The 51,979-nt window shown below is 44.9% G+C and overlaps 1 protein-coding gene across 1 annotated transcript; it reads right to left on the minus strand.

Moving 5' to 3' along the window:
• Nucleotides 1-11,774: 11,774 nt before the first annotated feature.
• Nucleotides 11,775-46,776, minus strand: LOC106561642 (calcium-independent phospholipase A2-gamma). Its single transcript, XM_014125791.2, has 10 exons — nt 46,474-46,776; nt 44,575-46,042; nt 42,566-42,715; nt 39,387-39,538; nt 39,019-39,113; nt 35,675-35,846; nt 35,396-35,453; nt 34,498-34,692; nt 16,494-16,689; nt 11,775-14,422 (listed from the first exon to the last, which is right to left on the minus strand). The coding sequence occupies exons 2-10, from the start codon at nt 45,991-45,993 to the stop codon at nt 14,145-14,147; spliced, it is 2,715 nt and encodes a 904-aa protein (XP_013981266.2). The 5' UTR covers nt 45,994-46,042; nt 46,474-46,776; the 3' UTR covers nt 11,775-14,144.
• Nucleotides 46,777-51,979: the final 5,203 nt, after the last annotated feature.

Consider the following 51,979-nt stretch of genomic DNA (forward strand, 5'->3'; position numbering starts at 1 on the left):
TGGAATCAACCACCAGGCACTCTAGTGATTCTACTGGAGATGCTCTCCACTGTCTGCTTGCAAGTTACTGTGGTTTAATGTTACTCTGTCATTACTGAAGGAGGGATTAAATAAGCCTGGTTTGGCAAAATAGCAACACAATCCCTTAATTTAGCTTCAACTACCACACAGTGCGGACACATGCAACCTGTCTTGCTGCGAGGCAGCCACATTTTGATCTGTGGTTGTGTTGAGAACTGGAGCATGTCCTAATAAAATAAGGATGACGTTGGATAACAGAAAGAGACATCTCTTTCCTCCGCTCATCTCCAAGTTATAGGTTGTGTTCTGACTCTTCATGATGTAGTGTGAGGTTACAGATATCATCTTGTGGAAAAGACACAAAATAACCAAAGCGGTCCAGAATGAGAGAATACAGCCAGTCGGAATACATGGGAAATGGTCTCTCTGCTCCACTAGTTTTCCAAACATCCTACTGCTGTTCTGATTCAGAAAAGCTCTATTGTCCCAACATTGGGAAATTTCATTTGCTATTATTGTATAAAAAAATATACTGAAACACACACTCTTAGAAAAAAAGGTTCCAAAAGGGCTCTTTGGCTATCCCCATAGGAGAACCCTTTGAAGAACCCCGTTTGGTTCCAGGTAGAACCCTCTGAGGAAAGGGTTCTACATGGAACCGAAAAATGTTCTACCTGGAACCAAAAGGGTTCTACCTCGAACCAAACAGGGTTCTTCAAAGGGTTATCCTATGGGGATAGCCAAAGAACCCATTTAGGGTCTAGATATCACCTTTTTAGGTCTAGATAGCACCTTTCTTTCTAAGAGTGCAGGCATACAATTAATACACAATAACCGTATCACACAAGAATAGATAAAAACATGACAATACCAGGATCTTATAATATATACAACCATAGCTATACTATACATAAAGTGTAACAGTCTGTGTCTTCAGTCCTCCTCTCCTGTACACCGTAGCCCTACGCATGATCTATTGTTAAGGGACCAGGGAAATGACTAGCCTATAATTAAGGCCTACTGTTAGCACAGCATTATTAGTCATTCAATTTCTTTAATGGGAATGTCCGTTCTAGAACTCCTATTTGTATGTCTTTGATCCTCTCCTCCTGCACTCTCCTATTCATTATCAGTTGTAAGGGGCCTGGGGAGTCGTGCCTGCCACCCGGCCCACATCCTCCCAGAGCCACATTAAGAAGTACTGTTACTGTCCTCCCCTCATCTCAGACTGCCTGCAGACATGTCTGTGGATCATCTCAATCCAATTAAAATATTCACTTCATTTCCTTCTGCATGCAAATGATCTGGAACATACTCTGAGGATTATTACTCTATGAGTTAATGTGTAGAGTATTGGTAGCCATAGGGATGTATGGCCCTCTAGCATGTTCCTACGTAAACTCATTGTTGAGACAGAGAATAGGTCCTGTTTACGTCTCGCCCTGGAGTTGAACCAGGGACCCTGAAGAACAACACTTCATACTCAAGCACCATCAAAAACAGAGAGTCAGAAAAGCAAAGAAACATATACATGTACCTTATTCATCTGTTTGATGACGCTGAAGGAGGCATTATGAATCTGGCGCATGCAAACAGAGAAAGCAGGCGTCATCACCCGGCAGGAACCAGGTCCCTTTTCTTGAATGAGTCAGTGTTTCCCTGTCTTACTAAAACAACAAGCTAGAGAGATGCACACAGAGAAGGGAGATGCACACAGAGAAGGGAGATGCACACAGAGAAGAGAGATGCACACAGAGAAGAGAGATGCACACAGAGAAGGGAGATGCCCACAGAGAAGGGAGATGCACACAGAGAAGGGAGATGCACACACACACAAGAACCACCGCCGTCAAGTAAGACGTCAAGCCGACCATGAAACAACCAGGCTGGCATTCTGATGAATGTGATCCTATAACTAGATCAGAACCAAAGACCACCGAGCTGAGGCACACACACACACACACACACACACACACACACACACACACACACACACACACACACACACACACACACACACAGTCTAATATAAGTACTTAATGTCACTGCACAGTATTTGTATACTCATGGGAGATTTCTTTTAAATTCCTCTACAAATAAGTTCCCAATCAATACTTGAAATTGCCCGAGCGGCACCAGAACATCAATATGTATTTAGAATTTTAATCCAGCAATACAGTGCATTAAAACTAAAGCAGATTTACCTAGCTCGGTGGACACCCTAGGAAACTCAAGAGTTAACCAATCCTGTGAAAGGATTAGGAACCTCAGGTGTCTATACTTCAACAGCGAGTTAATGAAGTAAGGCCTTGTAAACAAAAAGGGATTCATGTAGAGATCTACTGGTCTTTAGTCCAGCCAACCTTTTGATACAGGATACAGGATGCAGGATGCAGTGATTTGATTTGAAACTGTAACAAAATGAAGGGCACTATGGTAGATGGCATCTAAAGGTTTAACAGTAGTTGCAGCTGCACTTTGATAAATAACAAGACCATAATCAACAACAGATAAAAGGTTGACTGAATAATCTGCTTCCTTCTGCTTAGAGAAAGACATGATCTGTTTCTGGAGAAAAAGCCAACTTTAAATCTTATCTTCCTAACCAGCTCATCTATGTTTTGAAACGTCAAATCCATATCAATCCGAATGCCTAAGTATTTATATGCGGGAACACGTTTGATTGGAGAACAATCTAATGAGTCAACATGAGGTTCATCTGAAACATTCTTACAAGAGTTTGAAAACAACATGTATTTCGTTTTAAATCAGCAAGGGATTCCTCCATAGCTCTAACATCTGACTGTAGTTTAGACACAGATCATCATTCAGGGCAGTAGCAGACATAATACTATCATCCACATATAGATTAAGTTGACAATTTTGCACAGATTGACCAATGGTATTTATATAAACTCAGCAAAAAAAGAAACGTCCCTTTTTCAGGACCCAGTCTTTCAAAGATATTTTGTAAAAATCCAAATAACTTCACAGATCTTCATTGTAAAGGGTTGAAACACTGTTTCCCATGCTTGTTCAATGAACCATAAACAATTAATGAACATGCACCTGTGGAACGGTCGTTAAGACACTAACAGCTTACAGACGGTAGGCAATTAAGGTCACAGTTATGAAAACTTAGGACACTAAAGAGGCCTTACACCTGACTCTGAAAAACACCAAAAGAAAGATGCCCAGGGTCCCTGCTCATCTGCGTGAACGTGCCTTAGGCATGCTGCAAGGAGGCATGAGGACTGCAGATGTGGCCAGGGCAATAAATTGCAATGCCCGTACTGTGAGACGCCTAAGACAGCGTCTCAGGGAGACAGGACGGACAGCTGATCGTTCTCGCAGTGGCAGACATTGTGTAACAACACACCTGTGGGACAGGTACAGGATGGCAACAACAACTGCCCGAGTTACACCAGGAACGCACAATCCCTCCATCAGTGCTCAGACTGTCCGCAATAGGCTGAGAGAGGCTGGACTGAGGGCTTGTAGGCCTGTTTTAAGGCAGGTCCTCACCAGACATCCCCAGCAACAACATCTTCCTCCCTCATGTGGTATCCTTCCTTCAGGCTCATCCTGACATGACCCTCTAGCATGACAATGCCACCAGTCATACTGCTTGTTCTGTGCGTGATTTCCTGCAAGACAGGAATGTCAGTGTTCTGCCATGGCCAGTGAAGAGCCCGGATCTCAATCCCATTGAGCTCGTCTGGGACCTGTTGGATCGGAGGGTGAGGGCTAGGGCCATTCCCCCCAGAAATGTCCGGGAACTTGCAGGTGTCTTGGTGGAAGAGTGGGGTAACATCTCACAGCAAGAATATTTACACATGTTAAGTTTGCTGAAAATAAGCGCAGTTGACAGTGAGAGGATGTTTCTTTTTTTGCTGAGTTTAAATAGTGAAGAGAACAGGTCCCAAAATCGACACCTGTGGTTCACCTTTATGTACTTCAATAAATTCAGACTTAACCCCATCAATCACGAGTTCTGTCACTATAAGATAATCATAAAACCATAAACAGGCGTCAGAGCTCAGGCCTTTTGAGGACAACTTATTCAATAAAACGGCATGATCAACAGTATCAAAAGCTTTTGACAGGTCCACAAACAAAGCAGAACATGTCATTTGAGTGTCTAAAGCATTGACAAGATCATTAACTACTAAAGTTGTAGCTGTAATAGTGCTGTGCCCAGGACTAAACCCTGATTGGTTTACATTCTAAATACAAAAAAGAGCAAAGTTGTACATTTACCAAGGATTCAAGAATCTTAGCTAGACAAGGAAGCCTTGAAATGGGGCGATAATGATTAAGATGACCCCTATCCCCTCTCTTATGGAGCGGCAGCACAATAACTGATTTTCATCATTTAGGAACATTTCCTGATAACAATGTTAAATAAAAAATGTGGAGATTTTTGACATTATTAACCTCAATGACACACCACCCTACTGCTTAAAGCCAGAACTGCAGTCACACACAACTGTCTGACAGATAACTCTTCTTTATGCTTATGACACGTCGTAGAAAAGATATGCCTCGTCCAATCTATTTACTGTCGTCGACTGTTCCATCATTGTCAAGCCGTACAATATACAGTGTACAAATTCCTATGCGACCAATGATGGTGTATATAAACGCGTACGTCTAGGTCTGTGTATGGGACTAGGTTATAGAGAGGCAAGGCTGATATAGCCTAATGTTTAAGTGCCATCATCTAAACCTGGGTTTCCCAAACTCGGTCCTGGGGCCCCCCCTGGGGGCATGTCTTGGTTTTTGACCTATCACCACACAGCTGTTTCAAATAACCAACTCATCATCAACCTTTGATTATTTGAATCAGCTGTGTAGCGCTGGGAAAAAAACAACTCGTCCCCCCTATTCACCATCATCTATCTAAACAACTCATCCCCCCATTCACCATCATCTATCTAAACAACTCATCCCCCCTATTCACCATCATCTATCTAAACAACTCATCCCCCCTATTCACCATCATCTATCTAAACAACTCATCCCCCCTATTCACCATCATCTATCTAAACAACTCATCCCCCCCTATTCACCATCATCTATCTAAACAACTCATCCCCCCCCCCTATTCACCATCATCTATCTAAACAACTCATCCCCCCCTATTCACCATCATCTATCTAAACAACTCATCCCCCCTATTCACCATCATCTATCTAAACAACTCATCCCCCCTATTCACCATCATCTATCTAAACAACTAATCCCCCTATTCACCATTATCTATCTAAACAACTCATCTCCCCTATTCACCATTATCTATCTAAACAACTCATCCAACTTTCCTCATAATCCTGGACTATCGGACCACCATTTTATTACGTTTGCAATTGCAACAAATAATCTGCTCAGACCCCAACCAAGGAGCATTAAAAGTCGTGCTATAAATTCTCAGACAACCCAAAGATTCCTTGATGCCCTTCCAGACTGCCTCTGCCTACCCAAGGACGTCAGAGGACAAAAATCAGTTAACCACCTAACCGAGGAACTCAATTTAACCTTGCGCAATACCCTAGATGCAGTTGCACCCCTAAAAACTAAAAACATCTGTCATAAGAAACTAGCTCCCTGGTATACAGAAAATACACGAGCTCTGAAGCAAGCTTCCAGAAAATTGGAACGGAAATGGCGCCACACCAAACTGGAAGTCTTCCGACTAGCTTGGAAAGACAGTACCGTGCAGTATCGAAGAGCCCTTACTGCTGCTCGATCATCCTATTTTTCCAACTTAATTGAGGAAAATAAGAACAATCCGAAATTTCTTTTTGATACTGTCGCAAAGCTAACTAAAAAGCAGCCTTCGCAAATGGAGGATGGCTTTCACTTCAGCAGTAATACATTTATGAACTTCTTTGAGGAAAAGATCATGATCATTAGAAAGCAAATTACAGACTCCTCTTTAAATCTGGGTATTCCTCCAAAGCTCCATTGTCCTGAGTCTGCACAACTCTGCCAGGACCTAGGATCAAGGGAGATACTAAAGTGTTTTAGTACTATATCTCTTGGACGCAATGATGAAAATAATCATGGCCTCCAAACCCTCAAGCTGCATACTGGACCCTATTCCAACTAAACTACTGAAAGAGCTGCTTCCTGTGCTTGGCCCTCCTATGTTGAACATAATAAACGGCTCTCTATCCACCGGATGTGTACCAAGCTCACTAAAAGTGGCAGTAATAAAGCCTCTCTTGAAAAAGCCGAATCTTGATCCAGAAATTATAAAAACTATCGGCCTATATCGAATCTTCCATTCCTCTCCAAAATTTTAGAAAAAGCTGTTGCACAGCAACTGACTGCCTTCCTGAAGACAAACAATGTATACGAAACGCTTCAGTCTGGTTTTAGACCCCATCATAGCACTGAGACTGCACTTGTGAAGGTGGTAAATGACCTTTTAATGACGTCAGACCGAGGCTCTGCATCTGTCCTCGTGCTCCTAGATCTTAGTGCCGCTTTTGATACCATCGATCACCACATTCTTTTGGAGAGATTGGAAACCCAAATTGGTCTACATGGACAAGTTCTGGCCTGGTTTAGATCTTATCTGTCGGAAAGATATCAGTTTGTCTCTGTGAATGGTTTGTCCTCTGACAAATCAATTGTAAATTTCGGTGTTCCTCAAGGTTCCGTTTTAGGACCACTATTGTTTTCACTATATATTTTACCTCTTGGGGATGTCATTCGAAAACATAATGTTAAATTTCACTGCTATGCAGACGACACACAGCTGTACATTTCAATGAAACATGGTGAAGCCCCAAAATTGCCCTCGCTAGAAGCCTGTGTTTCAGACATAAAGAAGTGGATGGCTGCAAACTTTCTACTTTTAAACTCGGACAAAACAGAGATGCTTGTTCTAGGTCCCAAGAAACAAAGAGATCTTCTGTTGAATCTGACAATTAATCTGGATGGTTGTACAGTCGTCTCAAATAAAACTGTGAAGGACCTCGGCGTTACTCTGGACCCTGATCTCTCTTTTGAAGAACATATCAAGACTGTTTCAAGGACAGCTTTTTTCCATCTACGTAACATTGCAAAAATCAGAAATTTTCTGTCCAAAAATGACGCGAAAAATTAATCCATGCTTTTGTTACTTCTAGGCTGGACTACTGCAATGCTCTACTTTCCGGCTACCCGGATAAAGCACTAAATAAACTTCAGTTAGTGCTAAATACGGCTGCTAGAATCCTGACTAGAACCAAAAAATTTGATCATATTACTCCAGTGTTAGCCTCCCTACACTGGCTTCCTGTTAAGGCAAGGGCTGATTTCAAGGTTTTACTGCTAACCTACAAAGCATTACATGGGCTTGCTCCTACCTATCTTTCCGATTTGGTCCTGCCGTACATACCTACACGTACGCTACGGTCACAAGACGCAGGCCTCCTAATTGTCCCTAGAATTTCTAAGCAAACGGCTGGAGGTAGGGCTTTCTCCTATAGAGCTCCATTTTTATGGAATGGTCTGCCTACCAATGTGAGAGACGCAGACTCAGTCTCAACCTTTAAGTCTTTACTGAAGACTTATCTCTTCAGTAGGTCCTATGATTAAGTATAGTCTGGCCCAGGAGTGTGAAGGTGAACGGAAAGGCTGGAGCAACGAACCGCCCTTGCTGTCTCTGCCTTGCCGGTTCCCCTCTTTCCACTGGGATTCTCTGCCTCTAACCCTTTTACAGAGGCTGAGTCACTGGCCTACTGGTGTTCTTCCATGCCGTCCATGGGAGGGGTGCGTCACTTGAGTGGGTTGAGTCACTGACGTGGTCTTCCTGTCTGGGTTGGCGCCCCCCCTTGGGTTGTGCCATGGCGGAGATCGTTGTGGGCTATACTCGGCCTTGTCTTAGGACGGTAAGTTGGTGGTTGGAGACATCCCTCTAGTGGTGTGGGGGCTGTGCTTTGGCAAAGTGGGTGGGGTTATATCCTGCCTGTTTGGCCCTGTCCGGGGTATCATCGGATGGGGCCACAGTGTCTTCTGATCCCTCCTGTCTCAGCCTCCAGTATTTATGCTGCAGTAGTTTATGTGTCGGGGGCTAGGGTCAGTCTGTTACATCTGGAGTATTTCTCTTGTCTTATCCGGTGTCCTGTGTGTATTTAAATATGCTCTCTCTAATTCTCTCTTTCTCTCTTTCTGTCTTTCTCTCGGAGGACCTGAGCCCTAGGACCATGCCTCAGGACTACCTGGTATGATGACTCCTTGCTGTCCCCAGTCCACCTGGCCGTGCTGCTGCTCCAGTTTCAACTGTTCTGCCTGCGGCTATGGAACCCTGACCTGTTCACCGGACGTGCTTGTTGCACCCTCGACAACTACTATGATTATTATTATTTGACCATGCTGGTCATTTATGAACATTTTAACATTTTAACATTTTGACCATGTTCTGTTTTAATATCCACCCTGCACAGCCAGAAGAGGACTGGCCACCCCTCATAGCCTGGTTCCTCTCTAGGTTTCTTCCTAGGTTTTTGGCCTTTCTAGGGAGTTTTTCCTAGGGAGTTTTTCCTAGCCACCGTGCTTCTTTCACATGCTTTGCTTGCTGTTTGGGGTTTTAGGCTGGGTTTCTGTACAGCACTTTGAGAATATCAGCTGATGTACGAAGGGCTATATAAAAATAAATTTGATTTGATTTGATTTGATCCCCCCTATTCACCATCATCCATCTAAACAACTCGTCCCCCCTATTCACCATCATCTATCTAAACAACTCATCCCCCCATTCACCATCATCTATCTAAACAACTCGTCCCCCCTATTCACCATCATCTATCTAAACAACTCATCCCCCCATTCACCATCATCTATCTAAACAACTCATCCCCCCATTCACCATCATCTATCTAAACAACTCATCCCCCCTATTCACCATCATCTATCTAAACAACTCATCCCCCCCCTATTCACCATCATCTATCTAAACAACTCATCCCCCCTATTCACCATCATCTATCTAAACAACTCATCCCCCCCTATTCACCATCATCTATCTAAACAACTCGTCCCCCCCATTCACCATCATCTATCTAAACAACTCATCCCCCCTATTCACCATCATCTATCTAAACAACTCATCCCCCCCTATTCACCATCATCTATCTAAACAACTCATCCCCCCTATTCACCATCATCTATCTAAACAACTAATCCCCCCTATTCACCATTATCTATCTAAACAACTCATCTCCCCTATTCACCATTATCTATCTAAACAACTCATCCCCCCTATTCACCATCATCCATCTAAACAACTCGTCCCCCCTATTCACCATCATCTATCTAAACAACTCATCCCCCCCATTCACCATCATCTATCTAAACAACTCGTCCCCCTATTCACCATCATCTATCTAAACAACTCATCTCCCCTATTCACCATTATCCATCTAAACAACTCATCCCCCCTATTCACCATCATCCATCTAAAAAACTCGTCCCCCCTATTCACCATCAACTATCTAAACAACTCATCCCCCCATTCACCATCATCTATCTAAACAACTCGTCCCCCCCATTCACCATCATCTATCTAAACAACTCGTCCCCCCCATTCACCATCATCTATCTAAACAACTCGTCCCCCCTATTCACCATCATCTATCTAAACAACTCATCCCCCCTATTCACCATCATCTATCTAAACAACTCATCCCCCCCTATTCACCATAATCTATCTAAACAACTCATCCCCCCATCCAATATTGACTTCAAAACAAATTAAGAGCTAACGAGTGAGGATATTCACTTGGGCTGAATCCCAGGCATGATTGAGTAGCAATGACACCCCAAGCGTAAACATCAACAGTACATAAGTGTTGAGATGGGAGGGAACAACACAACACATCTAAACCCACCGCAAGATGTGTTCTCAAAATCAATCTAAAAAGGGCGAGGCGCTGCACAGTCAGTTTATTTGAGAGGCGCCATTGAAATGCAATCACAGGTAGCTAGCCCTAGAGGTTTGATACTATGCCCAAACGGTGCAAAGAAATCAAATCACTAATGCGATTATTGCGTTGAAACAAGTCCACCAGTCGATTCAGTTTACATCTCAGAGGAGGATGCATTCCCTCAGATCAGTAATTTCATTACTACCTCTACACTGAGCGCAAACAGCCTCTACAGTCGGCCTAACTATGTTTACACACAGGGGGGCAAAGACCTTTACACACACACACACACACACACACACACACACACACAAACAAACCCTTTAGTACCTTCATATACTTGTCATTACGATCTGTGCCAGGCATCTAGGCTGCACCCATAGCAACATAATTACTAGATTGGGCATGGACAGTAATTTTATTTATATGACGGAACCACCTGGCATTAACGTCTGGCATGTCTGTAAATATTATCTTAATGAGTGTGATTACATCTAAACCCAATTACTGAGGGCTGTAACTGTAGCACAGTAACTTGTGTATGTGAAGCAATCTAGCTGTAGCCTATGGGCCAGGTATGTAGCTGTTTCTCACTATATGGAACGATTACTGTATATAAGACAGTATGGTGTCATTTCCTGTAGCCGTTTCTCACTATATGGAACGATTACTGTATATAAGACATTATGGTGTCATTTCCTGTAGCCGTTTCTCACTATATGGGACGATTACTGTATATAAGACATTATGGTGTCATTTCCTGTAGCCGTTTCTCACTATATGGAACGATTACTGTATATAAGACATTATGGCGGTGGGGTGGTTGTGGGGCCTTCCCTGTGCCTCCATGCATGTAAGCAGCAAGAATCGAGGACAGAGCGGTCTGTGGCCGCCCGGTGTTTATGCTCTAGGGATGGGGGGGGAGGGAATGTGATCCATCACCGGGTAGCAGCTGTCTCGGTTACCCAGGTGTCTAAGCACAGCCTTGCACAGTCATCTCACCTTCTCCTTTGGGTCGCATACGTGGCGCAGCTGGGTAGGGAAAACGGCTTCGAATTACCTTCAAACTTGCACTCACCAGCTGGTGTTTCCTCAGGTGTGTCTGTAGTTAGTAGTATGAATATATACACTCAGTCTGAATCCTCCATAAGATCACTGGAAGCCCAGTAAATTGAACCACCAGGGTAAGTGTAGGCAATCATCATGTATTTACATAGCAGTGAAATACAGAGTATAGAAAACATTAGGAACACCTGTACTTTCCGTGACAGCTTTTACCTGGTCAGTCTATGATCCCTTATTGATGTCACCTGTTAAATTCAGTTCAATCAGTTTAGATGAAGGGGAGGAGACGGGTTAAAGAAGGATTTTTAAGCCTGGAGACAATTGAGTTTAAGTGTCAAGAACTGCAATGCTGCTGGATTTTTCACACTCAACAGTTTCCTGTGTGTATCAAGAATGGTCCACCACCCAAAGGACATCCAACCAACTTCACACAACTGAGGGAAGCATTGGAGTCAACATGGGCCAGCATCCCTGTGGAATACTTGACACCTTGTAGAGTCCATGCCCGGAGGAATTGAGTCTGTTCTGAGGGCAAAAAAAGGGTGTAACTCAATATTAGGAAGGTGTTCCTAGTGTTTTGTACACTCAGTGTCTAAGTGGTGCCGTGCGCATGTGCTATATCACCCATGTATAAACATGATTTAAAAAACATCAAGGACGTACACTTCATTCTTTAATGAACAAGTTGTCTGTTAATGGGGGGAAAAAAACAGCAGTACTCAGATAATGATATAATACCCATAATAAACGAGGCAAGAAGTGTCAAAAGTGTTTCAGTGATGCATTTTAATTACACAATATACATGTTAACACACTGCTTACATCGGATCAATAGGAGAATGGTATTTTTTTATATATTTTTTTAAATCAAGTCAATATCTGTGTCCATCTTGCCTTCGGTCGCTCAGGACTGATGAAGACATCATCATCATCCTGACTACAGTCACCAACCTGGGACCCTATTTAAAACATCTCAGACTAGTATTACTGCCCTACCAAGCAAAAAGGCAGTAACTGCTCATAGCGTGAAACTGAGAAAAATTGCTTTTATTTACCTTAGTTTCACAGTAACTTTATGACCCCCATTTTCTCCAAAACAAAGGCAGGATACTTGTCCACATGATTAAGCACGTATTTAATGTAGCAAAAATGACTAACTAATTTGCGACCAAATGAGCAGTTACTGCCTTTTTGCTTGGTAGGGTACTATAGACGACTGATCAGCATTTGCCTTTTTGACCGTAATGAATTAGATTATGTGGAGAGAGGACCTGATCCTAGACCAGCACTCCTAATCTGAGATGCTTGATGAATACAGGACTCAGGTTTGACAGTTGAAATGAGTCTAAGTTGTGTCATTATCATTCACTTGCCACAGCACTACTGTAACAGTGCCTGAGCAACAGTAGCAGTAAGCAGCATATAACAGAACACAGTCCCTCTGCTACACCGGCATGATCCAAACTAACATTAATAATGCTACAACATGGCAGACGATAGCATAGCACAGGGGAAACAGCACTTCAGGGTAGCTAGGATGGAGATAAAACAGACCTGGGTTCAAATACTATTGGAAATCTTTCAAATACTTTGAGCATTTGCTTTAGCCTTCCTGGAGTGCGGGGTTTGCCATTTTGGGACTATCCTATTGCGCCATGCAAGCTCAATCAAGCACAGCTTAAAAAAAAAGCGTTATAAAAAGGTTGTGTGTAACTTCAGCCAGTAGTTTTGAAAGTAGCGCTCGCTTGTACAACAACGGCACCCATTTCGTAGAATATGTAACGAAAGCCAATTCGTAAAATATGTCCTGAATTTGTATGCACTGAAGATCCCGTTCAATTTCTTTAAGTGTTTTAAATAGTACTTGAACCCATGTCTGGAAAACGGCAAAATTGGAGATAAGTGTTGATAACCTGTTATTAGTGGATGCATAACATCAGCATCGCTCACGCAAATAAATTATAGAAGGATTAAAAATTACTCTAAGCAAAAAATAAAATAACAAAACCGGCATGGATTTAAATCTAAATAATACAGCGTCAAATGACTTCATTCAGGAGCATTTTAAATCTTAATGCATTTAAAACTATATCTACAATTTCACAATAGTAATACAACAGTCAAGTCATTGTTCTGTAACGCTTTCTTAAAACCAAACAAGAGAGGAGAGAACATTTTGCAGCTTATAGGCTACATAACTATAGATCCTGATTAGGACTCTTCTCTGTGATTTAAAGCAGCCATATGTGCGAACTAGCCAGGTCAGTGGCTAACATCTTCCTCTAAATACCATGGTACATTTTTAGAAACCATTTATACAGTATATGTCAAAAAAGTTGCACCCTGATGTATGTACCAATATCACCGTCAACATGAAAACAATCAAATAAAGGACCACTAGCTGCGTCGGTGTTAAAAAGTACAATAAACAGAAATGTCAAGTGACCAGCCATTATTCTTTCTGAGGCATACATTCAAGTAAAACCTTGATATCCAACCGTTGGACATGACAAGACAGTTATTTCCCCCCCCAGAAATGGTATATGTTTGTTTATGGTCCTAACCTTTAAAATTAAGTTATTGGTGGCAGGTTCGGTTCAAGTCAAAGTTAAAACAAACTAAGAACTATTTAAATCCAAAATATATCCCAGATTATTTTGCATAGATAGATAGATAGATATATCTATCTATCTATCTCTTATACAGTGCCAGGATATAAATGTGATCTTTTTAAAGGTGAAAAAGTGCTTCATTGGAGAACAGTCAGTCCACAGAAGAGGAAACCGTTTGTGTTCCAAATAGCACCCCATCTCCTATATAACGCACTACTTCTAACCAGAGCCCTATATAGATCTATTAGTGGGGTATTGGGAAGTTATCTACTCTGGCTTACAGAGTATGATGATAAGAAACATGATGTTGATGTTGCCAGACTTTTCCCCCTCCAAGTGCTGCCAGAGCATGCAAACAGTCACCGTCAAATGGGTGCAGTAAAAACACAACAGTAAACGTATTCTACCAATCTAAAATACACCGTCTACAACCACAGAGACTAACATATGTATGGATTCAGTGTTAGGAGAGAGTCCAGTTTTAGGTGAAGTTAGTGTTGTGTGGTGGTGAAGCCTGGGACCTACTCCCCTACAGCTTGGAGTTGAAGATGGGAATACCATCGTACATGTCATGTTTGAGCTTGGCCCACTCCGTCAGCCTCTGGACGGTGGTCTTGTCCCTGGTGAGTATCCGGGCAGCTTTCTGCAGCTTCTCCTGGTTCCGGTCCAGATAGCGCAGGCCCTCGGCCTGTAGCAGGTTCAGCTTCTCACCACGGCTCTCATCCAGGGCGATGTCCTCGTTCATATAAGGGTTGAAGCGGAAGTACGAGTCAGGTGGAAGGAGGGCATCGAGCATGATGTGGACTTCTGATTGGGAGAATAGGGAGGGGGTGTGAAGGTTACACTAAAACACGAACAGGTTCAAATGGAAAATTCATCACCGTTGAATAACTATTTCTTAAAAATGCCAAATATCTTCCTCCAAGGGACATTTATATAGATTAAGTCCCAAAAACGTAAAGATAATTTGAGGGCCACAATGGAATATCCCAAGACACACAGTATACACACAGAAATAAACATGTGTAAACAGTCTAGATGTACCTGAAGGGGCTTGTCCAATAGGAAACAGCAGGTCAGAGACAAGGGAGTGAGGTTGAGGATAGTTCAGGAGCTAAAACACTGGTTCTATTAACACTACTGTCAAACTACACACCTGGAGACTAATTCTCACTATATCTAACGATCACATCAATTCTCACTACTTGTCTCAATAACAACCCATTAACCCTGCAGCAGCTGTTAACCCTGCAGCAGCTGTTAACCCTGCAGCAGCTGTTAACCCATTAAGTCAGTGGTTATGGTTAACAGCTGCTGCAGGGTTAACAGCTGCTGCAGGGTTAACAGCTGCTGCAGGGTTAACTATAACCACTGACTTAATGGGTTAACCATGCAGCAGCTGTTCCCATCAACGTTTCATTCCCACAGAGAAGTGAGTGAGGTGAGTCTCAGTTTAGGAGACATGTGCCATTATAGTACATAATGGATTGAGTTTGACTCTGTTCAACACACTTTTCAGATGACATATCTGGAGGCTGTGTGGTGGATTCTGGGTCCCAACCAATGCTCTTTATAACATCATTATCACCACAAATACGCTGTGATGGTGGAGGGATTGTTTTTAGTGTTTCATTTTTCACTGATCTCATTACAAAAACACTCCACCCTAGAGATATAGATCAACTAAAACTGCCCTCTCTGTGTGGTATCAGTGGTGTAGTAGTGGTGAAACAGATGAGTGCTGTGTCTCTCTGTGTGGTATCAGTGGTGTAGTAGTGGTGAAACAGATGAGTGCTGTGTCTCTCTGTGTAGTATCAGTGGTGTAGTAGTAGTGAAACAGATGAGTGCTGTGTCTCTGTGTAGTATTAGTGGTGTAGTAGTGGTGAAACAGATGAGTGCTGTGTCTGTGTAGTATCAGTGGTGTAGTAGTAGTGAAACAGATGAGTGCTGTGTCTGTGTAGTATCAGTGGTGTAGTAGTAGTGAAACAGATGAGTGCTGTGTCTGTGTAGTATCAGTGGTGTAGTAGTAGTGAAACAGATGAGTGCTGTGTCTGTGTAGTATCAGTGGTGTAGTAGTGAAACAGATGAGTGCTGTGTTCTGTGTAGTATCAGTGGTGTAGTAGTGAAACAGATGAGTGCTGTGTCTTCTGTGTAGTATCAGTGGTGTAGTAGTGAAACAGATGAGTGCTGTGTCTCTCTGTGTGGTGCTCCTGTAGTTTGGGATGAATCTTTCCCTCTACAGCCATCTCCCCTTTCAGAGGGGTTATTTATAACCAGCAGATTAAAACCCAGTTTTTCTCTTCATAAACACTCTCCCCTAGACCACCTCACCCCTCTCAGTGTGTAAGACTGTGTAGCTTTCAGGCTGTTGATGTGAAGTGTTTTACTGGGCTCCCGAGTGGCGCAGTGGTCTAAGGCACTGCATCTCAGTTCAAGAGGTGTCACTACAGTCCCTGGTTCAAATCCAGGCTGTATCACATCCGGCCGTGATTGGGAGTCCCACGGCCCAGCGTCGTCCGGGTTTGACCGTCATTGTAAATAAGAATTTGTTCTTAACTGACTTGCCTGGTTAAATAAATGTACTCTAACCACAGACTGCATTCATCTCATCCTTACTGGGAAAATGTGGTGAGAATCAAAGTGGCCATTAGAACATAGTTACACTGCTACTGTTATTTTATAGCTGCTTACTTGTTACTTTTATTTCTTATTCGTATTTTACATTTTTAAACTGCATTGTTGGTTAGGGGTTCGTAAGTAAGCATTTCACTGTAAGATCTACACCGGTTGTATTCGGTGCATGTGACTAATAGAATTTGTATTGCTGAAGTGATGCAGAGATGTATATAAGAGGGTACATGGACCCCCCCAGACGTACCCTCTGTGTCGGTGGCAGAACTGATGACGTTGGTGAGCTTGGTCTTGAGGCTGGTGTACGTGGTGTTGTTTTTGCCAGCCGTCTCCACGCGGCCCGTACCCAGTGACACCACACACTGGACAGGCGTATTGGGCCACAGACATTTACACTCATGGATGGCCAACGCTGTGGGGTTGTTGATGAGTAGACCTCCATCCTGGAGACAGAGAGAGAACAAACTATTATGATCCTGCTATTGCTATGCCCATCTGGGGCTCCCGAGTGGCGCAGCGGTCTAAGGCCCTGCATCTCAGTGCTTGAGGCATCACTACAGACACCCTGGTTCGAATCCTGGCTGTATCACAACCGGCCGTGATTGGGAGTTCCATAGGACGGCAGACAATTGGCCCAGCGTCGTCTGGGTTTGGCCGGTGTAGGCCGTCATTGTAAATAAGAATTTGTTCTTAACTGACTTGCCGAGTTAAAAAGTTACAAAAATGAAACATTTAAATAAACACAGTATAGAATTTAAAAAGTCACGGCTACAGTTATGTACCAGCATCATTTAATAGTTATTGACACACTAAGTTAATTTAAAAGATTCATGCTGTTGCAGTTTGGAAAGTAGGAAAAGCCAAAACGTCAGTTGTTAAATAATTTATGAACATCTGCGGAAAGGAAGGTAACAGAACAGATCAATGGTGTAGTTTCACGCGTACAGGACCCGCGCGTACAGGACCAGCGCGTACAGGACCCGGAAACACAGCTGTAGCTTTTCTCTTCCTTTCTGACTGGCTTTGATATCAAACAGCCACCCAGGAGCAAGGTGGTGTCCACCCAGGAGCAATGGGAGTGTATGGTCTGAGGGGGGTGTTGAATATGCATGAGGCTGGGGGTGAAGGGGGGCTGGGGGCCTCGGGTTGGCTACAGGATCAAACACCAAGGGGCCAGCCCTCATTAGGAAGGCCAGGCTGGGGGGGGGGGAGCTCTGGGGCCCGGAGTGTCTAGCTAGAAACTCTCTGGGGGAAGATTTTAGGTGTGTGTGTGTGTGTGTGTGTGTGTGTGTGTGCACGCATGAATACTTTTTGAAGGCAGAGCAAGTCTCAACTAGAAGATTAATAAGGTTATTCCTACAAAGAAGATTACTTCAACAATAAGGCAACCCTTCCTGGACTATAGTACCAGTCTAAAGTTTGGACACACCTACTCATTCAAGGGTTTTTACTATTTTCTACATTGTAGAATAATAGTGAAGACATCAAAACTATTAACACATATGGAATCATGTAGTATGCAAAAGTGTTAAACAAATATATTTTAGGTTCTTCAAAGTAGCCACCCTTTGCCTTGATGACAGCTTTGAACACTCTTGGCACTCTTTCAACCAGCTTCACCTGGAATGCTTTTCCAACAGTCTTGGAGGAGCTCCCACATATGCTGAGCACTTGTTGGCTGCTTTTCCTTCACTCTGCGGTCGAAGTCATCCCAAACCATCTCAATTGGGTTGAGGTCAGGTGATTGTGGAGGCCAGGTCATCTGATGCAGCACTCCATCACTCTCTTCTTGTTTAGGTATCCCTTACACAGCCTGGAGGTGTGTTGGGTCATTGTCCTGTTGAAAAACAAATGATAGTGGGACTGTGCAAACCAGATGGGATGGCTTATCGCTGCAGAATGCTGTGGTAGCCATGCTGGTTAAGTGTGCCTTGAATTCTAAATAAATAACCGACAGTGTCACCAGCAAAACACACCATCACACCTCCTCCATGCTTCACGGTGGGAACCACACGAGCAGAGATCATTTGTTCACCCACACTGCGTCTCACAAAGACAAGTGGTTGGAACCAAAAATCTTACATTTTGACTCATCAGATCAAAAGGACAGATTTCCACCAGTCTAATGTCCATTGCTTGTGTTTCTTGGCCCAAGCAAGTTTCTTCTTATTATTGGTGTCCTTTAGTAGTGGTTTCTTTGCAGCAATTCAACCATGAAGGCCTGATTCACACAGTCTCCTCTGAACAGTTGATATTGAGATGTGTCTGTTACTTGAACTCTGAAGCATTTATTTGGGCTGCAATTTCTGAGGCTGGTAACTCTAATGAACTTATGCTTTGCAGCAGAGGTAACTCTGGGTCTTCCTTTCCTGTGGCGGTCCTCATGAAAACCAGCGATTGATGGTTTTTGCGACTGCACTTGAAGAAACTGTCAAAGTTCTTGAAATGTTCTGCATTGACTGGCCTTCATATCTTAAAGTAATGGACTGTCGTTTCTCTTTGATTATTTGAGCTGTTCTTGCCATAATACAGACTAGGTATTTTACCAAATAGGGCCATCTTCTGTATTCCACTGCTACCTTGTTACAACAAAACTGAATGGCTCAAATGCATTTAGGAAAGAAATTCCAAAAATGAACTTAACATGTCACACCTGTCAATTGAAATGCATTCCAGATGACTACCTAATGAAGCTGGTTGAGAGAATGCCAAGAGTGTGCCGAACTCAAAGCAAAAGGGCAGCTACTTTGAAGGATCTCAAATATAAAATATTCTTATTAATTAAAAATGTTTTTACACATGATTCCATATGTTTTATTTCATAGTTTTGATGTCTTCACTATTATTCTACAACGTAGAAAACAGTAAAAATGAAAAACCCTTGAATGAGTAGGTGTGTCCAAACTTTTAACTGGTACTGTATACGGAAACACTTCCATTGGGGTTGGTGGATGTGGGCTTGTAGATCGGTGCGTGTGCAGGAAATCATGCAGCAGCCAGAAGCACTAGACAAAGTCGATTGACCGCCCGGACAAAACAACTCAGTGCTTTTATCATCACTCGACCCACTGAGTGACTCCATTTTCATGAATTATGGCGGTGGCTAAGATGTGCCGTGGCAGCTTCTTTTCCTTGATAGCTGGAGTGGCCAGATTTCAAATAGCACCGAGCACAATGCCTTCCACTCATAACCAGTGTGACACAGTCTCCCAGTGAGCCGAGAGTAGAATCATTCTGAATGCTAAAACTCGTCTCAATGACTCGGCACCTGTTAGGGGCATTTATAGACAAGAGTTGGCTCATTGAAGCCAGTCTACCTGCTGCCCACGTGTGGCTCAGTTGGTAGAGCATGGTGTCTGCAACGCCAGGGTTGTGGGTTCGATTCCCACGGGAGACCAGTACGGGGAAGAAAAAAAAAAAATTTATGAAATGTATGCATTCACTACTGTAAGTCGCTCTGGATAAGAGCGTCTGCTAAATGACTAAAATGTAAACGTAAACAGAACCAGGCAGACTGGCAGGTAGGAGCGTTGGGCCAGTAGCCAAAAGGTTGCTGGATCGAATCCTAGAGCTAACAAGGTAAAAATCTGTCGTTCTGACCCTGAGCAAGGCCGTTAACCCACTGTTCCCTGAAGACATGGATGTCAATTATGGTGTCAGACTTCTGATGCCATTGTATGCGTGGGGTCTTTTCAGCTGTACACTCACAGTTTCTCTTTCCCAACTGATGCCAGTGCCACACCGAAGCGCTGCTTGAGGTCTTTTGGGGGGGAACTTTTCATCTGAGAACCATACTGGTATGGCTTATACACTTGGACCATTGCCATGTTCTCACAGAAAGGGTCTCTTCAGACCGGGGATATAATTTGGACGGGAGGGTTAAAGTTAGAAACAATTATTTACTTAGGGGCCAAACTGTGGCAAATGAGCTGGGCACACAGAAAGAGGCAACAGAAGCTGCCTGTCAAACTCAGCATGACGCAAGTCAGGGGTCACTTCCCTTCAGAGGGATTTAGAGCTGTAATGCAAGTCTCATTTTAATACCTCTATCCCGTAGCCAATGGCTGTATAGAAAGCAGCTCTTCCCACAGGTCAAAATGTCCTCCTTTGGGTGAAGGGTACAGCCCCTCTCTATTGAGGTGATTTGACAGAGTGTAACCCCGGTGCCAAAGGCTAAACTGCAATTGAAATATTGAAAAGGTTCAGGACGGCAGCTTAGCACCCCTTCAAAGTAGAACCCCCAGATTCAAAGGCAGAACAAGACAGAAAGGTGGAGCACGATGCAGAACTGCAAGCCAAAACATACTTACACTACATGCCCAAAAGTATGTGGACACCTGCTCGAACATCTCATTCCAAAATCATGGGCATTAATATGCAGTTGGTCCCCTTTGCTGCTATAACAGCCTCCACTCTTCTGGGAAGGATTTCCACTAGATGTTGGAACATTGCTGCAGGGACTTGCTTCCATTCAGCCACTGATGTTGGGCGATTAGGCCTGGCTCACAGTCGGCGTTGAAATTCATCCCAAAGGTGTTTGATGGGGTTGAGGTCGGGTTTTTTGCAGGCCAGTCAAGTTCTTCCACACTGATCGAGAGAAACCATTTCTGTATGGACCTCGCTTTGTGCACGGGGGCATTGTCATGCTGAAACAGGAAAAGGCCTTCCTCAAACTGTTGCCACACATTTGGAAGCACAGAGTCATCTAGAATGTATGCGGTAGCATTTAGATTTCGCTTCACTGGAACTAAGGAGCCTAGCCCAAACCAAACTGTACAGTTGGCACTATGCATTGGGGAAGGTAGCATTCTCCTGGCATCCGCCAAACCCAGACTAGTCAGTCGAACTGCCAGATGGTGAAGCGTGATTCATCACTTCAGAGAACGCGTTTCCACTGCTCCAGAGTCCAATGGCGGCGAGCTTTACACCACTCCAGGAGATGCTTGGCATTGCACATGTTGATCTTAGGCTTGTGTGCGGCTGCTTGACCATGGAAACCCATTTCATTAAGCTCCCAACAAACTGTTAATGTGCTGATGTTGCTTCCAGAGGCAGCTTGGAACTCGGTAGTGAGTGTTTCACCGAGGACAGACACACTACAGCACTCGGCGGTGCCGTTCTGTGATCTTGTGTGGCCTACCACTTCGTGGCTGAGCCATTGTTGCTCCTAGATGTTTCCACTTCACATGACGGTGCTAATGTTTGTCTATGCAGATTGCATGGCTGTGTGCGCGATTTTATACACCTGTCAGCAACGGGTGTGGCTGAAATAGCCGAATCCAATCATTTGAATTCAATAATAAACATTATTTTGTATATATAGTGTAATATGTATGCTGGTCTGGTGTTAAAAGATGGATCTTGTTGTTCCCTCTCCTTCAGGCACTAATGGTTGATACACAAATCAGACTTGTTTTAGTCAGGCCACAAGATTCTTACTAGCTAATAAGGCTCTGCCTGCACCTGTGGGAGCATGTTTGACTGCTAAGATATTGGCGAATTAAACGGAATTATTGTGTAAAAGAAGTAGCAGAACACGTTCCATTAAGAGCATATATACGAGAAGGGATGAAAGGATAAAAATAAAAAATAAAAATAGCTACAATTTAAGGGACGGTTAGTTCCTACTTCAAATTAATTCTGCTGCCATTACTGCCAAGACTTGTTGGCTTATCTGCATTGTTCCACTAAGCCGTTTTTAGGGGGTGTGATTTAGATAGAACCCCATTCCCATCTAGCGTTGTGATCAGTAAAAAAGTAATTTAACGCATCAGCGTTTGTCAGCTCCTATTAGCAACTTCCTCCTCAGAATATATATCTCCCTCTCCCTCCCTCTCTCCGATGCGCCAATGGGTGAGGGCCAAGATGAGTGGTCACAACACATGGGACACTCCGGTCCAAAGAGCTAGGTCCAGTACATGTGTTCATGCTGCATTCACTCTCTTTTCACCTCCAGTCAGCTGTTCTGGTCATTAGGAGCTGCTCTCAGAACGTCTGGCTGCGTCCCATAGGGCACTCTATTCCCTATATAGTGCCCCACTTTTGACAAGGCTTGGCCAAGGGGCCGAAGGGGCTTTAGGCCGAGCTGGAGCCCAGTGCTGCTGCCTTGATTTACCCATAAGGCCTATGGCACTGGAGCTTAAACACGGTTTAATTGGGGAGAGGTTACATAAATCATTACGGACCATCTGATGGATGCTACCCAGTGTGTTACAACAGCAGCCCTGTTTTCAGGAGCCGATCCTTCAGCCTCCACGGTCATATTCAGCTAGGCCCTCAGATATACTGAATAAGATCTTCCTGTTCAACTCAGGATGTTAAGCTCAAACAGGTACAAAATCATGTTTACTACGCAATCAAGTGAATTAATCTGTCTGTTCTATTGATTAATTGTCCAGATAAAACCAACTCTTAACTATGTAATCACGTGTATATTGAACAAGGTTCGCTAAATCAAGGGTGTTTGTTAAAGCAGATACACAACCTTAAATAATATCTATCTATCTGATCAAGTGAATAAAATCGGGCTGTTCAATGAATCAATTGTCCAGATAACAACTATTCCACAGTCCCTTTCACCAACGAGGATGAGACAAACATACAATGGCGTTAGTGTGATGTCACCACCATCATCTAGGAATGAGTGGCCAAGTCAAACCAAAAGGTCTCCATGCCTCATTATGTAATTACACAGCCTGGTTCTCCTATTTGACCTTTGACCTGAGAGGACAGAAGGGTCAGAATGAGGTCCAAGCCGTCATCCTACGAAGAAAATGGAGAGGGATGAAGTATTCATCTGTGAAAGACGGAGACACGGAGCGACAAATACGCCCTCAGGTTAGGAAAAGCAATTTAGTCGCTCTCTCTCTCTCTCCCACCCACCCACCCGAGAGCACGGAATTATCCGCTCTTCCTGCTGTGACCCCTGACATGTGACAGCACCCTCTTAGGCAATAGGTCATATTTGGCTACCTCATATTCATATGGCACATTTTCACAGTCCATCATAATAAATAAAGCAAACTGATTTCCCAAGTCCATTAATCAGAAATGTCCCAGGGATAGATCAGTGGAAGTATGTGACTGAACTCACATATAAATGGTTTAATACGTGATTGACGGACAGCCCGCTTTACAACAGTGGGCTTTGACGCAAAGATTTCTATGACAACATCTAATTTGAGCCACTCCAGAGAGATGGCTGGTGCAGAGGCAGTACTGTGAGGGATAAGGGGGTTAGAGAGAGAGATGGTGCAGAGACAGTACTGTGAGGGATAAGGGAGTTATGGGATAGAGAGAGATGGTGCAGAGGCAGTACTGTGAGGGATAAGGGGGTTAGAGAGAGAGATGGTGCAGAGACAGTACTGTGAGGGATAAGGGGGTTAGAGAGAGAAATGGTGCAGAGGCAGTAGTGTGAGGGATAAGGGGGTTAGGGATAGAGATGCAGGGAGGCAGTACTGTGAGGGATAAGGGGGTTAGGGAGAGAGATGGTGCAGAGGCAGTAGTGTGAGGGATAAGGGGGTTAGAGAGAGAGATGGTGCAGAGGCAGTACTGTGAGGGATAAGGGGGTTAGAGAGAGAGATGGTGCAGAGGCAGTACTGTGAGGGATAAGGGAGTTATGGGATAGAGAGAGATGGTGCAGAGGCAGTACTGTGAGGGATAAGGGGGTTAGAGAGAGAGATGGTGCAGAGACAGTACTGTGAGGGATAAGGGAGTTATGGGATAGAGAGAGATGGTGCAGAGACAGTACTGTGAGGGATAAGGGGGTTAGGGATAGAGAGAGATGGTGCAGAGGCAGTACTGTGAGGGATAAGGGGGTAAGGGATAGAGAGAGATGGTGCAGAGGCAGTACTGTGAGGGATAAGGGGGTTAGAGAGAGAGATGGTGCAGAGGCAGTACTGTGAGGGATAAGGGGGTTAGAGAGAGCGATGGTGCAGAGACAGTACTGTGAGGGATAAGGGGGTTAGAGAGAGAGATGGTGCAGAGGCAGTACTGTGAGGGATAAGGGGGTTAGAGAGAGAGATGGTGCAGAGACAGTACTGTGAGGGATAAGGGAGTTATGGGATAGAGAGAGATGGTGCAGAGGCAGTACTGTGAGGGATAAGGGGGTTAGAGAGAGAGATGGTGCAGAGACAGTACTGTGAGGGATAAGGGAGTTATGGGATAGAGAGAGATGGTGCAGAGACAGTACTGTGAGGGATAAGGGGGTTAGGGATAGAGAGATGGTGCAGAGGCAGTACTGTGAGGGATAAGGGAGTTATGGGATAGAGAGAGATGGTGCAGAGCCAGTACTGTGAGGGATAAGGGGGTTAGGGATAGAGATGCAGGGAGGCAGTACTGTGAGGGATAAGGGGGTTAGGGATAGAGATGCAGGGAGGCAGTACTGTGAGGGATAAGGGGGTTAGGGAGAGAGATGGTGCAGAGGCAGTACTGTGAGGGATAAGGGGGTTAGGGATAGAGAGAGATGGTGCAGAGGCAGTACTGTGAGGGATAAGGGGGTTAGGGATAGAGAGATGGTGCAGAGGCAGTACTGTGAGGGATAAGGGGGTTAGGGAGAGAGATGGTGCAGAGGCAGTACTGTGAGGGATAAGGGGGTTAGGGATAGAGAGAGAGATGGTGCAGAGGCAGTACTGTGAGGGATAAGGGGGTTAGGGATAGAGAGATGGTGCAGAGGCAGTACTGTGAGGGATAAGGGGGTTAGGGATAGAGAGAGAGATGGTGCAGAGACAGTACTGTGAGGGATAGGGGTTTAGGGAGAGAGAGAGATGGTGCAGAGGCAGTACTGTGAGGGATAAGGGGGTTAGGGATAGAGAGTGATGGAGGGAGGCAGTACTGTGAGGGATAAGGGGGTTAGGGATAGAGAGATGGTGCAGAGGCAGTACTGTGAGGGATAAGGGGGTTAGGGATAGAGAGATGGTGCAGAGACAGTAATGTGAGGGATAAGGGGGTTAGAGAGAGAGATGGTGCAGAGACAGTACTGTGAGGGATAAGGGGGTTAGGGATAGAGAGAGATGGTGCAGAGACAGTACTGTGAGGGATAAGGGGGTTAGGAGAGAGAGAGATGGTGCAGAGACAGTACTGTGAGGGATAAGGGGTTAGAGAGAGAGATGGTGCAGAGACAGTACTGTGAGGGATAAGGGGGTTAGGAGAGAGAGAGATGGTGCAGAGGCAGTACTGTGAGGGATAAGGGGGTTAGAGAGAGAGATGGTGCAGAGACAGTACTGTGAGGGATAAGGGGGTTTGGGAGAGAGAGATGGTGCAGAGACAGTACTGTGAGGGATAAGGGGGTTAGAGATAGAGAGTGATGGAGGGAGGCAGGTTCTCACACAGCAGTCAGTCAATGTATATCAGTGGACTGGCCGAATGCCTAAAGAAGTGTGCTAGCACAACCAAGAGGGTGACGTAGTGTGTGTGTGTGTGTGTGTGTGTGTGTATCAGTGGAGGCTGCTGAGAGGAGGATGGCTCGTAATAATGGCTGGAAGGGAGCGAATGAAACGGCAGCAAAAGCCTGGAAACCATGAGTTTGATACCATTCCACTGACTCCGCTCCAGCCGTTACCACGAGCCCGTCCTCCCCACCTGTCTATAAGGCGTGCGTGTGTATATACCAGGGAGACAGCGTCTATAAGGCGTGCGTGTGTATATACCAGGGAGACAGCGTCTATAAGGCGTGCGTGTGTATATACCAGGGAGACAGCGTCTATAAGGCGTGCGTGTGTATATACCAGGGAGACAGCGTCTATAAGGCGTGCGTGTGTATATACCAGGGAGACAGCGTCTATAAGGCGTGCGTGTGTATATACCAGGGAGACAGCGTCTGTAAGGCGTGTGTATATACCAGGGAGACAGCGTCTATAAGGCGTGCGTGTGTATATACCAGGGAGACAGCGTCTATAAGGCGTGCGTGTGTATATACCAGGGAGACAGCGTCTATAAGGCGTGCGTGTATATATACCAGGGAGACAGCGTCTGTAAGGCGTGCGTGCGTATATACCAGGGAGACAGCGTCTATAAGGCGTGCGTGTGTATATACCAGGGAGACAGCGTCTATAAGGCGTGCGTGTGTATATACCAGGGAGACAGCGTCTGTAAGGCGTGCGTGTGTATATACCAGGGAGACAGCGTCTGTAAGGCGTGCGTGTGTATATACCAGGGAGACAGCGTCTATAAGGCGTGCGTATATACCAGGGAGACAGCGTCTATAAGGCGTGTGTATATACCAGGGAGACAGCGTCTATAAGGCGTGCGTGCGTATATACCAGGGAGACAGCGTCTATAAGGCGTGCGTGCGTATATACCAGGGAGACAGCGTCTATAAGGCGTGCGTGTGTATATACCAGGGAGACAGCGTCTATAAGGCGTGCGTGCGTATATACCAGGGAGACAGCGTCTATAAGGCGTGCGTGCGTATATACCAGGGAGACAGCGTCTATAAGGCGTGCGTGCGTATATACCAGGGAGACAGCGTCTGTAAGGCGTGCGTGTGTATATACCAGGGAGACAGCGTCTGTAAGGCGTGCGTGTGTATATACCAGGGAGACAGCGTCTGTAAGGTGTGCGTGTATATATACCAGGGAGACAGCGTCTATAAGGCGTGCGTGTGTATATACCAGGGAGACAGCGTCTATAAGGTGTGCGTGTGTATATACCAGGGAGACAGCGTCTATAAGGCGTGCGTGTGTATATACCAGGGAGACAGCGTCTATAAGGCGTGTGTATATACCAGGGAGACTGCGTCTATAAGGCGTGCGTATATACCAGGGAGACAGCGTCTATAAGGCGTGCGTGTGTATATACCAGGGAGACAGCGTCTATAAGGCGTGCGTGTGTATATACCAGGGAGACAGCGTCTATAAGGCGTGCGTATATACCAGGGAGACTGCGTCTATAAGGCGTGCGTATATACCAGGGAGACAGCGTCTATAAGGCGTGCGTGTGTATATACCAGGGAGACAGCGTCTATAAGGCGTGCGTGTGTATATACCAGGGAGACAGCGTCTATAAGGCGTGCGTGTGTATATACCAGGGAGACAGCGTCTATAAGGCGTGCGTGTGTATATACCAGGGAGACAGCGTCTATAAGGCGTGCGTGTGTATATACCAGGGAGACAGCGTCTATAAGGCGTGCGTGTGTATATACCAGGGAGACAGCGTCTATAAGGCGTGCGTGTGTATATACCAGGGAGACAGCGTCTATAAGGTGTGCGTATATACCAGGGAGACAGCGTCTATAAGGCGTGCGTGTGTATATACCAGGGAGACAGCGTCTATAAGGCGTGCGTGTGTATATACCAGGGAGACAGCGTCTATAAGGCGTGCGTGTGTATATACCAGGGAGACAGCGTCTATAAGGCGTGCGTGTGTATATACCAGGGAGACAGCGTCTATAAGGCGTGCGTGTGTATATACCAGGGAGACAGCGTCTATAAGGCGTGCGTGTGTATATACCAGGGAGACAGCGTCTATAAGGCGTGCGTGTGTATATACCAGGGAGACAGCGTCTATAAGGCGTGCGTGTGTATATACCAGGGAGACAGCGTCTATAAGGTGTGCGTATATACCAGGGAGACAGCGTCTATAAGGCGTGCGTATATACCAGGGAGACAGCGTCTATAAGGCGTGCGTGCGTATATACCAGGGAGACAGCGTCTGTAAGGCGTGCGTGTGTATATACCAGGGAGACAGCGTCTGTAAGGCGTGCGTGTGTATATACCAGGGAGACAGCGTCTGTAAGGCGTGCGTGTGTATATACCAGGGAGACAGCGTCTATAAGGCGTGCGTGTGTATATACCAGGGAGACAGCGTCTATAAGGCGTGCGTGTATATATACCAGGGAGACAGCGTCTATAAGGCGTGCGTGTGTATATACCAGGGAGACAGCGTCTATAAGGCGTGCGTGTGTATATACCAGGGAGACAGCGTCTATAAGGCGTGCGTGTGTATATACCAGGAGACAGCGTCTATAAGGCGTGCGTGTGTATATACCAGGGAGACAGCGTCTGTAAGGCGTGCGTGTGTATATACCAGGGAGACAGCGTCTATAAGGCGTGCGTGTGTATATACCAGGGAGACAGCGTCTGTAAGGCGTGCGTATATACCAGGGAGACAGCGTCTATAAGGCGTGCGTGCGTATATACCAGGGAGACAGCGTCTATAAGGCGTGCGTGTGTATATACCAGGGAGACAGCGTCTATAAGGCGTGCGTGTGTATATACCAGGGAGACAGCGTCTATAAGGCGTGCGTGTGTATATACCAGGGAGACAGCGTCTATAAGGCGTGTGTATATACCAGGGAGACTGCGTCTATAAGGCGTGCGTATATACCAGGGAGACAGCGTCTATAAGGCGTGCGTGTGTATATACCAGGGAGACAGCGTCTATAAGGCGTGCGTGTGTATATACCAGGGAGACAGCGTCTGTAAGGCGTGCGTATATACCAGGGAGACAGCGTCTATAAGGCGTGCGTGCGTATATACCAGGGAGACAGCGTCTATAAGGCTTGCGTGTGTATATACCAGGGAGACAGCGTCTATAAGGCGTGCGTGTGTATATACCAGGGAGACAGCGTCTATAAGGCGTGCGTGTGTATATACCAGGGAGACAGCGTCTATAAGGCGTGCGTGTGTATATACCAGGGAGACAGCGTCTATAAGGCGTGCGTGTGTATATACCAGGGAGACAGCGTCTGTAAGGCGTGCGTGTATATATACCAGGGAGACAGCGTCTATAAGGCGTGCGTGTGTATATACCAGGGAGACAGCGTCTATAAGGCGTGCGTGTGTATATACCAGGGAGACAGCGTCTATAAGGCGTGCGTGTATATATACCAGGGAGACAGCGTCTATAAGGCGTGCGTATATACCAGGGAGACAGCGTCTATAAGGCGTGTGTATATACCAGGGAGACAGCGTCTGTAAGGCGTGCGTGTGTATATACCAGGGAGACAGCGTCTATAAGGCGTGCGTGTGTATATACCAGGGAGACAGCGTCTATAAGGCGTGCGTGTGTATATACCAGGGAGACAGCGTCTATAAGGCGTGCGTGTATATATACCAGGGAGACAGCGTCTATAAGGCGTGCGTGTGTATATACCAGGGAGACAGCGTCTATAAGGCGTGCGTGTATATATACCAGGGAGACAGCGTCTATAAAGCGTGCGTGTGTATATACCAGGGAGACAGCGTCTGTAAGGCGTGCGTGTGTATATACCAGGAGACAGCGTCTATAAGGCGTGCGTGTGTATATACCAGGGAGACAGCGTCTATAAGGCGTGCGTGTGTATATACCAGGGAGACAGCGTCTGTAAGGCGTGCGTGTGTATATACCAGGGAGACAGCGTCTATAAGGCGTGCGTATATACCAGGGAGACAGCGTCTATAAGGCGTGCGTGTGTATATACCAGGGAGACAGCGTCTGTAAGGCGTGCGTGTGTATATACCAGGGAGACAGCGTCTGTAAGGCGTGCGTGTGTATATACCAGGGAGACAGCGTCTATAAGGTGTGCGTATATACCAGGGAGACAGCGTCTATAAGGCGTGCGTGTGTATATACCAGGGAGACAGCGTCTATAAGGCGTGCGTGTGTATATACCAGGGAGACAGCGTCTATAAGGCGTGCGTGTGTATATACCAGGGAGACAGCGTCTATAAGGCGTGCGTATATACCAGGGAGACAGCGTCTATAAGGTGTGCGTATATACCAGGGAGACAGCGTCTATAAGGTGTGCGTATATACCAGGGAGACAGCGTCTATAAGGTGTGCGTATATACCAGGGAGACAGCGTCTATAAGGGAATAGAGGGATACAGCAGTTGTATAGCAGCCTGGTGGAAAAGCTCCATGTTCCTCCAGGGTTTAACACAGGAGGAACACTGGCCCTGAGGAGGAGGAGCAGACAGAGCCCAAAGCTCTTATTTATCCCCGGTCCCTCCCCCACTTCTCCTCCCTGTCCCTCCCCCACTTCTCCTCCCTGTCCCTCCCCCACTTCTCCTCCCTGTCCCTCCCCCACTTCTCCTCCCTGTCCCTCCCCCACTTCTCCTCCCTGTCCCTCCCCCACTTCTCCTCCCTGTCCCCCCCCCACTTCTCCTCCCTGTCCCCCCCCCACTTCTCCTCCCTGTCCCCCCACTTCTCCTCCCTGTCCCCCCACTTCTCCTCCCTGTCCGCCTCATCTATGGAGGCAGCACTGCAGTGCAAGGCTGATAATAGCATCCCTTCTGGCCAACGACAACACAGAAAGAAAAGAACTCTACCAGGTCTACTAGCAATACTAGATAATAGCCTACATCTTCAATATTTCAGTAGTACACTGGTACTTAAATATGTGAAACCACATACTCAAAATGTCTTTATCTTAAAAAGGTTTTTAACCGAACGTTTTCTGAAGCTCTCTTCAACGCTTCATCATTAGTTCTCATCCTCTCCACGTGAGTGACAGTGAATGTATAGACGAGAAGTGTTCCTTCTGCCAGGCTGGTGAGGAGTCTTTCTGTTTGGGACAGCGCCATGTGGGAGAGGAGATTGCCACACAAACGTGCCCCATTCCTGCCCACCGCCAAGGGAGATGTCTGACCGTTCTTCAGTTCTCCATGCATGGCATTCCCTGGCTGGCATCCTGGTATCCTTTGTCAACTTCTGAAGTCCTCTAGTTCTGTGGTCTTTAGAGGGATAATGGCAGCTTTAATGTGGTATGGCTCCTCCATCTGAGAGGCATTGGCTCTATGGTTGTAGTGTCTAGTGTTGTGATGTAATGGCGCTGTAGATCCTCTGCTTCAAAAGGTCTTCTTTCTCCACTGTTGTTTACCACAGTTCTAGAATCAGAATCCTGTCAGTTAGAGCTCAAAATGTCCACCATTCCAGGGCTGCTGAATCTGGGAAGAAATTAAAGCGCAATCAAAACAATCTTGAAACGGTTGCTTGAGAATTCCAGAATTTCCCGGCGTTCATTCAGCACATGGACATGGCTGTTTTATGGCACATCCGACACAAGGCGGCGATTGTGTCGGGGTTGAGAGGTAACGGAAGGGCGACCTATGACTCCCTCACTGGGGAATTCTGACATCACACAGACGCCATGTTATGCAGACTCCTCGCTTCAGAAAAACATCCACTGGTGGTGGGCTTCTAAATATTGCTTATTGGACTGGAGAAATTATGAAAGATTATGGAATTGAGAAAATGTTATGATTTAATCTTACTCCAACGCAACCCCAATGTAAATGCACAACCTAATAACTTTACAACCACATGTATAATGGCAATGTTGGCTAATGTAATTAATCAAATTCACAGCTTCAATTAAAAAATGTAAGACTTCAGTTTTTCTTCACAGTAGAAGTAGTGGAATGGATAACAAGACCTTGTTGAAACCCAGGTGTGGTTTTTACATGAAGTACCTAAGGTGTCCCACTTTCCCAGTGAGAGGTAAGAGCTTTCCCCAGTTAGAAAGCGCCTAGCAAAGATTTGACAAACATCCATAATGGAGTTTGTCTGCTTGCTTCTCCATTTTAACGAGGCTGATGTAGATGTAGCAGTCAGACAGTGGGGGATGAGGAGTGCGTGTGTCTCTCTGGGAGAGATGAGACCAGGAAGTAGCAAGGTCATCAACCATTCTATTTCATATCCCAGCCAGAGTTCCCCACTCACCTAGAGAACTTACACCAATTAAGAGTGTGGGAGCACAGGATTCCACCTTTGATGTAATGTGTGTGTGTTTCCTAAGCCAATTGGGAGGATATTGCCAGGATTACATTATGAGATGTCAAGCCCAGGCAGACATTAAACCCCACACGTCATTCACCTGGGGTTGAAGAGAGACATGATCTGATGTCTCTAGTAGCCAGCCAGATGGGCTTACTGATGAATAAGCCCCACCCAGCACTGTGTGTGTGTGTGTGTGTGTGTGTGGAAGAGGGGATATAATATTACTGAGCAGTAAAATAGCTGAGAGTGGAGGGAGAGGATTCAGGATGTAGGTATGTTGTTGTTGCAGTGCTCTTCTCCTGTCTAATGGCATGCGTCTTTAAATGCCTACTTAGAATGGATATTGACATTAAGTATCTCAGGCAGGCTTGCGTCTCAAACACCACCCTATTTCCTATGCACTACACTAATAGGAGTCTGGTCAAAAGTAGTGCACTATTTAGGGGATAGGGTACCAAACCCTTAGTTTGACCGACTCTTCCTGCTCTCCATCCAAATGGAACTGCCTGGAAACAAAAACACTGCCGGGAGAGAGATTGAGCTCCTCCATTTTACCGGGCTGATGGTTTTCACATTAAACCAAAACTCCTGAAGTGTAATGAGGAGATCGGGATGATCCAGGATAATGTGAAGTAGGAACATACTGGAGGGAGGCCATAAAAAAACTCAGTCCTTTAAATACAGACTGCTGCTGTGAAGGACACATCAAAGTATTCTACCATGAATAATAATCCTGTTACAACGCCTACATCAACCCCCGTCCATATTGACCGTGTTAGACCCTTGGTCCTGTATGACTCAGTTGGTAAGAGTGTGGAGGTAGCAACGCCAAGGTTCTGGTGCAAATCACATACACTATAAAACATTTATGCAGTATACTTGCTGTGCTGTAGGCCTATGTCACTTTGCATTAAGTGGTATACATTATTTAAGTGGTAATGCCCGAGAAGCAGGCTGCCAGGGCGGCAGCGTAGCCTAGTGGTTAGAGCGCTAGACTAGTAACCGAAAGGTTACAAGATCGAATCCCTGAACTGACAAGGTAAAAATCTGTCGTTCTGCCCCTGAACAAGGCAGTTAACCCACTGTTCCTAGGCCGTCATTGAAAATAAGAATTTGTTCTTAACTGACTTGCCTAGTTAAATAAAGGTACAATTTAAAAATTAGACCCGAAACGAAGTCGAGTGCCGGCAAACCGTGCCAGTATATCCTCCAAACACCGGCTGAGGGCATTATCACTTTTACACAACGGTTACCAACATATTCAAATAATGACTTTAAAAAAAATTACATTATTTTGCTTAATTTATTCATACTATTTCATCCTTCCACAAGATATAGTTCCGACACATAGGGTTGCTCCCCAACCTGGCTGGTCGTTCGTTCTATCGGTTCGGTTACCAGAGACGCGACCCAGTCATTCAGTCTTTCTGTTCTGTACCCAGTCATTCAGTCTTTCTGTTCTGTACCCAGTCATTCAGTCTTTCTGTTCTGTACCCAGTCATTCAGTCTTTCTGTTCTGTACCCAGTCATTCAGTCTTTCTGTTCTGTACCCAGTCATTCAGTCTTTCTGTTCTGTACCCAGTCATTCAGTCTTTCTGCTCTGGGTCTTTGGACGCGACCCAAGTCTTTCGTTCTAAATGGTCCATTTCCATACCTGCTGGTAACGTTCTTATCCCTTGCTTGCTAGTCAACTACAGCTAATTTACAGTCATGTCAAACAGTGCAGCCAAAATAACGAAGTAGCTGTATTTGCATTTGTTTAAGCGTTTTTTTAGTTACATTTATTTGGATACATCCATAACAATGAGCTAGTGATGCGCGATTTCACCTGGCATAGAAAATGTGCTCTCTCTTCAGGAGGAGCAGCTAGCCAACAACACAATCACTTCAAACTGAAGCTGAAAGACTGCAAACTAGCTGCACTTCCTTTCATTTGACATGTTTTCTTTTTATGATTTTGACTGGCTGAGAAAAGCAGTCTGCCATGTCCTGACTCCCAACACATTCATTACTATGGGACAGCTGGAGATCACATTTCAATATTGAAACAACGCTGCAAATGTCGGAGAGACAGACAGCAATGTTTATACAAATCTCCGCTGTTGAAGACTGTTGGTCTAAAAGAAATGTGAGATAATGTCTGATGTTTTTTATAGTGGAGATCAAGTTTATAAATTGCTTGGCTGGGCTGATGACAGTGGATCGTGCAGGCTGATGGAACAGAGTAAATAGGCATTTTAATGTCATAGATTTAGCCGGTGGTAACTTGTGGAATATACACCGGCTGGAATGCGGTTTAAACCAATCAGCATTCAGGATTAGAACCACCCCTTGTATAATATATTAACACTAAGTAGTAAACTAAACAGGCCGTCAGAGAGCTAAATGCTGGAACCCTCTAACTGGAGAGGATTAGGGAAAACAGATGTGGAATAGGGAAGGCAGACAGGACAGAGAGCGAGCGTGGCCAGGGAAGATATGGAGTATTGGTGGCAGCTGTAGTGTAGAGCATTGCGAGGGGCAAAGCATTAGGGTTTCTAAAACTCGTCTTACCTGGTGAAGGTCGTGTCCCAGGGCAAACTCCTGGAAGTACCCTGGGGCAGCGGAGGACGCTCTGACGGCCTGCCACAGCTTGTGTTCACAGCCCCCCAGGTAGTGGGAGCGCACCCCTGGCTGCAGGTTATAGTTCCTGAACACATAGGCCTTCAGAGGAGTGCCCCTGTTCACGATGGTACTCACTGCTGCCATCTGGTGGTAAGAGGAGGGTACATGAGATTTGTTTTTCCCCATTTGGTCCCATTTGAAAAAGCTGCTGGTGATTTAAAAGGTCAATGTACATAATAACCCTGTATTGAAGAGTGGCGTTAATAGATCGTGTTGCTATATCCACTTATGACCCCACAAGAGATACAGGAAGGGTGGCATATACATTAAATATGACAATAACATTAAAAACACAACACAAATGCACTACTATAGAAGTTATAGCACCGCAGTGACAACATTTAGAGCCATAGACATACTTTAGAACACAGTAATGCTCTGAGGACCCATTGAAATAAAATCATTACAACTGTTAGATGTTATAAAAGCCTAATAACACCACAGACAAGCACATACAGTGTAATCTTTACCAAACACCTCATTACTGTTTCACTGCCTAGCCTCAGCCTGGCTGTCATACATGGAACTAGTGTATGTGTGGATTCTGTGTCAGCCTAGCCACTGGAGCTGCAGCGGTAGAAGTGTGTGTGTGTGTGTGTGTGTGTGGTAGAAATAGAAATGGTTCCAGCCAGCCAGTGAGACGATGGCCAGAGGCTTTCTCAGTGACCTCATTATTAAGAGACGGAGGGACTTCCTTTTCATGGTCCTCCCTCAGCAACCGTGAGGGTGTGTATGCGTGTGTTTGCCAGCTCCACACTGTTCGTCACGCCATGTTACAAAAACTCACTTTTGGGCATTTGGGGTTTCTTGATGTTTCCACCATCAGATCAGAGCCCATTTTTTCTCTGTGGGAGAAAATGAAAGAAGAGCTTAGACTGGGGCTGTCTGAACAAGATACCGGCCTTAAAATCCTTGCTTCCTCTGTACATTCCACTCAAAGCTCATTGGAGGAAGTCAGAGGAAGGGACCTTTGATCATCTCCACCAAAGCACTTCGAGAGGAATTGATCTGCTGTGCTGTTCTTAATTCATGAAGTTAATCTATTCCATTATATTAAAATACTGACTTGAGAATGTTCTCCCAGGTCTCGGAGTCGTAGAAGGCGTGGCTCCAGCCCATTTTGACGGTTCCCACGATGACGTTCTGCTTGAAGACGTCAGAACCCAGCTTCCTGTAGAGCACCTCACACTCATTTAGAGGGATCTGGAATACACCCAGCATGAAGCCCAGGATGGAACCTGAGACAGCCACATAGGATGTACATTTTAAAAATGACTTTTTGTTAGTCCAATAACAAACACATTTTCAGATTGAGGCCTGAGGAGTAACATGGATAAACCCTACCCCATATAACTACACTATAAAACAAACCCTACCCCATATTTTAAAACCAGCTAATTGCAGCATTACAACAAAAATGGAAGAGGCATGTAGAAGGGGGGTAAGGAACTTGTCTGTCGGCCCTGCATAAAAAGCAATAAATAAATAGAGACAGAGAGACAGAGAGACTTCATTTAAGGACCAAAAACATGGACAGCTGTGCCATATAAATTGCTAAATATTTGGGAAGAGATTTTCTATGTACTGATTCCATGGCACATAGTTAATGAATTGATACGCAAAACAACGCCATATTCAAAAGTTCTCATTTTTTCTATTTAAATTATATAAAATTCTTGCAACCAATAGAATGTATATATATATATTGAGGATACAATCTTTCCAACTCTGCAGATTTTGCTGTGAGGAAGCAGAGTCATTAGATCATTTATTTTGGTACTGTCCATATGTAGCTCGTTTTTGGTCACAGGTCCAGGAATGGCTGAAGAATTGCAACATTTACCTAGAACTCTGGGTGATTTGAAAAGTCAATCGATCAATAATATAAAAATTATTTTACAATCTGTAGAAGCTATGAGAATAGAAAGGTTCAGTACTTTTGCGAAGCATCACAGCACAGTTGAAAAATATATGGCTGCTAGAAATCCAAAATGGAGGGTGGTAAGAGATAGATGGGAGTGGTTGAATGAAGCTGAAGGGTGGGACTAATAACAACAATATAACCAATGTAAAACATACGAGGTCTGTAAAATGTATATAGGTTCAGAAATGTTGTGAAATAGCACAGTTACAAATAAAACTGGATGGACATCAGAAATAGAGGAAGGAATAAAAACAAACTAAATATAACTAATGTAAAATAGATTGTGTCTGTAAAATGTGTATAATATGTATAAACAGAAGGTAGAAGCCTAGGTGTTATTGTTTATTAGTTTACTCCAATTGGGGGAGGGGTGGTAGGGTTTGCAGGGAATAATAAAGATATATTCAAAAAAAAAGTATATATGAAAAATATATGAGGGACTGGAAATGCAGACAATTACATTGATGGAAGCAACAGTCTATCCGCAATATGAAAGCTGATCCACCCCCTGAAAAATATGTATAAATAAAATCACACTACACCTTATCAACAGACACTATAAATCACACTACACCTTATCAACAGACACTATAAATCACACTACACCTTAACAGACACTATAAATCACACTACACCTTATCAACAGACACTATAAATCACACTACACCTTATCAACAGACACTATAAATCACACTACACCTTATCAACAGACACTATAAATCACACTACACCTTATCAACAGACACTATAAATCACACTACACCTTATCAACAGACACTATAAATCACACTACACCTTATCAACAGACACTATAAATCACACTACACCTTATCAACAGACACTATAAATCACACTACACCTTATCAACAGACACTATAAAAGCTCTAGCCTCCCTTGAGAATCCCTCAACAAGGTTTCAGAGCTGCTGTCTGACAAAGGGAGGCCACAATGCAAATCTCATTCTTCCAGTCGTCCCTGGACCAGGGGCAGACCTGGGTTCAAATAGTAATAACAAATCATTTCAAATACAGCTGTGATTAACTGAGCTTGCCAGGCTTAATTGTCCAACAGAATAGTCCCAAAACAGAAAACCATGTACGTCTGGCAGCCCAGGCACGCTAGAGGAAACGCTCGAAGTATATGAAAGATTTCAAATAGTATCAGGGTCTGGGGCTTACAGAGCAAGAGGCAAACTGGATCATCCGTTATGGGTATCATTACCCAGGGATGATCAATCCACAGACACTGGCTGGGATTAAAATGGCCACCAAAGAACCAACCACAGTGACAAGCAGATCACTGCTAGCGTCCATTGGACAACAGCCATGTATTTTATCCTTATTTATACAGGTTTATTCTTATTGAGATAAATATTTATTTTCCAAGAGAGACCTGGTCCAATAGCAGCAAGGGGAACAACATTTCAGACAAACCACATTACATACACTCACACAACATTAAACAAAACTATAAACAATAATGACGCTAGCTATGACCATATAGTGATGTACATGACAAGACAGTCTCCTGCCCTGTAAACACCTCCGCTAACAGTCAAACCATGAAACCCATCTCTCGCTGTTTCTCCAGTAGCATTTCCCTCACCCATCACCAGGGAACCGGCCCAGGCCACCTGCTAGCAGCTCCACAATACCAACCTATCTACTAACAGCAGCTCCATCCTAACCCAACACACAACCCAAATCTGGGCCTGCCTTCCTGCTGAACTCTCAACACACAGCCCAAACCCTGCCTGGGGAGAGGATGTCCCCCACCCACCCCACAGCATTGGGGCAGCTGCTGCCAGCCACTATCCAATAAGAAAGGCCCCTGTCCCAAAACTGGCATGGCAGGATGAACCCAGGGTGTGCCAGCCAGGCAGACCATCGTGCCCAGAGCGAGACGGGCAGCCAACTCCAAATGTGGTGGCTGTACTTAATGTTGAAGTATGCACTTTACTTAGCTTATCTGGTGGAGGGGATTACCTTGACTAACACACTGGCCAGCCGTCTCACACACACAGACACACGCAGACCTTCTGAGAGCCAAGGGCGTGGCTGGCTACCACCAACTGGAGCGGATTAGGGACAAATGGATACAGAGAGGGGGAGACAGAGAGCATGGCCGGGGAAGATAGAGGTTTGGTGGTAGCTGTAGGGTAGCGCTTTGTGAGAGGGAAAGCATTAGGGTTCCTAAAATGAGAGAAATGGTCAGGCCATGATGGACCTTGAGAGGAGGAGCAGGGGGTTATGGTAAACAGCACCACCATGTGGTTGTTGAGAGTACTACAATATTATATTGGAGTTCAGTCCCAGTACAGAACTGACTGGCAGGAGCAGTGAGCACTCTGCTCTGTTTAGAATGATCCACCCTGTAAACTGCCCTCACACAAACAGGCATGTACACACACACACACACACACACACACACACACACACACACTATTAGCCAGAGATAAAGTAGGTAATGGGGACAACGCAACATACCTGTGCTGACACCACAGATGTAATCAAACAGCTGGTAGATGGGTTTTCCCGTCAGGGCTTCCAGTTTCTGCAGAGTCTGAAGGGCAATCAGTCCCCTGGACAGTAGAAAACACACATCATGAAGAGCACTACTATAGATTCTCTACGGTGTGTAAAAGTGAGTGGAGACCAAGTAATAACACTGATAATAACATCCGCCAGTGCCACACACACATTCAAATGGAGAACATTGGATAAACTTGAATGTGGTGAGCGATAGCAAAACAGTCTTTCCATCACTCTTACTAGCTCTCTTAATTTCCTTTTTTCCCCCTCACATGCTACCCTCTTTCCTTCACACACACACACAAACCCACACCCTACTGTACCTGGTTCCCCCTCCGTCGATGGACAGGACCCTGATTCCCTGGCCCTTGACAGGGTTGGTGTATCCCACCAGAGTGAGGGCCTCCCTGACTGCTGCCTTCAGAGACGGGTCCTCAGCCTGGCGGAGACGCAGTAGGCACGGGATCGCCTTCTCCTGAGGGCCACACACACACAGCAAGATATAACAATATATAGTTACCGTCACTGACACCCATTTTGGTCAGTTCTAGAACTAATGTACAGTAAATTCCGGACTATAAGCCGCAACTTTTTTCCCAGGCATTGAACCTCGCGGCTTAAACAATGACACAGCTAATATATGGATTTTTCCCGCTTCCAATTTTTTTTTTTTTTTTTTAAACACATTCTGTGACGCTCAGTTTTTTGGCGGCATGAAGCTTTCATTAGACCAATGAAATTGCCAAACGGGTTAAGGTCAAACAACTTTTTTGTTTACTGTTTAGATTAAATCGAGCGCTCTCAAACTTCCCATCATTCTGATTACGGTAGTCATTTTGTCACCCTCATCATGGTAAAGACACGGAGAAATGCATATGATGCAGCTTTCAAGTTGAAGGCGATTGATCTGGCTGTTGGAAAAGGAAATAGAGCTGCTGCACGGGAGCTTGGTCTTAATGAGTCGATGATAAGACGTTGGAAACAGCAGCGTGAGGAATTGACTCAGTGCAAAAAGACAACTAAAGCTTACTGCTAATTTGTTATTTTTTGTTACAAGCCGTGTTTCGTTAAAGCCCATTTATTGTTGTTACAAGCCGTGTTTCGTTAAAGCCTGTGTAAAGTTAATTTGTTTTAATGTACCGGTAGGAACCTGCGGCTTATAGACATGTGCGGCTTATTTATGTTCAAAATCATAGATATATTTTTTTAAATTCAGTGGGTGCGGCTTATATTCAGGTGTGCTTAATAGTCCGGAAATTATGGTAAGTGGTTTTCAAATCAGTCAATTCAAGAACTATGCTGAAATTGCACATTCTTCTCAGATAAGCGTGGCAGAGAATTGGAATTTAAGTTTACTTCATGAATTTACTAAGTGAAAATATAAAAAAAAAAATGTAGCCCAAACCTGCCCCCAAGGAAGAAGGAACCATAGCGTGCCAGTCCCTGGTATTAAAAAAAGGTTGACAAACAAACTTAGCAGAAGCTTTTATCCAAAGCCACAGATTACAGCGAGTGGCATGCACACAGTAGGGTCCGCATTTTGATACATGTGACCCCTGTGGAACAGAAGTCATGCCTCCAGCATACACACACATTGACCTTAATACAAACGACACCTTAGAGGTCAGAGGAAATAGCATGCACCATCTGTGACCAGTGGTTTGACATAACTATACTGTAACTGAACAGACTATAAAACACTACTGTATCCTCACTTGAGCACTGTTGACGAGGTTAACCAATGTTTCCTCAGGCCAGAAACAATGGCCTTGTTTAAGTTGTTCAATGGGACAGTCCCTACAGATACGGGTATGTGTAATGTAAATAACCTGCATGATGATAAGGGAACATACACTGAGTGTACTAAACATTAGGAACACCTGCTCTTTCCATGACAGACTGACGGGGTGAAAGCTATGATCACTTATTGATGTCACCTGTTAAATTCAGTTCAATCAGTGTAGATGAAGGGGAGGAGACAGGTTAAAGAAGGATTTTTAAGCCTTGAGATGTATTCTGTATGTGTGCCATTCAGAAGGTGAACGGACAAGACAAAATAACGAAGTGCCTTTGAGCGGGGTATGGCGCACCGGTTTGAGTGTGTCAAGAACTGCAATGCTGCTGGGTTTTTCAAGCTCAACAGTTTCCTGTGCATATAAAGAATGTTCCACCACCGAAAGGACATCCAGCCAACTTGACAACTGTGGGAAGCATTGGAGTCAACATGGGCCAGCATCCCTGTGGAATACTTTCTACACTGGAGAGTCCATGCCCCAATGAATTGAGGCTGTTCTGAGGGCAAAAGGGAGGGTCAACTCAATATTAGGAAGGTGTTCCTAATGTTTTGTCACTCAGTGTATAGGCCCACATACAAAGCTATATAGGAACAAAGTTCTCTCAATTTATGACTTTATCTTATTCAAGCACTATGTTGGCTAAGCTGTTGTCATAGCAAAAGATGGAAAAGAAAAGGAGAGAGGGCCACTAGGAGCTCAGATGCAATAACCAACGTCTCAACAGCGTATACCCTGATGAAGACAGCTTGTCTGTCGAAACGTTGGTTATGAGTTTATTAAGTTACTGCATCTGAGCTCCTAGAGCGGCTCTCCTTTTCTTTTCCAGGTGTTCTACTCCGCTAGCCAGCACCTCGCCTAAACAGGTGTTCTACTCCGCTAGCCAGCACCTCGCCTAAACAGGTGTTCTACTCCGCTAGCCAGCACCTCTCCTAAACAGGTGTTCTACTCCGCTAGCCGGCACCTCTCCTAAACAGGTGTTCTACTCCGCTAGCCGGCACCTCTCCTAAACAGGTGTTCTACTCCGCTAGCCGGCACCTCTCCTAAACAGGTGTTCTACTCTGCTAGCCAGCACCTCTCCTAAACAGGGGTTCTACTCCCCTAGCCAGCACCTCTCCTAAACAGGTGTTCTACTCTGCTAGCCAGCACCTATCCTAAACAGGGTTTCTACTCCCCTAGCCAGCACCTCGCCTAAACAGGTGTTCTACTCCGCTAGCCGGCACCTCTCCTAAACAGGTGTTCTACTCCGCTAGCCAGCACCTACCCTAAACAGGTGTGCGTTTTTCTCGCCTCTAGCCATAGCAAAAGTTGACATTTAGCATGTCAGAGAGCTTAAGGATGTGCCCTAGTCAAATGTAGTACACTATATAGAGAATACGGTACCATTTGGACAGCACCCAAAAAAGTAAGACAACAGAACAGCCGCCCCAGATATTCTCACCAGACATGATTATGTATACAGAAAAACAATGCTGTACTGCATACTGCTCTGAGGGGAAAGATTTAGGTGAAGAATTGATCAGGATGGAGAGACACTGCTGAAATACAATTGTTTGGGTGTGTGTGTGAGCACACGTGTTTCCAAACTACTGAACAGCAATAAATAATGCCGGTTATTGTCTTCCATTAAGTTCAAATCCACATGACTGAAACATTGATTTTATGACAACGCTGACATGACAGGCGTTTACAGCAGTCCGCCAGCCCACCTTGACAGCCACCCCGCGGGTCTCAGGAAACTCCAGTAGATGATAGCTGAGCTCCTCCACTCTGTTGATGTAGACCCTGACATCAGACGCTCGGTTTAAGGCCTTGACCAGGGACCGGGTCCTGTTGTCCACACTCACCCTAGCGATGATCTAGGAATAGATCACACAGGTTAGACACGTTCTCAAATCACCACAACAACAAAAAGTCAAGTCTGGCATATCTAATACCTCACTTGTTATTGCTTGATTTAGCCATGATGTCAATAACTCAGACACAACCTACCTACATTTACACTTTACATGTATTTAGGGGTGCTTGCTCTAAAATGACCGGTCTATAAGCCTGAAACAGTTTATTTTGTAAGAAGAAACCATAAACCATCTATATTACTAGAATGTTAAGAGGATTTCCTCTCCTACCACAGGAGGTCGCTGGCATTTTAAGTGGGGAGGACGGGCTCGTGGTAACGGCTGTAGCCGAATAAGTGGGGAGGACGGGCTCGTGGTAACGGCTGGCGCAGAATAAGTGGGGAGGACGGGCTCGTGGTAACGGCTGGAGCCGAATAAGTGGGGAGGACGGGCTCGTGGTAACGGCTGGAGCCGAATAAGTGGGGAGGACGGGCTCGTGGTAACGGCTGGAGCCGAATAAGTGGGGAGGACGGGCTCGTGGTAACGGCTTGAGCCGAATAAGTGGGGAGGACGGGCTCGTGGTAACGGCTTTAGCCGAATAAGTGGGGAGGACGGGCTCGTGGTAACGGCTGGAGCAGAATAAGTGGGGAGGACGGGCTCGTGGTAACGGCTGGAGCAGAATAAGTGGGGAGGACGGGCTCGTGGTAACGGCTGGAGCGGAATAAGTGGGGAGGACGGGCTCGTGGTAACGGCTGGAGCAAAATAAGTGGGGAGGACGGGCTCGTGGTAACGGCTGGAGCAGAATAAGTGGGGAGGACGGGCTCGTGGTAACGGCTGGAGCAGAATAAGTGGGGAGGACGGGCTCATGGTAACGGCTGGAGCAGAATAAGTGGGGAGGACGGGCTCGTGGTAACGGCTGGAGCAGAATAAGTGGGGAGGACGGGCTCGTGGTAACGGCTGGAGCAGAATAAGTGGGGAGGACGGGCTCGTGGTAACGGCTGGAGCAGAATAAGTGGGGAGGACGGGCTCGTGGTAACGGCTGGAGCAGAATAAGTGGGGAGGACGGGCTCGTGGTAACGGCTGGAGCAGAATAAGTGGGGAGGACGGGCTCGTGGTAACGGCTGGAGCAGAATAAGTGGGGAGGACGGGCTCGTGGTAACGGCTGGAGCGGAATAAGTGGTGGAATCAAAAACATTAAACACATGGGTTCCATGTGTTTGATGCCATTCCATTGGCTCCTCTACAAACATTATTATGAGCCGTCCTCCCCTCAGCAGCCTCCACTGATGCCTACATGACATAGTTGTATATGGAGGGTATAGCCTATGGTGGAACGTTGCCAGGACTCATATGTCCCACCAGTTGTGACTCCAACGTATGATGTGACAGTGGCACGATGTGCTAGAGAGAGGGTTCCTAGAATCCCTCTTCAAAAATAACCCTGTGTGTGAGCCTTCTGGAATTGACAGCCTAGTAAACAGGTGTACTTTGCCTGTGTATGTCGTTGTATTGATATGAAAACAGGCCACAGTAGTGACAAAAAAACTAGTTCAACACAAACCGATGCGCCTGGCACTTACTACCATACCCCGCTCAAAGGCACTTAATCTTTTGTCTTGCCCATTCACCCTCTGAATGGCACACACACACACACATACACAATCCATTTCGCAATTGTCTCAAGGCTTAAAAATCCTTCTTTAACCCGTCTCCTCCCCTTCATCTACACTGACTGAAGTGGATTTAACAAGGGACATCAATAAGGGATCATAGTTTTCACCTGGATTCTAGTCTGTCTGTCATGCTTCAACAGGTTACATTCTTTTTCAACATGATTCCAAACAGTCAGACCATTGACAGACGCTATAATGTAGGCCTACCTTCTCTCTTTGGAGCAGCAGTCTCTTGGCCCTCTCCTCTGCAGCCTTCTGTTCCGTATTCACCGCCACCTCTCCTTGCCATGGCTTTTCCCCTGCCTCTTCTGCCTTCAGCCTCTTCTGCTCTACAGCAGCATTCTTGGGTTCAGCAGCTGCCCTGCTAAACCTGGGGACCAGGGGAGCAATGTAGCTCCCTACAAAGGCCTGTACAGTGTCACCAGAGTACGATAGGTAACGGCCAATACCCTTTTTAGAAGATGGGGAACTCACGGGTGCAGCAGCAGCAGACCCTGGGGACGTTTTGTCTGACATCGGCAGGAGGTCAGTGGAACCACGGTCTGTGTTATGCTCTTTCTCCTCATCAGACTTTGTTATGCTGCTGAAGTACGAGTTCACGTGGTGGGACAGGTAGTTGTATGTCTCATCCAGGTTAACAGAGAAGGAGCTAGGATGGAAGAGTTGTGTTGTGGTCTGTTGGGAGACCGTGGTGGTGGCTCTCTCAGGTGAACTACTCTCTGTTGGTAGTGGTGATTTGACCTGCTCCAGCCTTTTGGTGGTCCCGTTGGTGGCCACAGTGGTTGGGACAGTGGATGCTGTGGCTGCACGCTGCACCCTCCTCTGTCTGACTTCCTGGATACTGGGGCCTGAGAAAGCAGCATTTGCCCTGGCAATGTTGGGGCGAGGGGTGGCAATGCCAGGAGTAGGGCCAGGTGTAGGATATGGAGTAAGTGTGGGTGTAGAAGCAGTGGCTGTAGTAGGTAGAGGACTAGGGGCAGACACCGAGGCAGGGATTGGAGAAGGTGTAGTAGCATTAGCATTAACAGTGGTATTAGCAGAGGTATAGGCAGGAACTGGGGTTGGGGTTAAAGCTGGGACTGGGGTTAGAGCTGGGACTGGGGTTAGAGCTGGGACTGGGTACCCTGCAGTACCACGACCCTGCGGTGTTAGCCCCATCTCCGGGCTGGCTTCCACCGCTTTGCCAGCCTCAATGGCGTTCTGTTTGGGTTTGGCTTTGAGCCGGGCTATCTTGGAGAGGAGCTCAGTGTGTGACCCGCTCACCGCCTTGGAGACGGATTCCAGGGTGCTCCTGAAGCGCGACATGGTGTGGCTGAGACCAGTGGACCAGCGTGAGGTGGATGTATTTAAGTGGTAGACGCTGGTGTGGAGTCCAAGCCTATGTCTTATCTGACTAGCTCTGGAGAGCCATATCTTATTGCGAATTCTACTTTTTGTGCTGTGGGTATACTTCCAGCTGAGAATGCCAACTTTGTGGTTCAGGCCTGCTCGGACATCGAACCTACAAGGAGGGTGTTGCTGAGAAGACAATGAAAGTGATGCTGCTCGTTGACCTTGTGTATGCCAGAAGTTCGCTGCTCTGCTTACTTTGAGCACACAAGAATCTGGAACGCATCTCAGAGACATCCCTCTTGGTCTTGGAAGGCAGCTTTCATTTGTTTATTCCTTCATGAAGCTGGTAAAAATTTTAAAAAAATAAGCATTACTAAAGAGGTACTGTGTAGTATCAACATATTGGACATGTATGTAACTATCTGGTAAGGCCAGCTCTGTTATCTGGATGACCTACTGGTGGCGCTAGCCTGTCGATTGCATAACTGCAAATGCTCCCAATGACCAATGTCTGCTAGCTAGCCGCAGTTCAGCCGCAGCTAATACATGTTATATCACCATGTTGTAGACGTGTTCTCATTGGAAGACAAATCATATCTATAGCACTTTTTGATTAAAGTTGAGGAAGTAAGCAACCTATGCATGAACATTAGCTAGTTTACAACAACAGCTAGTTAGCTAGAATTGCTAGCTACCGGTATTCCAGAAACAGCCACTAAACGGGTAACGTTAGCTATCTAAATGTAACAGTCTAGCCAGGCTATGATAACATACCAGTTTCTTGTTGACGGTTTGTGGAAATCTGAAGAATTCATTGACTCTCGTAACAGCGAAATCAAACGAACATGTAAACACGGTTCACAACAAGCTTCTTGGTATGTGTTGGGGTCATTCGACTCGACAGTTTATATCCACGGAAAAGAAGAAAAAAAAACGGACAAAAAAAACCCAGAGGAAAACAATGATCACGAGGTCTTTGATCTGACCTACAATTGGCTATTTATCACCTGCCACTGTCAGGCCACTGAGGGGAATTGGATTAATGTCCCGGGTGAACCGGATTATTTGTTTGCATTCGATTTGGAACCGGCGGAGAGGGAGGAGCGCACTCTCAAATCAAACAGTAATCTGCGCCTCTCGGTCGTGTTGCCAACAAGGCAGCATTGTGCATCATCCGGAAACCTATTTTTTTAAATGGATATACCTACCTGTCAAAAGTTTTAGAACACCTACTCATTCAAGGGTTTCTTTATTTGTACTATGTTCTACATTGTAGAATAATAGTGAACACATCAAAAGTATGAAATAACACAGAGAATAATGTAGTAACCAAAAAAGTGTTAAACAAATCAAAATATATCTTATATTTGAGATTCTTCAAATAGCCACCCTTTGCCTTGATGACAGCTTTACATCAAAGTAGACATCATGCAAGACTCCTGCATGTCATCTCTGACACATTTGCTAACAGGTATTGTGTCAATTTAAAACTTGCACAAGACAGTTCACAGATTTGTCAATTGAAAGAAATTTAACCAATTTAATAATAACAAAATTTAGCTAACAGATGTTAATCCAGTGATTCTTACCTTTGCCTCGATTCGGCAATTTCGTCCACAGCATCATGGCATTTGTAGTTCTTTATAATAACCTAATTAGCATTTCATTTTGGGGGGGTAAATACAGGCAAATTAATATATTTATAAAAGGTATCTTGTCCTAGAGAGATTTAAATGGATATCAAAACGTGACCCAAGGGTAAACCTACACGAAATAAAGCCCTTGTTTTAAGCTTTTCTAAAATCCCCTACGGGCAAAATGAATGGTGGAAAAACAATTGGAACCATTTCCTTGTTTCACCGCTAGGTTTTATGGGTATTATGACTGCGGTAGTCTATAAACGCAGAAAACAAGGTCTGACATTAACACAGGCTTAAGAGATCTTTTACGTTTTGTTCTATGAGATAATAGCAGTCAGTTAACATGACCTTTATGAATTATGAAGCCTTTATGTGATTTGTGTGTTTTTTTATTATTACATAAATTCTTAAAATTCACAAAAAGTGATATTAGCTGGTGAAGATTATCTCATAGAACAAGGCCTTATTTTCAGTGTTCATCCAAAAACCCTAGAAAAACGCAATTCATTTTCCTCATCGTCTTTCTCTAACGAACAATGGTGGAGTTAGTGCCTACAAAAAGACACCATTACTATTTTTCTCTATTATAGCCTCTACCCAGTCCCTAACAACCGGACGTTCCGTTTTGGGGGGGAAATGGAAAGAGAACCTGTGATAGGACCTCCGCTTTTGGATGTTAACAAGGCGGCATGCCATCTTAACTTCTCCTCCACATTTACTGGATTGGTTGTACAGTGCAGAAGAGAACCTCCCCGGACATTTTTTTTTTCCCTTCTCGTCAAGACCAGTATGTAGGGAATCTAGTTTCAGGCATTTATTTCACGCCTGCTACATTAGGTTAGTGCAATTATAGTGTCTGTGACAGCATTGGAAGCGCCATTGAGGCCATCTCCATTTTAAAGTAGTCGATTTTCTTCTTCTTCATTTGGCTGATTGCTTCCAACTCATAGGAACCCCCACCCACTTGACTACTTTAAAATTGTGGAAGCACTCAATGGCAAAGTCCATGCTAAACTCGTTTTTATCAAAGTTGCCGAAATGCCACATGCATCCACTTATATCAGTGCATTCGTAACGACCTACCTAACCATTACGAAACTTCTACTTGATGAAATAAACCTCACGTAGCAAATTAGGAATTACATTTTTTTGTTGACCAAATTTGACACTCATTGACCTCCATACAAAAAATATTCACAGATTTTGGGGCGGTGCAAAACGTCTCGCTTTGCCTCTTCCTCTCTGGCCAGGTTCCCCTTCTGGCCAGGTTCTGGCCTACGGAAAAATTGGCTCAAATAAAAATTTAGATTAAGCACGTGGATCTGTGTTTTCAAATGCAAACACTTTATCTGCCTTGATAATGAAACTAGTTAGAAAATTCTAACATATTTTATGGAAAATAGATGTTGTATGTTTCTGAACGATGCACCATGCTGCGTTGTTGACAATATGACAGAGCGACGCAGATTACCGTTCAAACAGATTAACTGGTGGAGGGGATAGAAGAAGAGGGGTTATTTGGCATTAGCTATGTGTGATTATTTTTAATGGAGAGGCTATAGATCGCCATAGTAGTAAATTCGGCTAAGGAACAGAAGTTTGGTATTGTAGACAATACAGGGGATTAAGGCGCGGCAAGAGCGTGGTGAACGGATAAATACTGTTATGGACAGCGAGAAAGAAGAAGAGCTGATGCTGAGGGGAGATGTGTATTGAGGAAGAATGGCGCCAAGTACAAACTGTACTCTGCTGTCTCTGATAGCTCAGAAACGTAAACTGACAAGAAAGTGAAGATACATTACCTGCAGTGGCAGGTGTGGTGAAAATCTCAGAGTCTCACCCTGATGGTCATGCAAATGATGATTCTGGCCTAGTGGGAGTGACATTTTTGGAGAAAATGGATCCCTGACTTTTGGCTGGCCCATATGTAGTCTCAGGCTGGGTAGAAAATGTAAATCAGTGACGGTAGCTCGAAGTGGACTTGTGATGATTTTCTGTGTTTCTTCTACCCAGAGCGAGCTCTCCGCGTCAGGCGCTTTGGGACAAGACGTGATTACAGGGCTGTTTTTAATGTTGAGGTGGAGCAACTGAATTGAAAGATTCCATGTGTCTGTGACACCCGCCGTTTGGTGCGACACAGACCCGGTAGGGAAACTGAGTAGACAATCTGTACTTTTTAGTTCTGAAGCAGTCTTCACCTGATAAAGTCATGTTGGGATATGCCAGTTATCCATGAGAGCTTTTGTGCTGAACCCACTAAGTTAAGCCTGGGCAAATACAGAGTGATACAAATGTATGTTACAGTAAGGTTGGCTTCTTAGCTATCATTGCCATGGTTATCAACTGTACCACTGAAATGGAATGTAAATCACAGAAAATAGATGTTGTGGTGGCAGCTGCAGGGAACGAAAGAGTCCCGTCCTCCCAGGCCATTGGACCGGTGTAGGGTCAAAGTAGTGAGATGGGATAGTGGTATATAGGTGTACTAGTGGTATATAGGTGGAGGGTTAGTTGGTGGTGCAATTTTATCCTATGCCCCTAGGATAAAATTGTAAGGTGATCGACAACACATTCCTGCACAGTAGATGGCAGCATACACAAACTAGCTGTGCGAAAGCCATGACACCAAAAAAGAAGGAGAAGAGGACAAATCACTAATCATGTCTGGAATTACAAACTGAGAATTGGCAAACAAACTGGCAGCACCAACCCTGCTACAGGAGCCACAACAAGGACTCCTGTGCACACCCAGAATGGAGCATTGGCAGCCACTCTGATCCCCTGCAGCAACTCCACTCCTTTGGTGGGTGCTTCTGTAGCGGGTTTCTTATGCACCAAAGGAGAACCAAGAAATGAAGAGCGACACCACGGCTGTCTTTTAGGCTTTTATGTTGATCTGCAATAGTATTATGAAAAGACAGGACAGGAACACATCAGTCTCCAATGCACCACCTGACAAGTTGTTCTACACAGGAGTATGAAGAAAGGTAAAACACATATCCTGTCTCACATCACCAATACATTGCTAGGTGCTTTCAGTGTTGATAGTAGCAAAATACAACAACTCATGTACAAAACCACTACAACACAAACAAGTTACAACATAAAATCGCCTTAGAGGGCAAAAACTACATCCCCCATAATGCAACACCATCACTAGTCGGCAGCTCAGCTAGCCGTCTGCATCACAGAAAGTCATGCTAGCTAGCAACACTTTTAGCACTCTGTAACTATATTAATAACAACAATAAAACTCTGAAAGTTACGTGTTTCGATAGTCTCACATCCCCTTATAACAATATCTACAGCATTAACCTTGGGACGTTTATTTATTTCACGTTACGGACTTCTACAAAGGAGTAATCTGCAACCCGTACCTTTCTCTCTCAGTGTTTTCTCAGACTGAGGAGAGCGGGATCTATGGGTAGTACCAGGGTGTTAGTAGGTGACGTAAGCACCCAGATAAAATAAAATACATTTAATGAAACAAAACCTGAAGATGTTAACATCATTCAGCTACTGTAGCTGCCTACCTAACATCAACAGGCATCACCAGTAGCGCAACAATTAAAATTAGAAACCAAAAGTAAAGTTCCTGGCGATCTGACTCCCCCCTTCTGTCTGAACTTGGAATATTCCTGTTCGCGGGCTTTTGGCCACTGACCCTCAACCTGATTGTTCTGTTCTGCGTTGTGTTCTATTCTAATAATTTGAAGTTTGCTGGAATAACCATTTTAACTCTACTACACTTCATCAGGGTGGACAGAGCTCTGCCAACACTGCTCTCCCAGTTCCCACCCCAGCCGCTGAATCCAGCGACTTGAGGGAGGTCTTTGTCAGTCTGCTCTGCTCTCACATGGTTGGCCAGGGACCTTGGCAAAGTCTCAGCTCACTCAACAAATAGCTGCAGATGACTCTGTGCCTCTTAGCTCCAGTGGTGGAAAAAGTACCCAATTGTCATACTTGAGGAAAAGTATAGATACCTTAATAGAAAGTTCCAAGTAAAAGTGAAAGTCAGCCAGTAAAATACTACTTGAGTAAAAGTGTTAAAGTATTTGGTTTTACATAAATAGCAAGGAATGTAATTGCTAAAATATACTTAAGTATCAAAAGTAAAAGTATAAATCATTTACAATTCCTTATATTAAGCAAAGCAGACGGCATCATTTTCTTGTTTTTAAAATGTATGGATAGCCAGGGGCATACTCCAACACTCAGACATCATTTACAAAAGAATAATTTGTGTATAGTGAGTCCACCAGGCCAGAGGCAGTAGGGATGACCACGTGTTCTCTTGATAAGTGAATTTAACACATTCAAAATGATAGGAGTACTGTTGGTTGTCAGGGTAACAAGTACAATATTTTCTTTAGGAATGTAGTGAAGTAAAAGTCAAAGTTGTCAAAAATATAAATAGTAAAGTACCCCAAAAAACTACTTAAGTAGTACTTTAAAGTACAAATTCTTATTTACCATGACGACCAACACTGGCCAAACCCGGACAACGCTGGGCCAATTGTGCGCCGCCCTATGGGACTCCCAATCACGGCTGGTTGTGATACAGCCTGGATTCGAACCAGGGTGTCTGTAGTGACACCTTATGCTCTGAGATGCAGGGCCTTAGACCGCTCTGTCACTCA

Source organism: Salmo salar, chromosome ssa10 (assembly GCF_905237065.1).
Source record: "Salmo salar chromosome ssa10, Ssal_v3.1, whole genome shotgun sequence".
NCBI lineage: Eukaryota > Metazoa > Chordata > Actinopteri > Salmoniformes > Salmonidae > Salmo > Salmo salar.

What these genes read in the sequence shown, in the direction of transcription:
- LOC106561642 (XM_014125791.2), bottom strand. Translation starts at nt 45,993, where the DNA reads ATGTCTCTGAGATGCGTTCCAGATTCTTGTGTGCTCAAAGTAAGCAGA. An exon ending in ACCTGGGAGAACATTCTCAA is followed by an intron (nt 35,454 to 35,674) that starts GTCAGTATTTTA and finishes TTTCTCCCACAG; the next exon opens with AGAAAAAATGGGCTCTGATC. An exon ending in TGGGACACGACCTTCACCAG is followed by an intron (nt 16,690 to 34,497) that starts GTAAGACGAGTT and finishes CTCTGTCTCCAG; the next exon opens with GATGGAGGTCTACTCATCAA.